General features: G+C 29.4%; 5 protein-coding genes across 5 annotated transcripts; 4 read left to right on the forward strand and 1 right to left on the reverse strand.

Moving 5' to 3' along the window:
* The first annotated feature begins 10476 nt into the window (after positions 1-10476).
* Positions 10477-11640, forward strand: LOC124915395 (probable WRKY transcription factor 15). The gene is made up of 3 exons (XM_047456102.1): positions 10477-11095; positions 11182-11307; positions 11378-11640. Exons 1-3 carry the CDS (start codon positions 10518-10520, stop codon positions 11550-11552), a joined length of 879 nt encoding a protein of 292 aa, XP_047312058.1. The 5' UTR covers positions 10477-10517; the 3' UTR covers positions 11553-11640.
* An 18791-nt stretch (positions 11641-30431) lies between these two features.
* On the forward strand, positions 30432-32236 carry LOC124914245 (tRNA-dihydrouridine(16/17) synthase [NAD(P)(+)]-like). Its single transcript, XM_047454754.1, has 2 exons — positions 30432-31056; positions 31145-32236. Exons 1-2 carry the CDS (start codon positions 30574-30576, stop codon positions 31985-31987), a joined length of 1326 nt encoding a protein of 441 aa, XP_047310710.1. The 5' UTR covers positions 30432-30573; the 3' UTR covers positions 31988-32236.
* On the reverse strand, positions 32236-33377 carry LOC124914244 (protein IRX15-LIKE-like). The gene has a single exon (XM_047454753.1). It carries the CDS (start codon positions 33234-33236, stop codon positions 32250-32252), a length of 987 nt encoding a protein of 328 aa, XP_047310709.1. The 5' UTR covers positions 33237-33377; the 3' UTR covers positions 32236-32249.
* A 947-nt stretch (positions 33378-34324) lies between these two features.
* Positions 34325-38716, forward strand: LOC124916079 (RNA-binding protein, mRNA-processing factor 2a). The gene is made up of 10 exons (XM_047456813.1): positions 34325-34803; positions 34927-34989; positions 36237-36321; positions 36434-36502; positions 36741-36816; positions 37042-37093; positions 37477-37583; positions 37670-37739; positions 38240-38325; positions 38411-38716. Exons 1-10 carry the CDS (start codon positions 34447-34449, stop codon positions 38454-38456), a joined length of 1011 nt encoding a protein of 336 aa, XP_047312769.1. The 5' UTR covers positions 34325-34446; the 3' UTR covers positions 38457-38716.
* A 14009-nt stretch (positions 38717-52725) lies between these two features.
* LOC124914965 (ethylene-responsive transcription factor ERF008-like) lies at positions 52726-53634 on the forward strand. The gene has a single exon (XM_047455600.1). The coding sequence runs from the start codon at positions 52967-52969 to the stop codon at positions 53408-53410; it is 444 nt and encodes a 147-aa protein (XP_047311556.1). The 5' UTR covers positions 52726-52966; the 3' UTR covers positions 53411-53634.
* Positions 53635-72089: the final 18455 nt, after the last annotated feature.

Genomic DNA, 72089 nt, shown 5'->3' on the forward strand with positions numbered 1-72089 from the left:
ATAGAGGAATTTTATAATTAATAAAGGAATATTTGGTTATTTCAGACCAATATCAATTATTGGAATTCACATTCAATTTCTAATTTTAATTTAATGAAGTTGACATTAAAATAAAAATACAATTCAATTCATATGTTAAAGAAAAATTATATAATTGTACAATCACACTTCATATGTTTGAAAAAAATATATAAAAAAATAATTTTAATATAATATTATTTATTTTATTAAAATATCGATTTCACATCACTAATTAGTTAGGATCTCTTAAGTGTCAAAATTATTTTTTTAATTCTGTTTTTTATTAAAAAAAAAGTGTTGGTTCAACATTTAACTTTTCATAGATTAAAAAAATAATAATATGAGTTTGCAATTTTAACTTTCTAAATTAAAAAACAAAATATCGATTCAACATTTTAATTTTTTTTTTAAATAAAAAAGACATCGGTTCAACATTTTAACATTCTAAATTCAAAAAAACTTACTTATTGAAAACTTTAATCGTGTTTTAAATGAAACTACTGATTGAAAAAATATAAAAAACAAAAAAATGTAAGTACAATTTCGAACTAAAAAAGTGAAATTAAGAAATATAAAATTACATTATATTAAATTAAATTTAAATATTTATTTAAATTTAAATTTAAATTTTTAAAATTAAAATTTGATCCAATTTCAATTACAATCTCAATTTGTTATGAAACACACCTAAGAGTTTTTTTTTTTTTTTTTATAATAGTATGATCAAAACTATGGAGAATGTTTTTAAATTAATATGTATAATTTGTAAATTCATAAAATTATTAATTTATTTCAAATAATAGATTTATTTTAATGTTGGAAACTAATATAACCTAATCAAACTTATAAATAGTAGTGATTTTTAGTCTTTTATGAATAACTTTGACCATTTGAACTATTTTAGTAATATGTTAGTTTATTTAAAATATATTAATTATATATTATTATATAATTAAGTATAAAAATAATCTAAGAATTTTTTAAAAAGAAATCATAATAATTTCACAATTGTTATAATAAAGAAAAAAAATTGTAGATATAAATTCACTTTGTTTTTTTAAAATTTAAATAATTTTAAAACTCACAAAATTTTCAATCTTAATTTAACTGATTTAAAATTTATCCTAAACAAACTCAATGACTTTCTTAGAACCCAACAATTTTTAATAGTGAATCAAGATTTGCTTACTTTTTGTGTGACCCCTTTTTCTTTCTTTCTTTATTTTAGGGGGCTTAAGTTTTTTTTAGTCTAAAGAAAAGAGGTGCTCAAATTCTTTGTTGACATTCTTTATTTTGTATGTTGTCCCCCATTATAATTTTTTTTGGAGGCTTTATAAATATGCTAGGAGAAGTAATTATGAAGGAATATTTATTCTTACTTTAAAAATATATGCCTCAATAGTCTAATTGATTTTTTCAATTATTAATTATTTTTTTTATGCAGAAGGGATCCTTGTTACGGGATTCCTATTCCCCTCACATGAAGAGATAAAATAATTCAAATTCGTGGTAGAGTGATTAGTGTGCTAATTTGTTAAAAAAAAAATGTTATTATATTAAACAATTCATGAACTAAGCATAAGCAAGAGTGAAACCATTTTAAGAAAAATAAATCAAATACATGTCTCAAATGACATCCTTTAATTCATGATTTTGTTTCATTTCTAATTTATTTTGTATAATTGTAATATATAAGAATAATTTTGTATTTTTATAACAAGATGTTTATCTATTTATTAGAGACACCAACATATATTTATCTATATCTAGCTTCAAACCTCAATTTGGGTTAAAAAAATACTTCATGTGGATTTTGTTCTCATTTGTGGTGTCTGCTTTACTATACAAAATTATATCAGAATATATTGTTTAAATAATTTTAAATTTATATATTCATTACATAAAATTATAACTATTAATAATTGACTTGATGGTTAAGTGTTTTAATTTATAATATATAGTAAGGATTGATGTACAAGTTCCTAGCTAATTGACGTCTCCATATTTTTTATTTATTTTATTATAAATAATTTAAAGATCAAATTATAGAAATCGGGTCACAAAATTAAAGTAATTTGAATTTGAATATAAGTGTAAATGAATATGAGTGACATATTAATTAATATATGAATAAGTTTGCTAATCATATTGTACAGTATTTGTCCAAATAATTCTTTGAATTTGAAATAATTAAATAAATCAACCCGGGCCTATTGTAGGAACTTTCTATATTTAAAAAAAAAAAAAAATCCATTTATAAGGAATGTAAGCCATGCATATTACATTCATAAGGTAAGTGTGAAAAATAAATCTAAAAAAAAATAAAAAAAATAAAAGTTAATTTGGATAATCAGTTAGTTATCTAATTTATTAAATTGTTAAGTAATTACATGAGCCATACTTTGGTGTAACTGTTTTTTATATTTATATATTTTTTTAATTATTTTTTTTATTTTTATTTTTTTATTTATGTTATTGAGTTTTGTTCGGATTGGAGTTTTTTTAAAAATTTAGAGGGAGAAAAAAATAATGATGGTTAATGATTTTGAGGAAGCGATAATTATTTTTGGTAAAAAGATATTGATATATATAAATAAAATAAGAAATATTAATTTAAAATATAAATTATTTTAGTATTTTGGTTAATCAAATGAGTGATGTCAGTGTTGAAATGTGATTTTGATTTTGTTTGGGTTATTATAAAAACCCAAACACGAAAACTATAGGGGTTGTATTGGCGAGATTCATTATTCAAGGGTTCACCGCTACCCTAAATTAAAACCGCAAGGAAGTCCGAGAATCTTTAGTACGTCAATCGAGTATGTGATTTTGGACTAGCTCCTGAGAATTCGAGTTGTTTTACTCTTTCAAATAGTAGACTTTTCAACTATTTTTGCTGTTTAAGATTGTTGTACACGAGCTAATAAGAAAAGACTTTGATTATAATTTAAGCTTTTATATAATTTATATTAATATTGAAATGAGCATCAATATTTATTATAATTGTTGAATAATTGATTTTAAATAATTAATTATTTTTTAATATTCATTCTTCTTTATATTTATGTATCATTAATTTAATTTCATATATTTTATTTACATTTGTATTTTTTAGTTTATACTTACAAAACTTTGGTAAAATGCACAAAATTAATACATAGTTTGTATAATTTTATTTATAATTTTGATTTTATTCATCTACTAAATTATTATTGAAACATATATAATTCAAACTTTTTTTTTATATTCTTTACATCTTTAAAATCAATCCTCAAACAAATTAACAAGACATGTGGGGTCAAATTAGAAGGAAATGGAGAAAGTAGAGAAAACGGACATCGTTCTCATCTTTGACCTAATTTTCAACTATGTGTCAGAAGTAGGAGAGGGAGAGAGACAAGTTTCACTGGACTGGGACCCACGTGGATAAATTGTCAAAGTCCTGTATGACCAGAAAAGAAAAAGCTTCAGAATCAAGATTTTTAGAATTATTTGATGATGCCTTATTTTGGAATTTAATTTTTATTTTAAAAAAATATTAATTGATATAAAAAAAATTATTTAAATTTTATAAAAAAAAATTAATTAATAAATTAATTAATTGAAAGAAAAAACTAATATATAAGATTTTAATAAATAAATAAATAAATAAAAACCTAAATAAACAATAAAGGATCCACTCTTTTCAAAATCATTTAGCAAAATTTGATCCTATAGAAAATTTTGTATAGAATGATCTATAAAATATCTACAAATTTGACAAAAGGTTAATTAATCTTTCTATATTTATTTATTTTGTAACTTAATAAAATTGATTTATTTTATTCATTGAATGTCAAATACAAACATAATATTTTTTTCTTCACACTTTAACCAACTTTATTATATGATATGAATATGATAATACTTTGGGGTGTTTAATGTTAAAGTTATAGTTAAGAGAATTAAAATTGAGAGTTAATTTTATTATAAAATTAAAATAAGGTATCACACAAACATTAAGGGGTTATGTTAATTTTTTTAATTACTTGAAAAAAAAATGTTGAGGATGATTAAGAACCCAATAACAATGGGAAATTTGACGAAATGAACCTGAAGATAGGGTTATTTGACCTGGTGGTCACTTGATAAATTTATTTGCTTTTGTGGTCATTTTTATTTTTTTGGACAATATTACCATCTTCGCGTAATGCGAAGGGACTTCGCGTTTTGCGAAGTGGATTAGGGTTTTATATAAATACTTAAATTTTTTCATTTCATTCATGTCCTTTCTCTCTCTTCTCTCTCTGCTCTTGTTCGACGGCGGCGGCGAAGGCTACGACGACGGCGGTTACGGCTAGGGCGACGTCGGAAAACATCAAAGATAAGAAAACCCTAACACCTTAACCCTAAATCGATGTTCATCATACTGTTCTTATTTATTTATTTTCATTTCAAACGATTTATGTTTTTCTTAATCAAACTCTAACCCTAAATCAATTTAATCTGTCTTATTGTTCATATTGGTTCATATTTTTGTTCATTTTATTGTTCATATTTGTTGATGATGATATTTGCAAATTATATGAGTTCCGTTTCAGGGAAGATTCACTTCGCGTTTCGCTAAGTACTTCGCATTTCGCGATGGCACGCCGCGTTAGGCGAAGCGGCACGGTTGGCATGCGAAACGGTATGATCGACACGCAAAACGACATGGTCGACACGCAAAACGACACGGTCGACACGCGAAGCGACATGGTTGGCGAAGCGGCATGATCGTCACGCGAAAGCACATCGCGTTATGCGAAGCGCTACAGAGTTGTACTTAGATTTGTGTAAAACACCAAATTCGATTCATATTGTTTTTCAGCTGAATGAAGAATGATTTTCTTTGTTTTGTTTGATTAAAAAATCTGTCATATGCTCATATTCAGGCCTATTTGTCTGTCTTCTGTTATCAGTTAAGTTTCTAACTAATAACTATGGTTGAGACTTTTGTTAATGTTTACTTAGTATTTAAGGGCTTTAATTTGAATAGGTTTAGGGTTATGCTGAATATTATGAACAAACATTGTATCCTCAATTCTATCAATCTTTTATCTACTATGTTTCGTCTCAGTCTATAAGTATAAATCTCAATAACTTATAGTAATTAAGGTTATTTGAAAACATATAAATTGCTCAAAAAATAATTGTCACAAAGAACTAAATTTAAGATAATCCAACCATTGGATAATCATTCACTAAAACTAGTGAAAAAGATACAATAGGTTTATTATAAATCACCTTAAACAGTTGTCTTTCTAAATAATCTTACAATATCAAAAGATGCAAAGAACATTAAACAACGAAAATAACCAACAAAATTCGAGTCAGAAGGTAAAACAAAACGCTCAAGGGATGACCCTTCGCTACAAGGGATGACCCTTCACGTGACCACCGTGCCGCTTCGCGTAACGCGATGTGCCTTCGTGTGACGTGATGCCTCTTCGCGTAACGCGATGTGCTTTCGCGTGTCGACTGTGCCGCTTCGCGTGCCGACCGTGCCGTTTCGCGTGCCAACTATGCCGCTTCACGTAATGCGATGTGCCTTCATGTAACACGATGTGTCTTCGCGAAACGCGAAGTTAATTTTCCCTAAAACAGAACCCATATGATATGCAAATATCATTATCAACAAATATGAATAAGATAAACAAAAATATGAACCATTATGAACAATAAGAACATATTAAATTGATTTAGGGTTAGGGTTTGATTAAGAACAGCATAAATCGTTTGAAATGAAGATAATAGAAATAAGAATAGTATGATGAACATTTAGGGTGTTAGGTTTTCTTATCTTTGATGTTTTCCGACGTCGTCCTAGCCGTAGCCGTAGCCTTCGTCGCTGCCGTCGAACAAGAACAGAGAGAGAAGAGAGAGAAAGGAAATGAATGAAATGAAAAAATTTGAGTATTTATATAAAACCCTAATCCACTTCGCGAAGTCTCTTCGCGTTACGCGAAGAGGGTAATTTCGTTCAAAAAAATAAAAGTGACCACGAAAGCAAATAAATTTATCAAGTGACCACCAGGTCAAATAACCCTATCTTCGGGGTCATTTCTTCAAATTCCCCGTAACAATCCTTCTGTTAAACATAAAGAAAGTTCCTATAATAGGCCCAAAACTTGTAAACACGATCAAATTGATCTCAAAACTCTAAATTAGATTAACTTGATCTCAAAACTCTAAATTAGATCAACTTGAGCCACAAACTTCCAAAATTTTCTACAAGATTCTTGCTTTATGCAACGATTTCATTGATTCATTAGCATTCATGCGGACAAGGCTCTATTTTAGGGTTAATTTGTTTGCTTTGAAATGTTATGTGGCTTATTTGCAATTCTTGTATAACTAAACAAAAGTATACCAATTGTTTCACCTCCTTTTAAAGATATCTTATTATATTAGTTAATATGAGTATAAGACTTAGAAGCTAAACTAAAGATTTCTTGGTTCTTCTTCTTCCTTAATTATTTTTCAGTTATTAAAATATATTTCAAATAATTTATGTCATTCAATTTATTATCAAATAAAACTTTAAAATACATTTTATTTTATTTTAAAAATTATATTTTTCATTATGTATTATTATTTTTAAAGTCTTCTCACCTAAATGTAGAATTAACTTTCAAAGGCAATGGGTGTATTTTATTAGAGCTTGTTTGATTTCAAAAATTAAGAATATCTTGTTTTTATTTACTATTTTATTTTAAATTTAAATTAAATAAAGTAAAAGTGAGATATATTTAAATTATTAAATTCAATGATGAGATTACACAATTATGTTTGATTAGATGATATATTATAATATGTAAATGTGGGGATTACAAAAATTATAAAGAAGATTACTAAAATGATAATTTTACTTTAATATTGATACGTAGATTATTTAAGACTATTTTAAAAATAATTCTTCATTTCATTCATTATTATTATTTATTTATTCATCGTATCTCAATCTCTAAAGTTCAATCCTTATCTACTTGAACTTTTATAGATATATAATTTCTCTATTATAACATTTTAGAATATTATATAAAATATATTTGATTAATTTTAAGAGTTTAAGTTATCAAAATGTTCATCTAAATAAATAGTTGAATAGTTGAGTTAAATAAATAAATAAATGATGTTTAATTATCAAAATGTTTGGATTGCTGGGTCGAGAGCTATGATTAATTTGAAAATATATGTGAGAGTAAATGAATACTTAGATCGGATTGTGGGTTGATCCATCCATAAACTTAAAACGGTTAAAAATAAAATTAAAAATGTTATACGTATATTTCAAACTTACAACCTAATATAACAAGGACAACTCTTTAACAACTAGAGTAATAAGACTTTATATTTTAAATTTAACACCAAATTTGATAAATGCGGGACATTTTAACAATATAATTTCAATTTTTTAACTAATTAATTTATATATATATAATGATGCTTAATTTTCAAAGTGTCCGGATTTTCGGGTTGAAAGTTGTGATTAATTTGGATATATATATGAGAGTAAATGAATAATTGGGTTAGATTGTGGGTTCACTCACCCATAAACATAAAACGATTTGTAAGTTTCAAACTTGTAACCTAACAAAATAAGTACAACCCTTTAACTGAGTGTTATTTGGATGTGGTTTGTCGATGGATAATAGGCCGGTAACAATTGAAAATGGTTAAAAAATATAAATCAAATATTTGATTGACCAAAGTGTGAGGTCACGATGCATGCCAAATATTAAAAAATATGAACCAAATATTTGTTAGACCAAAATGAAAGTGTAAGGTCACGAGATGAGAGGTTCATTGGAAAAAAAAACATGTGATGAGATATGTGAGAAGATGAGTTATTTTACGGAAGTGAATAAAATGTGAAATGAGAGTGTTCTATTTTTTATTTTAATATATTATTCGTAATTTATTAAGAATTTTAAACATTAAATACATATTATTATAATTTTTAAAAAATTATTATTTTTTTATATTTTTATCTGTGTGGATTGCACGAAAATTTTCTTACTTTAATTAATGTTTGAACAGTTAAAAGATCAGTTTAATTAATTTATTCTACAATTAATTAATTCAAAAGAAAAAACTCAATATCATATATATTAGAAGTAACGAATTTAAATTTAACCAAAATATTTTAGATTTTAATAGAGTTATGAATATGAAAGGTCGTGTTACCTTTATAAATTCAAAAGAACAATTAGTTTGATCAATAGTTTTAAAACCCGGCCTACCGGTTGGATCGGCAAACCCGATGAACAGGTCGAAAACCGGGATGGGTTGATAGAAAAATCAAAATTGTAATCAATCTAATTAAACTCAACCAACACGTATGTTTGACCGGAAATCCGGCAGCCCAGGTTAACTTAACGGGTTTATCCCGTGGCAAATTTAGAGCCAGATTTCAACGGGTGTTCCAAAATTTATCAAGTATAATTTTTTTTACTATACATCACTTATATAAAAAATAAAAGTATAATTAGTAATGATAATAATAAAGATACAAAATCACGCTGATACTAATAAAATATTTATCCTTTTACAATTCAACTACTACTAGACGTACAAACAAATGGAGACAATTGAGCTCTTCGGGTATTCATTTGTTGAAAATGTTATAAAATTTGTTTATTTTCAACTGTGACAAAAATTTCCTTCTCGATGTATGCTACCAAATTGTTGTTCATCCACTCATCACCCATTCTATTACCTAAATCAGTTTTGATAATTTTTATCGTAGAAAAGACCATTTCAATAGAAGCAGTCGTAACAGGTAAAACCAATGCTAACTCATTCAACCGATATACCAATATAAAAACTTTATGTTTCCCAGTTTCAACCATCTTCTTAGCAAGACTTCCCAAATCTTGAATCCTAGAAAATTCATTTCGTAAATTTAAATGTAAGTCTGAAGCTAATTCTCAAGTACTATCCTGTTAGTTAACGAAAAATCCTCCGAATAAAGTTCAGCAATGTAGAGTATCTTACCAATATAAAACTGAGAAAATGAGTCATTTGGATCTAAACAAGCATTGAAAGTAACTACCTCCGTAATTGATTCCGAAAAACAATTGTTCATCTTTTGAATCATCGTATCAAGAATCTATTATTATAAAAAAAAACGAATAAAAAAATGCTATTAAAAAATAATAAAAGATGTTTTTTTCTATACACTATATATAGTACAAATTAATTTTGCAGCAACATGCAAATATAAATGAATACAACAATTTTAATGATAAAACTGAACTTCAAAATGTAGCATATTAAGAGTATTTATCACAAAAATATACTTTAAAAGTATATTTCAAAATCAGTCTATACTTTTAAAGAACTAGCCCCAAAAGGTGAGAGAGGCTCGAACTCTTAACAACCTCTAACAACCTCAAGATTACTTGTAGAAGCTATGAGACCTACACACTAGCTAACTGCGCCACCACCCATTTGTACCACTTGTCATTTCTAATTATATATAGAGAAGAATATATAATTCATAATTAATTTGTATAAATTATACCCAAACTTTTTTACAAAAGTCAGGGGTGCTTAAGCCCTTCTTGCACCCCCTTGGATCCACCACTGGGTTTATCTTATTTTTTTTAAATCACTTATTTTATTTCTCATTTATCACTCTCTTAGTTCTTCTCTCCTTATTTTTTTGGTTCACATTGGATTTACCTATTTCTAGTGGATTACTGATTTCTAGTTCTAGACATTGAAAATGACAAACTTTTTCATTCACCTCAAACTCCACCTCCTACCTAACTCCTACCTGAACCGCTGATTTCATTTTTACCAAACTAAAAAAATGATTTAAAGTGGCATTGTAAGTCATAACTTAAATCTGATTTTTTCTCCAAATAAAAACATAATTATTCAAAAATCGGAGGTTGTAGTTTGATTTGAAACCTTGTCACTCGCATAATCCAGCTATGTATCTTTTCTTTCAATTTTTTGAAGTTATTGTCATCAATTTCTTGTCAAAATTTGACTTATTTTAAGTTATAAATTTTTATTATTTTATTATTATATGAAATTCACTGAATGAATCAATTAATCCACTGGTTGAATCAATAACTTAGTGATTTAATTCCTTCACCGGGTTGATGGTTATGCCAAGTTTCGAAACTATGATTCGATGGATTTAATTTGATAGTCAATACGATTTTAGTTTAGTTTGAATTATTGGTTCAACTTACTTAATATTATCCAATTTTTTTTTTACATCAAATAAATAAAGATTTCAAATAATTCAAACCAAACAAAACCTAAAAATTATTTTTGTTTAGATGACCTGTTAATCACTAGTCACCACCAACTTTAGACCCAATTGGTATCATCTCTTTTGACTACAGACAGTCTAGAATTATTTGTTATTATTATATATATTCTTCTCCTTCTCTTTTCTACCCACTTGAAGAAGACTTTCCCTTTTACCCGTCTCTCTCTCTCTTCACATCTGTGCCATGGCTCTAGAACTTGCCATGGGTTATACTAGAAACGATTCCTTCATGGAAAAAGCAGTAGCTCAAGAAGCAGCCTCTGGTTTGGAAAACCTCCAAAATTTCGTCAGAATTCTCTCTCAATCACAACCACACCCGCCGGATAACTCATTACAATTGGACTGCGGCGCCGCCGCAGATGCAGCCATTACAAAATTCAAACGGGTCATATCTCTCTTAGATCGTACCCGAACAGGCCATGCCCGGTTCAGACGAGCCCCTATCTTATCGCCGCCGTTTTATCCATCAAAACATGAATCCCCAGCTGAATCAGAATCAATAGTTTACTGCCCTACCCCTCTCCAGCAAATCCCGCCGCCGGCGAAAAATGGACCCGTTGGTGAGAGAACGATTAATTTCTCATACTCAGCACCGTCGCCGCCGGCGTCGTCCGTTTTTCAGATTACCAATTTACCATCGTCTTCCGGGAAACCTCCGTTGAACTCGGTTTCGATGAAGATTAGGAAGTGTAGTTCATCGGAAAACAATTTGTCTGGCAAGTGCAGTGGATCTTGCCATTGCTCCTCCAACTCCAAGCGAAGGTTTTTCTTTTTCTTTTTCTTTTTCTATTTCTCTATGATCCCTCTATATATGTTCTTGATTTCTAAAGAAAGAAGCTTTAAATCAGGAAATTGAGAGTGAAGAGGGTGGTGAGAGTGGCGGCGACAAGCTTGAAGATGTCTGATATACCGCCGGATGATTACTCATGGAGGAAATACGGGCAGAAACCCATTAAAGGATCACCTCATCCAAGGTATGAAATTTGGATTCAATTGAAAATGAAATTAGTAATGGAGATTGATTATATATATATATATATGTAGGGGTTACTATAAGTGCAGCAGTGTGAGAGGATGTCCGGCGAGGAAGCATGTGGAGAAGGCATCGGATGATGCGAGCATGTTGGTGGTGACTTATGAAGGAGAACATAATCATTCTCTTTTAGGAGGAGATGATCATAATCATCATACTAAAACCCTAATCTTGGAGTCTTCTTGATGATGAATTAAGGAAGGACTAAAATCATCTTAAATGTAAACATGCAATTTTTTCTTACTTTAAATTAACATGAATTTGTGTTTTGATCCATTAGATGGAAAGCATTAAGCCCAACTCTTTCTTCTCTTTAGATTAATGTTTCTTTTTTTTTCTACAAAATTATAAAAAAAATATTACTTAAATTGAGATGAGTATAATGATGAGTATAATTGCATCTCAAAATATGGTCAATGCAATGACATCATTGTGAATAATTAGTCTTCTAGAAAAATGATAAAAAAACGTTACAAGGGTGTAATATAAATCAAACAATGAAAAATATTGATTTTTTACTCCAAAAATAGATTAAATAATGTAAGTGTAAGCGGACAAAAAATTTAAAGGTTGTTTATTAAGTGATTCTTATTACACTACTTTGTTTGTGTTTGTATTTTTTTTTTTAATTTTTATATTTTGTGTTTTTATTTTATTTTTTCATGTCATGATTTGTTATTATACCTATATAACAACTTAATTTTAATATTTTTTTAATATAATGGACAATTTCAAAATATATATATATATACAAACAAGTGAATCTCTTCGACGATGCACGTTAAATTTCTAGATTTTCACCTTATCTAATATAATATTATGATGTCGAAGAGGCACGTTAAATTTCTAGATTTTCACCTTATCTAATATAATATTATGATTACATCTAGTAGAATTAACAAATTGTTAAAATAAAAGATCCAATCAATCCATTTTTCATTAAGAGACTCTGTTTTATATAAATCCTATATTTGAGAGATTCTTACCGTTATACTTTAGTATACAATAATACAACATTTAATGTACAAGAAAACCCAATTAAATATGAAATGAAATGTCGACATCGATCGAAAGGAATGCTAAAATGGTATGATGGGGGTTGCTTTAAAGGTAAGGTGGATTGTCTTTGGATGCTTAATAATTATAATTATGGAAACTAGTCAACAACATTCAAAATTGATAGTGAAAGGAAAAGTAGAGGATAGGCCAAGCAACGCAAAAGCAAATTTGGTAACTAGTTTAATTTCATGTGACTCAGAAACCTATATTTACATTATTATTATTATTATAAAATAATGGAGTATTCCAGACTCACTTTGACTTTAAAACATATCATAGATTTATTTGTCCACTTGTATATTATTCTGGCACCAATTCAGCTAATATACTAAAAATGTTTGAAATAATTATATATTTAATTTTTTTTTTTAAATAAACAACATACAAAAGTACAAAGAGATAAAAAAAAAATACATTAGAATGATTCAAGTGTGAAAAATCTTTTATAAAAAAAAATTCAGTTCTCAGTATAAGTTGGAGTGAAAGCAACCTTCATAAAGAAAAGAAATTAAGAGGTTTTATAAATAATATAAAGTTTAGGCTTAGGAATGAGTATTGTCGGCAATAATAGATAGACTACAAAGTCCAAATCTTGGAAAACAAAGGTCAAAAAGAGAGACTCATTAAAAAAAAACTATTCTTTTGTACATCAAGGATCAAGTCACAATTAGTCTCGAATATAATATATATATATATATATTATATTCAAGATTTTCTTTTAAATGGGATTATATTTATGAAGAATCTAATGTCTTGTTTGGATCGAAATTATTTAAATAACATTTTTTATGAAAATTATATTAATATATAATGATAAAATATAAAATAATAATTTAAAATATAGTATATTTTAATATTTTAATTAATGAATTTAAACTTAATAAATGAGAATTTGAGAGTAAAATGATATATTTTGAACACAGCCTAAGTGTAACATTATATATATATATATATATATATATATATATATATATATATATATATATATATATATATATATATATATATATATATATATATTCAATTGAGAACATTTTTAAAGAGAAACAAAATCTTTTATTTATGTAGAGAAGTTTTTTTTTTACTCTACTATGTCATTTCATATCTTATCACTATGGGTTTAACTATCTGAAATTAATATCACGAAGAACAAGAAAGAATGCCGACAACTAAGATTTTATGCAAAGAATGATTGAGTTCAATGAGTGCATCAAGCTTATTGGATGCACCGAGCCAACAAATTCAGACTTAACATGGTCAACAACACGAGGGAATGAGAAAACTAGAAATAGTCGAATTGACCAGGAATTAATCAACAAAGAATGAGTTATTCAATTTCCAAGTAGTCAAGTTGAAGTTATTAATCCCGAGATCGAATCACTATCCAATCAAACTCTTCTGGAAAAATGAAAAAAAAAAATGAAAATACCATTCATGTTCTTCATTTTCTAGATGGAAAGTAATGAGTTCAGAGTTATCTTGGATATTGTTTGGTCAAAGCAGGTACAAGAGACGAGAATGTTTCGTGTTAGTGAAAAATTGAGAATGCTTAAAATCCGGCTTCAAATACTAGACAACAAAAATTGTAGTAGTATTTTGACTAGAGTTGTCAAACAAGGGTCAAACTTGAGGATATTCAAAGTCAACTTATGAGAAGTGAAGAGCTAGAACGTCTTAGAATTGAGGAAAGATTGACACTGACTTCTTTTCGATCACTTAGCATGCATGCATATAATTTTGTTAAATAGAAGTCGAGACAAAATTGGTTGTCTTTGGGGATAAAAACACTTCCTTTTTCTATAGGAAGTGTTCGCTTAGAAATTTCAAAAATAGTGTGTACATAAGGAGCAATGGTGAGGTCGCTTAAGGGCAAAAATAAATTCATGAAGAATTCATTAGCTATTATCGGGAACTCATTTGAACAAAGAAAGAGGTTACTACTTTTCAGCATTAAGGGGGAAAGCCCACGACTTGATGGTTTTAGGGCAACGTTCTTCAAGGACAATTGAGAGTTGTCGGCAATAATATGTGCGAAAAGGTCAATGAATTCTTTAGAAATAGGATTATGCTCAAGTAGTGGAATGCTACATTGCTAAATCTTATACCGAAGAGTGTTATACCCGGAAAAATTCGAGATCTTTGACCGATTTCTTGTTGCAATGTCATTAATAAAATTATCTCAAAAATTATTTCAAAATGTCATAAGCCTGTTATTTCTAAACTTATTAGTCCTAGATAATCAACATTCATACATGATCGATATTTATCATATAATATTATTCTTATACAGTGTCTATTAAAATGTTATGGTAAGAAGATTATTTCACCTCGTGTAGCTTTTAAGATTGACATTTAGAAAGATTTTAAGATTGACATTCATGAATTCTTAGTGGTTTCTGGATTTTCTTACATTTTTACTGATTGGATTTTACAGTGCATCTCTACTCTCTAGTTTATCGTTTGTGTGAATGACATCCATGGTGGATATTATAAAGGGGAAAATAGTTTGAGGCAAGGAGATCCTCTCTCTTCAAACATATTTGTCCTCATGATGGGGATCATTGATTGTATCTTCAAGTTGCTTTTAAGGATTCGACCATACATACATTATCCATACTATAGGGAGGAGAACATTACCCACTTATGTTTTGCAGATGATCTTTTCATTGTGGCACATACTGACGTTGATTCCATTACTACTATTAAAGATGCATTAACCTTTTTTCTAGTGTTATAAGTTTGTTCATCAATGAGGAAAAATGTCTTGCATTCTATGGCGGTGTTAAAGAGGAGATAAAGGCGGAAATCTTCAACATTCTTGGAATAAAGGAGGGTGCATTATCGGATCGATATCATGGAATTTCACTAACGTCAAAATAACTCCAAGTCTCACATTATAGGTCACTTATTGAGAAGGTGAAAAACTCAATCATGGGTTGGGCTATAAAAATGCTATCTTACACGGGGAATATTGAGTTTGAGCTGACTCGAATCAGATGAGATTGTCACCCGACTATAATACGTAAGGTTAAAGATGAGGAATGGAACACCCTTTTGAGGTGAATTCCAGAAGGTATAAGAAAGGATCTTTGACTATAATTAGAATATGCAATTCCATGATCGAAGTGACTCTCGGGAATGGAACTAAAGGGGAAACAATTACATGGTTTCATCTGATGTGGTCCCCTAAGGTCATCCCGATACATCAATTCAACATGTGGTTAGCCTTCCATGAAAGATTAACAACAAGGGATCAAATCAAGTGTTACATGAATACACTAGATTCAAAATGTCTTTTGTGTGTTAGAGAAGAAGAAATCATGGATCATCTATTTGGAAAATGTTCATTTGCATCTGTGATTTTAGAGTATTTTTCCAAATCCATGGGGTTTCTTAATTTCTCAGTGGAATGGAAGGAAGTCAAAGAATTAACTCTCACTAAAACAAAAAGTTTTTTTTTATGCTTGGCTAGATCCTATATAATAATTAATGGTAAAGAAAACATTTTTTTAGCAAAATATATATATATATATATATAATAAATAAACAAAAACTTACCATATGAAAATGAGAGTGAAAACTGGACTAGAGGACATAACTCACTTTATCCCTTATTAATATGAATTAATGTAATTATAATAGCATCATAAATTAAACGTATTTATTTTTTCTTTGTCGTAAAAATTTATATTATTACTCTAATACTAGGGGTGACAATTCGGGTTAACATGTTAGCGAGTTGAGCGATAGTAACTTGAACCTAATTTGTTTACTTATAATTGACATGAACCTGGCCCGATTAACATGACTTAACTTGAACCCAACCCGATTGACCTGATTAACATGACTCAACTCGAACCCATTCTGATATAACTCGATCTAATTAATATCACATTTATCTATTCTAGGTTAAAAATATTTAAAAAATAATGAAGCTAAATCACAAACCAACTTAGAGAAACACTACAAAAGAATATGAGTGTGTGAGTAAGAAAAAACACACAAAACCCATATACAAAAGAAAATTGTAAAAGGGTTGACAATTCTACTTTAGATCATTTTAGGTAGACCCGATTTCGACCGAAACCCAAAAATACGTGACCTTAACCTAATTTTTTCTTATTCGGTTCGGATTGTATTTTGTGTCGGGTAAAAAATTGTCAACCCTATCTGAGATCATATAATTCACTAAAAGTCTTGTTGTGTATTAAGAATGTATTTACAATATAAGATTACAATTACAAGAATGAATATGAATTTATAAAAAAATATGAGAAACTAAAGAGTTAGAATATATAAATATTTTAAATATACTTAAGAGCTAATAGATGAAAATTAAGAGAATCGAGTGGTTTGCTCTTTGTTTTTGTAAAATTATAGAGGCTTTAATAAAAGTAATAAGAATATAAGTCTAGTTATTTAGTTCATGTAACTTAACTGCTTCAGTCTAAGTGTCCTAGCATTAGGTAAATGACCCATACATGATCCATTAGATCCTTATAGCCTATGTATATATATATAGGTGTCTCTGTTAGATTCTTTAGTCTAAATCTTTAATCCTTAAGTCTATAATCTGTATACTCTATGTCTATAAATCGAGATAAACTGTAATTGCGGAAACGTACCTGAATCTTGAATGCAGAACGGTTCATTAAGTCGTTCTTCGTTATTCTCTTCTTTTTGATCTTCTCTTGATCTTGAATCTGGACCTGGATCTGAATGTGGATCTTCTTGTTCTGGATCTGGACCTGGATCGGAATGTCAAATGTGGGTGGGGTTTAAGTCTTCCAACCCTATATCGATAGCCTTCTTCTTTAGTGTTCTTGAGAGATGAACATAAACCTTATTGTTCGATGAGAGAAACAAATAGGTAGGCTATTTATATGGGTTGGGGACCTAGCCCTAATATACCCATTTATTATTCGGCCCATCAACGAAATAATAAATGGTATTTCCGCTTCTACACAAATATGTCCCCATATTTATTATAGATGTCTAAATAAGCCCATAATCTTTATACTTTAACAGATCACTTTAATTGGGCTTTAATCTTTATTATGATAACAACTAATATACAATTATTAAATAATATATGTACCCAAATATTGGAAATAATTCCAACAATCTCCCACTTGGGTCATATAATATTTCCTTCAATTGTATATTATAACCTTAAGAGCTCAAAATATTGTTATCATTACAAATACATCTATATCAATCTCGTCCATCAATTATAACAACATAGGATTAAAGCGGTTTTTGTTACATTAATTCGTAACTAAACCCTCAATAGTCACATATGTCAATACAATCAAATGACATAGATTAAACATGGGTGTGTAGTGTGGATTAACATGTAGTGTGATCTTTAACATGTCTAATACCAACTGGTCCTCCTTTATTCCTTATAGAGATCAATCTGAATAACTTTAAAATCTTGATTTTCTTTAAAAAAAACTAAATCTTTAATTTCTTTAGAAACTAATTCTTTAATGTGCACATAAATTCCAAATTGTATCTATACAAGCATCACAATACAAACTCCCACTAAAACTGTATATCATCTAAATATGTAATATCCATATGAACAATATGTTCATGAAAGACCTCGGATAGCAAATATTTAGAGAACGGATCCGTAATTTTAGAGTTTGTCCAAATATGCTCAATATATAAATAAACATTCTGAATTCTTTATTTTCCAAATAGTTCGACTTAGTCAAACTCATATTACTATTAAAGTAAAAGAACTGCAAATTATTGTCACGTAATAACTTTAGTGGTCTTTCTATATCATCCATAATTTGCAACCTCGTGACAAAATTTTGCAGTCAGATTCTTTAATTGGATACCACAAAACACCTAATAAATTCTGCCATCAACTTGAAATAATTCGAGTGTCTGCTTAACACTCTTTCAAAAATTAATTCTTTAAACTAAAATGATGTGGCACGAATTTTCGACTGTTTTAGTATCCAACAAAATTTGAATCAATATACCAAATGATCTCTATCCGATTCGATTTCACTATATGAGTATGCAATGTTTTGTTCTTAAAATATCACATTAGTTGTTTGGTTGTTTTCTTAATGATCCAAACCAGGATCCTTCAAGTATTTGTCCAACATCATAAATATTCTTAATTTCCTGATTCATATAATCTAGAGCATACATTAAACTCTTGTTTAAGGAGTATTATGTATATATATTTATTTTCAAGGCTAATCTTGAAGTACTTATGAGACTAAATTTATCTCTAGATCTTTCAAAATATCCAATAATTAACATCTAGAAATTCTTTAGTCTAGTTTATTTTCTTTAGACCTATAAGGCCTGACCTTAACTGGACAACCCCAAAAGAATTTACTAGTTGTTTTAGTTGAATCTTTATTCCATATATAAGTTGTAATTCTTAACTCTTCCTTCCAAATGAATCAATTACATGAAGATATTCCATAAATGTTTGTTTCCAAATAAAAAAGTATCTAAAGTAATTCTTTATTTCTTCATCTTTAATATGAATTGTCAATGCCCACGCCGATGTTTCTTTCACCATCAATTGACTTTTGACAATTAACTCAATCGTACATCAACACATTTACTTTAGTAATACTGAAGTTACTATTAAATGTGTATGAGTACTGAAGTTAAATTACTCTTAGAACAAACAAAACAAACTATAATATGTATTCTTTTATACACCACTTTCTTTAGTAATTTTCTTTTAGGTGCAATATCTGCAATTCTTACAACTTCATTTCTTTATTATGTATTAAGGTATTTGCTAAGTGAACACTATTTATGTTATTTTTTGTTTCAATCTTTTATTTTTCTTACACACAATTGATGTGAGTTCATATAGAGACTATGTCTCCCTTTAGACAACTACAATTCACATCAATTAACTTAAGTGTAAATAAGAAAATCCAAATTAGATGCATGAGAATACATTATTGTAACTCTGACTTTAATGCATTACTTTTGAAACAAAAATAAAACATATATTATTTATGAAATCTTTATTCTAATAATACCCTTAGAATTTTAACTCTTTTAGATATAATTCTTAAAAAATACAACAAATTCTAAATATGTCTTAAAAATTATATCATATAAAATGAACTTAAGATGTTGACAAGAAAATAATCCGTATAAGCAGAAGTGTTAACTTGATTAGATAACAAAACAAATGAACAATCATACTCACAAAATTTTAATAATCACATAAATTCAAAATAATGGTACGTCTCATCATAAGATACCAAGCGCAACATTAATATTTAGTCTTTGGACATTAAATATTAACTTGCAAACGGTACTCTTTTGTAGTAATCAAATATTAACAATAAGTCCTGTCAAATAATTGGTTATCTTTGGATATTCCAATTATTCACATGGCCCACCGAATAATTGTTACATATTTATTACCACATGTGCATAATGTTATTCTGACCAATTATTTATCTTCCTTTGGGCCGATTAAATAACCGCATGAAATAATACACACTACCTTCTTAATTTATAAAACATATTAACTTTCACAAGAGAGCCTACTTTAGTAGGATGTTGCTTAAATTAATTGATTTAATAAATTAATAAATTATGTACATACTTTAAGTGTGTAACTCGACCAATTATTAAACTTCCTTTTGTCCGATTAATAATCGCATAGTTACAAACACAACCGTCTTAATCTTATAAAACAAATATGTTCTATAAATTAATAATTTGTACCTTATTTAAATTTGCAATCCGACCAATTATTAATCTTCCTTTGGGCCGATTAACAACCGCATAATTACAAATTTAAGTGGGCCTAAAATTGTACCAAATTTTTTAATGTGTTATTAATACCAAAAATCCGAATGTTGTTTTATGTATCAAAAATTGCATAAATTCCATATGTGTTACATAAAACAAATAATTGTGATTTTACTAATCACTCAATTATTTCTTAATATCAATCAACACAATATATACATAAAGACCGAAATATGTATATATATTCGAATGTGTAATATAACATGATTGATTATTCATCCAAATATAATAATAATAATAAACAATTAAATAATCAATTACACAGATTACCCAAAATTCTAAATTTATCAATTATTAGGTTAATTGATTTCCTTAATTCTTGATAAATAACTTAATTCTTGATAAATAAGTTATTGATATTTATTTATTCATTAATTATAAATTATTATTATTAATAAAAATAATAATCTCTTTATTCTGGTCTTTTCTTAATTTCTGAATATATTTATATATATTTCATAAATTAAATGGATGATACATCCGTTTTTATACTAATTCATTAAATATATTACAAACTTAATGTAATCAATATTTATAAAAGATTATAAACATGATAAGTAACTATTTTTCTTTACTTAATTCTAAAAAATCATAACATATATCATAGATATATATTAAAGTTTTAAAATTCTAGAATTCCATAATATATTTTACTTTATTCTTAATTGTATATAAATGTATTAATACATTCACAATTATTTTCAGGAATAAATATTTCTTCAATCTTTAACTAATTAAAATATTATTATTATTATTTTAATTCCTTAAATTAATTATAATAATTAATTATTATTCCAAAACCAAAACTGAATTCCTTAATTCCTTATATATAGTATTATTATTTTAATTCCTTAAATTATTATAATAATTAATTATTATTCAAAAAAAACTGAATTCCTTAATTCCTTATATATATTATTATTATATTAATTCCTTAAATTAATTATAATAATTAATTATTATTCCAAAACTGAATTCCTTAATTCTTTATATATATTATTTAGTCTTATTTGACATTTTCAACTTCCTTATCTTTAAAATGAACATTCAATTCAATTTATTCAATTTCCTTATTCTGAATCTGTTTATTCAACGTGAATATACAGAAAATTTAATTGTTATTCATAATCTTGTTAACCAAATTCAACAATCTATCTTTATCCTTATTAAATCTCAATAGACATAGAGAGGCTCTGATACCACTTGTTAGATTCTTTAGTCTAAATCTTTAATCCTTAAGTCTATAATCTGTATACTCTATGTCTATAAATCGAGATAAACTGTAATTGCGGAAACGTACCTGAATCTTGAATGCAGAACGGTTCATTAAGTCGTTCTTCGTTATTCTCTTCTTTTTTATCTTCTCTTGATCTTGAATCTGGACCTGGATCTGAATGTGGATCTTCTTGTTCTGGATCTGGACCTGGATCGGAATGTCAAATGTGGGTGGGGTTTAAGTCTTCCAACCCTATATCGATAGCCTTCTTCTTTAGTGTTCTTGAGAGATGAATATAAACCTTATTGTTCGATGAGAGAAACAAATAGGTAGGCTATTTATATGGGTTGGGGACCTAGCCCTAATATACCCATTTATTATTCGGCCCATCAACGAAATAATAAATGGTATTTTCCGCTTCTACACAAATATGTCCCCATATTTATTATAGATGTCTAAATAAGCCCATAATCTTTATACTTTAATAGATCACTTTAATTGGGCTTTAATCTTTATTATGATAACAACTAATATACAATTATTAAATAATATATGTACCCAAATATTGAAAATAATTCCAACAGTCTCCAAATAGCGGTTATGAGGTTATTCAAAATAACCATAATTGTTTGAGAATGTAACAAAAGACGATGCTCATCTCCATCTCCTTACAATAACATCATTCCTCTTACACTCATCGCATGTGAGAATCACACCATTAATAACCATCAAAAAAATGAGATCTTAGAATAGGACTCGGGAGCGGTCTTCAGAATAGGAGGTTCGATTCAAATAAATATTTTGTACCAATTTTGGGCCTTAAGAATAGTAATTAATTTATAAGATATATTTATTTATTAAATAAATAAATAAATAAGTAATAGTATATGCATATATGACAATTTTGGGCTAAGACGGGGCTATGCAAATGCATAGCTCGAGGGCCATAGACTTTGGAGTTCCACAACTTGTCCCAAATAAACTAAGTCATAACATCGATCAAATTAATAAATATATTATTGAGATAAGTTCATTTATTTATTTAATGACTACTGATCATTACTTTCTTATAATTATAAATTTAACATTTTCATTTTAAAACAAAATTTTATAAAGTTTATTCACTTTATATAATATGTAACAGTACTAGTTTAAGGATTAGTTTATATTTATAATATGAGCTACTATTCTCAAAGTAGTATAGTAACATATTCATTTTGGTTAATCAATAATACACAACCGTTCTTTTTATCTCTTTTTGCATTATGGCTTTGATTTCTTGATTAAAGTTCAACATGGTATTAGAATAGGAGGTGATCGTGCACCCTCAAGAACCTTTGATAAGTGATGATCCATTTGATTTCAATAACGATGATCTTCTTGATGAGCCATGCATTCTATGAACCCTAATTTCAAAGCTCATCAAGAACGCTTAATTTATCCGATTCAAGTTCCATTTTAAATTCATGTTTAAGTTTTTCCACCAATGACACCATTGAAGCGAGATTGCACATATACTCTTTATGTTCATCCTAGCGACACTCTAGGAGCAATTTTTACTCACACAGTTCTGACCCGCCAAAACTACTTTTAAATGGTCTACCAGCATGTAATTGACATTTACTGCGAAAATGAAGAGGTATTACATTGATGGATCATTCATAGATGTGACTAAGCCTTAAGATGTTATTCTTTAGAAAATGATTGATGTAATGGTCCAGTCATGGATAATGAACACAATCGATAAAAAGAAGAGAATTCACTTTTAGAGCACAACTACTTCTTTAGAAATACGGAAGGAAATGAAGGTGTGGTATTAGTAATGGTCCAACCTTGTATCGATTCAAAAAGGATACATGTATAACAAAGCATGAAAGTCTTGATTTAGAAGAATATTATACTAAGGTACGTCTAAACTGAGATGAGTTGTTGCATCTTGAGTCGCATCAGGTAGGTTCTTGTGATAAATCTCAAATTGAAAATTATGTGGGATGCAAACTGGAAATTTTTTTTGGCTAGGTATGAAAAACATAATATATTGTTATTCTTGATGGGTCTGGATGATTCTTATGAGAATCTAAAGGACATTATTCTAGTTATGGATCCTTTATCGAGTGTATATAAAGGCTTTCACAATGTTCTTGAATATTGAATTAAAGAATCTTATAAATCGACAACATCAACAATCCAACTTACAATCTTCCATGACAGTAAGAGATTTCAAATAAGGTAGTTTAAAGAGATTCAAAGGAAATGATGATAGGACTTACAACAATAACAAAAGAATAAATCTCTCATGTACACACTACAATATGAAGGGTCATTTTAAAGAGGGATGCTATAGACTAATTGAATTTCCAGATTTATGGGATAACAATAAAAAGGAAAATGTTGTGAATTCAGTATCATCCAATAAAAAGGACAAAACAGTCTTCTCACAAGATCAAATGAAGATAATGCAAGGCATGGTGAAAAGTTTAATTGAAGGGAACACTAGACCTAAAGCTAACTTGTATGTAAAAATAAAGAAATCAACTTCAAAGCATGTAAGTTTTCTAGACTCGTTCTTTATTTTATATAGAGTTTACAATGAGCATGAATATTTTCAATAGTTCAAAATAATTATGGTTAATAACTTCAGGGGCTAATACATATATATATATATATATATATATATATATATATATATATATATATATATATATATATATAATGATGCTTAATTTTTAAAGTGTCCGGATTGCCAGGTCGAGAGCTGTGGTTAATTTGTATATATATGTGAGAGTAAATTGATACTTGTATCGGATTCTGGGTTGACCCGCCCATAAACTTAAAACGGTTAAAAATAAAATTAAAAATTTTATATGTATGTTTCGAACTTGCAACATAACAAAACAAGTACAACCCTTTAACCGCCTAGGCTAATAAAACTTTACATTTTAAATTAAACACCAAAGTAGATGAACGCATGACATTTTAACAATATAAGTTCAACTTTTTAACTAACTAATATATATATATATATATATATATATATATATAATGATGCTTAATTTTTAAAGTGTTCGGATTGCCGGGTCGAGAACTGTGCTTAATTTGAATATATATATGTGAGAGTAAATGGATATTTGAGTCAGATTGTAGGTTGACCCGCCCATAAACTTAAAATTGTTAAAAATAAAATTAAAAATGATATATGTATGTTTCGAACTTGCAACCTAACAAAACAAGTACAACCTTTAATCAACTAGGCTAATAACATTTTATATATTAAATTCAACACCAAATTAGCAGGACATTTTAATAATATAATTTCAAATTTTTAATTAACTAATCTCTCTCTCTATATATATAATGATGTTTAATTTTTAAAGTGTCTAGATTGCCGGGTCGAGAGTTGTGGTTAATTTGGATATATGTGAAAATAATGGATACTTGGGTCGGATTGTGGTTGACCCGCCCATAAATTTAAAACGGTTAAAAATAAAATTAAAAATACTATATGTATGTTTCGAATTCGCAACCTAACAAAATAAGTACAACCCTTTAACCATGTGTGATTGTGATGTGGTTTATCGATAGATAATAGGCCGGTATCAATTGAAAGTGGTTACAAAAATATGAATCAAATATTTGATTGACCAAAGTGTGAGGTCACAGTGTTAAATATTAAAAAATATGAATCAAATATTTGATTGATCAAAGTGAAAGTATAAGGTCACGAGATGAGATGTTCATTCAGAAAAAATATATGTGAGAAGATAAGTTGTTTTATCGAAGTGAATAAAATATGGAATGACAGCGTTCTATTTTTTATTTTAATATATTATTCGTGATTTATTAAGAATTTTAAACATTGAATACTTATTATTATTATTTTTTATTAAATTTATTTTATTTATATTTTGATCCGTGTACATCGCATGAGAATCTTTCTAGTTTGTAATAATAGAAAAAATGTGTTTTTATATAAAAAAAAAAACAGAACAAAAAATTAGCTTATTTTTAAATAACGAATTAATGAATATAATAAATGAATATGTTAGTCTCAAATTATATGATAGATTGATTTTTAAGAATGTGTTATTTACATTAGATTTTAAGAATAATCTAATATAAGTTACCAAATTAATTGTAAATGAAAAGGTTAAATACATATTTTCTAAAAATGGATGTTCGATGTAGGGCCCTGAATTAGACGATATTATTCCTGGAGCTTGACAAATGTGTAAGGAACTTGTATTTCTATTCCATAGTTACTAAGGATGATAATTTGAAATCGTCCTGTGGTAACCGGACTGAATTTTCTCGTTTGGGACGGTTTTTCCCTAAAACCGAATGAGGATGGGGCGGGGATGATATTTGTGTCCCATCCCGACCCGTCTTAATTTCACCATGATTTTTCTCCGAATACTATAAACACAATTAAGTACATAAAATCACCAATATATTTATTTATTCATTATATTTTATAAGAGTGGTAAATTTATTTCTTTATAATAATATAAGATTTCAATATATTACAATATATATTATATTAAAAAATACGTTTATATAATTTTATTATATAATTGTTTATTTTTTAAAATATTTTATAAACGGTGCCCCGCGAGAAACTTTTGAAACCGAACAGGGCGTGAATGATATTATAAAAATTCCCAAAATAAAAACGGGACAAAGATAATAAATGCATCCCCGCCCTAAACCATCCCATTGCCATCCCTAATAGTTACTGATTTGTTTAATAAAGATTTTGATAGTAATGTTAAGGTTTCATTTTCTACCTTAAAAATGTAAAATTGTGCATTATAAATATGGACACCGTTCTAATGAAGTTCTAATGAAGTTCTTATAGTACTATTTCCTTCTCTTGTCAATAATATGGATTATTATGAAACTTATTAAATTTGTAAATCACATTGTTTACCTTTTCATAATAGCATTTCATTTTTTAAAGATTAAGTTGAACTTGTTCATATTGATATTTGGAGACCTTATAAATAAGAATCATACACTAAAATGTCATTTATGCTTACAATGGTAGATGACTATTCTAGATGCACTTGGACCCTTTTAATTTAGGATAAAATCATTGTTTTTGACAAAATTTTGAAGTTTTTATTTAATGGTCAAAACTCAATATTTAAATTACATTAAAAGTTTTAGAAGTGATAATAGAACTGAATTTGTGAATTCAAAATGCAATATGTTTTTTTTGAAGAAATGGGCATAATATATGAAAATACTTGTGTATATTTTCCTCAACAAAATAGAGTTGTAGAAAGTAAACATAGACATCTAATTGAAGTAACAATATCTATTTTAAAATATTCCAACTCACCGATCAAATTTTGGCATTTTTCTATCATTACTGCGACTTATTTAATAAATAGAATGCCAATAAAAAAAATTGAATTGGAAGTCACCATTCTTCATGCTTAAAGAGCATGAAGTTAAATATGAAAATTTGAAATTTTTTGGTTGCTTATTTTACATGACAAATATTTTTCCAAAAAAATCAAAATTTGAAGTTAGATGCATAAAATGTGTCTTTATTGGATATCCTTCAAATCAAAAACATATACACTTTATCAGATTGAATCAAATGAAATTATAATTTTGAGATATGTTATTTTCTTTGGGAATATTATACATTTCGAAGAAGATATCAATGATCAACCAAAAACTCAATAATATTATAAATACTATTAAAATTACAAAAACATATACTAACCTTGATAAAATGATAAAAATAATAATTCAACTGAAACAATTCAAAGGAAAAATACAAGAACTAAGTATGATCCAAACTGGATGCAAGACATTAATGAAAGTCATTTACATCAAAAGAAAATTTTGATCTATATTACACTCCACAAACTTATATTTTTTATTCTTTGTACAAAGATCAAGAGTATATAAATTCTTTATCTAACTATGATCTAACCATAACTCCACTTCATTTCAAACAGGCATCTCAAGATAAAAATAGATAAAATCAATGAATGATGAACTAAATGAGCTTGAATTGAATCAAACATGAGAAATAACAAATGGGTCTATAAAAACAAACTTAAATTTGATAGTACTTTAAACAAATGCAAAGTATAGTTGCAAAAGATTTAATCAAAAGGATGGTATCGGTATTCATCACTGTTTTGCACCAGTGTTTAAGAGTGTAACTATAAAATTGTTAATTGCTTTAGTAGCCTCAAATAGATGGATCTTAAATCACATTGACATAAATAATGCATATATTCATGGAAACATAGAAGAAAATATTTTTATAAAACTTCTGTAAGGTCTAAACAATGTTGATAACACAAACATGGTCTGCAAATTAAGAAAAAGTCTTTATGATTTAAAACAAACATCAAGACAATGGTATAATAAAATATCTAGTTTTTTTTATTGACATTGCTTCACAAAATCCCAACATGGTCATTTTTTATGTTTTAAGTAAAATGGTGTGAATATAATTGGTCTAATAATATATGTTGATAACTTGTTAATAATAGGGAATGGCTATGAAGAGATCAAAAATATCAAACATATGATTGACAATAAATTTCTTATCAAAGATCTTGGAAATGAAAAAAAAAATGGGTCTTAAAATTGTACAAAACGATTTTGGTATTTATGTAAGCAAAAAAAATATATTTTAGATTTACTACATGATACGTGCTTAATGGATTGTAAACCCACAAACACGTCAATGATTATAGACATAAAATTTGAAGATGAAATTCAAGATATATTATGTGATCTTTCTAAGTATAGAAGAATAATTGGGAGACTTTTATATTTAAACTACATTAGATTAGATATTGCATATGTTGTTCAACAATTATCTCAATTTATGCAAAAACTTCTCTTATGTCATTGGAATGCAGTTATGTACTTAGTTAAATGTCTAAAGCGTACAACATGGTTGGGTATCTTTTATTCATATGAAAATGATTCTACTTTAATTGCATATTCTGATTTTGATTGATGTTCTTGTGTTGAAACAAGAAAATTTATAACATGTTATTGTATATGCTTTGGTAAATCAATCATATATCTTGAAAAGCCAAGGAGCAAGCAAATATTTCTAGATCAGTTTATGAATTTCTATAAATTTTTTATATTCTTAATGATTTGAATTTTAGATTAAAGTTACCACTATCTTTATAAAGATAGTGTGATAATAAAATTGTCATACACATATTCGAGAATCCAAATTTTTATAGAAAAACAAAATCATATTGACATAGATTGTCATTTAGTTAAAAATATATACAAGATGTTCGATCACATTTATTTCTCTTTAAGATATTCATCTTGAAGGAGAAATATTGAGATAAGTTCATTTATTTGTTTAATTATTAGTTTATACTAATGATATTTTTTCTTATAATTACATATTTTAAAACTTTTATTTCCAAATAAGACCTTATAATCTCTATTCACTTAATATGTAACACTAGTTCCATGACTAGTTTGTATTTATATTACAAGGATCAAATTGTCAAATTATTTTTGTAACATATTCATTTTGGTTTGTCAAAGTATTATTTTTACATATTCATTTTGGCTGATCAATAATACACCACAGTTTTTCACATCTCTTTTGCATTCTGGTTTTGATTTTTTTTATTAAAGTTAAACACTTATGAGAAGATTTTGTAAAGTAAAAAGTCTAGCTCTATTAGGGACTGGAGGGACAAAACAATCATTTTAAAAAATAAATAATTCTTTTTTATTATTTCCCTTCAAAACAGTTCTTCTAAAAAATAAATATTTTTTTTTTTAACTATTTTGTCCCTCACTGTGAGACAAACGTAGAACCATCCATCCGAACCAAGCAACCCTGCTACTCTATTGGAATGACAACTAATTTGCCATGTTACTTATAATTTTATCAATTTTATTTTAATTATCAAATTATTATATTTACTAATTAAATTATTTTATTTTTATTAATAAAAAAACCATTATAATAATTTGTTTTAAACAAATTTTAAATTATTTATTTTTATATTAAATAAGAATTTTTGTTTTGTAAAACCCATATAAATCCTAAAATAAGACAAGATCATAGCTCTAGGAGTAGGGTGAGAAAAAATATCGATATTAAAGGTATATCGAAAATATCGTACTGTAATATATCAAAAATATCAATTTTTAAGGTACACTAAAAAAAATGTAAGATATGATACCGATACCAAAATTATTGATACGGTAAAGGTATGAGATTTTTAAAATTTTGGTATATCGAAATACCGAAATATTATTTATAAGTTAAAATATATATAAATATATATATTATTTATAAGGAAATAATTAAATAAATTTGATATTAATTTAATTATAGAAATATAATTTTAGAATTATATTATACTGAAATATTATTTCAGTATGCTTCACTACTTATTGATGAGATTAATTTTTTTTATACGAAAATTAAGATATATCGAAATCAAGGTAATGTAAAAGTATGCATTTTTTTCATGCCGAAATTATAGGTAAAATATAAGGAATGAATAAAATATTAATGTATACCGATCATCCTATATAGGAGAGTGTATAGTTAAAATTTCAATGACTATTTTAAAACATTAAATAATTTAATGTTTGATAAATTAATAAAATTAAAATTAAATATATATATATAAGTATAAAAATAAAATTCTTGTATTTGTTGAATAACATCAAATAAACTGGTCAGGTATCAATTAAATAAATATATAAAAATTAAATTTTAGAATAAACAATAAATATAATAAACGTTTAAATAATATTTATAACAGTAATAATACAATTTAATCACACTTAATAATTCCAAACATAAATATATCTTGATTAAAAAATTAAAAACCTATAAACGTTACTGCATTTAGTGTATAATACCCGTTATATAATTGGATCCGAAAATCCGATCCGGTATCCACTATCCTATTTAGATTTGAAACATTCTAGACCTCTTCTTCTTCTTCTATTGCGGCGCATTGAAACCCTAGTTTAAACACAGAACATCAATCTTCAACATCTAGTCGTCTTTGAATCCTCTCTCTGTAAGCTCGAGGCGGCGGCGATGGGCTACTCTCCGATACCCATCGTCTTCTCCACATGAAATTCAATCCTTTTTCTCTATACCCTAAACCCTATTTCTCTTTCTTCACCAGAATCAAACATCTTCCCCTCCTTCCAAACCCTTCTTTATCATCAATGGCCGCTTCGATAACAACCCAAATCGCCCTTCCCTCTGAATCTCCCGATCTCGACGACTGCCTTTGCGCCGGATCTCCTCACTTGACCATCGAAGATGATCAGAAATCATTCCAAGAATCGGATAACAGCAACTCTAATTTAACAAGCCCTAGTCGATCCCTCATCGTCAGCGGCGAATCGAGGATTGAGCGAGCCTGGGCACACTGGAAGAATCTAGGACAACCCAAGTTGATTGTAGCGCCGATGGTGGATAATTCCGAGTTACCATTCCGTATGCTCTGTAGGAAATACGGCGCAGAAGCTGCTTATACTCCGATGCTTCACTCCCGTATCTTCTCCGAGAACGAGAAGTATCGTTCTCAGGAGTTCACCACGTGCAAGGTATATATATATAAATCAAACCCATTATTAAGATTTAGTTTCAGATTGAATCTTATTGTTACTATTCTATCATTGCTCCGATATGCAGGAAGATCGTCCATTATTTGTTCAATTCTGCGCAAATGATCCTGATACCTTGTTAGAAGCAGCTAGAAGAGTTGAGCCTTACTGTGACTACGTTGATCTTAACTTAGGTTGTCCACAGCGTATTGCAAGGAGAGGGTATTATGGAGCTTTTCTAATGGACAATCTTCCTCTTGTTAAATCGCTAGTAGAAAAACTGTCTTCCAACCTAACAGTCCCAATCTCTTGCAAGATCCGAGTTTTTCCAGATTTACAAGATACAATAAACTATGCCAAAATGTTGCAGGAAGCTGGTTGTTCACTCTTAGCAGTTCATGGACGAAGAAGAGATGAAAAGGATATGAAGAAATTCCGTGCGAATTGGGATGTGATCAAGGCGGTTAAAGAAGCAGTTCAAATCCCTGTTCTTGCAAATGGGAATGTAAGACACATGGAGGATGTTGATAGCTGTTTGAGGGAAACTGGAGTAGAGGGTGTTCTTTCGGCTGAGTCTTTATTGGAGAATCCGGCTTTGTTTGCTGGTTTTCGAACTAGTGGATGGGCAATGAATGGTGGGAATGAGATAGATAGGGGTCTTGATCAGGGTGAGTTGGTTGTTGAGTATTTGAAGCTCTGTGAGAAGTATCCTGTTCCATGGAGAATGATACGTTCTCATGTTCATAAGCTTCTTGGTGAATGGTTTAAAATTCATCCGGAAATAAGAGAGGATTTGAATCAACAGTCGATTCTGACGTTTGAGTTTCTTTATGGTTTGGTTAATCGATTGAGACAAAAGGGTACAAGGATACCACTCTACCATACAAAACAGTCTACTGAAAATGGAGCTATTAGTAGTGCTGCTGCATAATATACAGATTCGTTGACACAACCATTCATTGACAAAACTTAGGTATGTATGCTGGTTTTTATGAATTCTTCCATTTTTGTTGTATTTTATTTCTTCTTCAATCATTGCATGAATAAAAAAACTTGATAAAACTTCAATTTCATATAATTAAATAGCTAAATTTCTCTGTTTTATGTCCAACAACAAAACATAAATCTTGAAGAACAATATATCATAGAATGATATCCAATGTTTTTATTTTCCCCACTATATCCTATTTTTATCAAGAAAATGGAGTTGAACTCGGAGAAGAGGCAGAAGAACCACCCGATGAATGATTTTTGCAGAATTCGAAACTTCCCTCGTCCATTCTCTCTAGTACGAAATGTCCAAGCATGTCTTTAGGCTTGGTCACGAGATTATCTCTGCACAAGAACTCGTCGGTTGTGAATTTCTCAACTTCTCTATTATAATCATGAACAAACACATGTGTTCTTCCCAAACCTCCCTTCTTCTTGCTCCTAGCCAGCACACCTGCAGTGAATATAGACATCATCCTACCTGGCCCTTCTGGCCAATACCCTCTAGGACCATCAACCAAGATTATATCCCAATCCACCTCATAGAGCCCATTGGGTAAATCGTTTAGTCCCAACTTACAATCAGAAAAGAGCAAATTCTGCACTGGACGGCACTCGTTCCTGGCAGCATCCTTGGCGGAAGCCACCACCTCCTTCATCTCGCTCATCTTGGTGGTGTACTGCACATCGTAGATCTCAAGCTCCGGGTGCTTTTCCTCGAAGTAGGCTGCGTAGTAGCGGTTCTCGTCGATGAAGACAGTCCGACCTAAGTGATTCATCGCTTTCCATAGGAGGGTTTCGTGGGTTAAACCGAAAATTAGGAAATTGCATGGAGAATTAGGGCAGTTTCGGAGGGTGTCAGCAATAGGTTTAATGTCGGATGCTGACATTCTGTCTGTGTTGTTCGAATTTGATGCGTAATGGAGGAGGGCCTTTATAACCGTCTTGGGAATGGCTGGCGAGGCGGAGGCGGCCGATGTGAATGTAGTGGCTGTGGATTCTCGACTGTAAATGAAAGTGATGAGGAAGATGATGGTGAAGATAGAGATGAAAGACAAGATCCAAAGGCGATTGGGGGTGCTTTGTTTTTGGATGTAGGGATGGAGAAGGATTAGCTTTGTGTTGCTGCCGCCATTCATGATGTTCTTCATTATGTTTTTGTGTTGAAGTTGGAGAAATGATGATGGCATGAAGGGAAGATTATAAAGGGGGAAATGAAAATAATATGCATAGTGATGGAATTTGTCACCAATTTGTGATTTTGATTACCCAACCATTTATTTATTTTATTCAAATATGATGTGATGTCAATTAAGAAAATTTAAAGAATTTAGTTAATAGTTTCTTTGAGAATTAAGATAACCATTCAAATTTAGAATTTTAATTTCAATTAAATAAAAGTTTAACTTTATTCAGTTCTCATTAGCCCGAATTCATAATAAATTATTTTATTTATCAATTATAACCTTTACTATATTAACTAAAATATTATATATTTTAAATTATTATTTTTATTTTATTATTATATATTAATACATTTGTTAAAAAAATTAAAATTAAATAACTAAAAATCTTACACACATTCAAAATTATCAGTAAAAATTATTTTTTAAATAACCTAAGTTATTCAAATAACAAGGATGCAAACAAAGTTTTAATTAATAAGATTAGACAAATTATTGGTATATATATACTATTGTAGCGACGTAGCACCTAATAATCAAGCAGGCCGACAGTCCATTTTATTTTATTTTTTTGTTAAGAATAATATTTTGTTTTGCTTCAATAATAATCTTTTGTTAACTCTCCATTTCAGATAAAATATCAAATTAGGACTTAAAACTTCTATGATGTGATCAATTGTTCCCCTAAAATTGCAAATATTTGTGATTATTTAGAGCCTGTCTGATGCTGGATTATATACAAAAATTATTGACTATTTTTAAAAAATATTGTTGGATTACAAAGTAAGATATTTGGGTTTTAATTAGTTGGATTAATATAATATATATTTGTATTCAATATTCAAATTAAAATAATTTTGATGTTTTAGTTTATAAATGGTGTGATTAGATTATTTGAAAAAATAAAATTCAAGGTGATATATATTTTTTTAGTAAAAAGTATTTTAAAAACAAAATTAAAAGTAGCTCTTTATATTTCTGATATTATTTCATACTATTTAATTTGTTTTTTTTTTATAATTAAAAATAATAATTGTAAGGATAAATATAAAACTGTAACTAACAGTTACTAGTTAGAACAACCAATGAGGCAGTAAGGGACAAACTGGTTGAACAGCAACAGCAGAGCAGCAGCTCCGGTGGTCTAGGTTTTGCAAATCCGGCGACCCTGCGAGTTTCTTCACCGGAAAGTTTAGAAAATCGATCAATTTACACGATGGACGATATGGGTGCTGCTTATTATCCTCCCCCTTCCGGCGTTCCTCACAATTCTCACTATCCTTATTACCAACCACCGCTACAGTCCACGCTTCTGACTTCGCATCCCCTGCCACCGGCGGTTCCTCATCAGCCATCACAAGTAATAATCCCCCATCAATATTTCCCTCACCAACCTCCGCCTTACTCAATCTACACGCCTCCGTCTTATCTTCAATCTTCGCACGACCAAGTCCGCACCCTCTTTGTGGCTGGTCTACCGGAGGACGTCAAACCTCGCGAAATTTACAACCTTTTTCGAGAATTCCCAGGTTACGAAACGTCACATCTCCGACCTGCTACCTCTAGTAATCAGGTATGTTAGACAGTTAGGTTGTTTTTGTAGGGTATGGACGGATTATGGAATACGGAGTGAAATTGCTTGCTGCATTTCTGTTCTGTAAGATGCTGGTTAATGACTTGCTTTTGTTGTTTACAGCCATTTGCTTTTGTTGTCTTTCTGGATCAGCAGTCGGCAGTTACAGCTTTGACTGAGCTGAATGTAAGACCATCTTCTTCTCAGTGTGTCTTATCTATTTGCAGACTCTATATGGACATTGGACAGCCCTTTTTTTAGAGCTAACAACATAAATTAGTTCTCAAGATTGTTTAGGGGTCATTGTTACAACGATGATGGGACTACTTGTTTAAAGAATGGTTGTATATGTTGGAAATACTTGTCTAGAGAAAAAAACAAAAGTTTTAGGTAGATTTCGTAAGATCTTCATGGGAAAATATGTCTGTTTGGACTGGAATTGAAGTATTGTGTGATGTCTGCGAAAACCGGTGAAGTATATTTGATCTCTTGTATTGGTTAGTTATGCAGAGGATGCTATGAAGGGAATATTCAGGGTGGTTTAGACTTTGGTTAACTATTGGTATCTTGAATTTTCATATTGATTATAATCCATAATGGCCTGTTTGGAAACACCTAGATTAGAGTTAGAGTTGGATTTGGACAAAAAAGATCGATAAATTTTCTTAGAAACACTTTATTTTTTATTTTTTCAACTATCTCATTCGGATATTGATTTAGATGAGATAATGTTTTGAAACTTAAGTTAATTATACATATATTCATACTTTTGATGTCGTTTTTGTTCAAACCTAACTCCAACTCTAGGTGTTTTCAAATAATAATGAAGAAAAACCTATATTGTTGTAGAAAATAATGTTGATCATGATTTATATATATGAACGAGATAAATAATTTACATAATAATCTGGATCATTATTGCTTTATGTTGAAGCGGGGGTCATGACTATGTGTGTCATGCTAGTTCTCTTTAATTAAACAAAAATAATAATCTGGATCATTAAAAACAATCTTATGCCAAACGAAATAAATTACTTTGAATTTCTCTGGCAATTTTTCAATGGCATCAGTTGACAAAATTGCAGTTTCCAAATAGTTCCAACTCTCTGGTGTTTTTCAGAAAACATGACAGTATCATGTTGACGCTTGTTATAAATAATCAACAAAACTAAACAAACCAATCTAAGCTAGAGAATGTGAACCTTACCTGATTTTATTCATGAAAGTTTATATGGTGATTCATCAATTTTATGTTTCATTAATTCCAAATGATTTTACTTGAAGTAACATCATCTTGCTTTAATAGGAACACCTCTCAACTATATTGGCTTTTGCATGTTCATGGATTCAAGATATAGATTATCCTATCTTAAAGAAACATCAAGCTTATACATTGTGTAGTCAAACTTTGATTCTACTTTATTTTAATTCAGGGAATGGTGTTTGACCTAGAGAAAGAGTCCACTTTACACATTGATCTCGCAAAATCAAACCCCAGATCGAAAAGAACAAGAATTGGTAATTTTCTCTTTCTCTCGTTTTCACCTTTTTTTATATTTTTTATTTTATTTTTGCATTCCTGAATTTGGTAACCTAACAGAGAATGAATGCAATGAAACTGATTGATTAGATAATGAGAATCTGGGTTCAGAAAAGAGATTTAAGGGCTCTGCAGTCTCCAGAAGCTTTCATGATATTGGTAAGTTAAATTCCATGACTGTTAGTTAACTGGAATAAATGAAATGTGAACATTCCCCCATTGAGGGCACATTAGTTCCTCTTTTTAGCCACACTACTCTTCAGTGCTCAATAAACTCTGGATCTCCTAATTGCACTTAAGGGTCCTTAAGTGGATTGATGCTCCAAATACTCACATGTAGAACACTTTATTCTAAAAGCTCACGTTGCACATGTTTTGCACGCTTGGGCACCAGCAGGTGTTGGCAGCCTTCACATGTCTGGTGGAATGAGTAATCCTTCACACAACACTATTGGTTATCCATCTACACAAAGGTCATTTGCACTTCTTGAGCACATTTATTATTGGAAATAGGTTACTTCAGGCTTAACGACACAGTTATTTCTTTTTTCATTTACTCGATTTGTTGCTTTAGTGGGTGATCAAAGATCTAATAATGGAGTAATGATGACAAGTTCTATTTTTTATTTGGACTTTGTTAATATTTTGGGTAAGTATTGATGGAAGTATCTTATTTACGACACTTTTTCATTTTTCAGTCAAGCGAACTTTCCTAGTAGAGGCATAAATGAAGCCCTTGCAGCAAAAGCGGTATGTTTTGATAGTAGATACATATCAAATTTGTTAGTGGTTAGATTTGTTGATTTAGTTGTATAATTTCTTGTCATATTGAATTCAATACTTGTGTGTATGAAGAAAATATAGAGAAGTCCTTTTCATTGCAATTTAATGGTTTTAATTGCGGAATTAAAATTTACAATTTTCTGTAGATTTTTTAGGAAACCAAGGATAGAATCAAATATGCATTACCTGAATTTGTGAACTTGATTTTGGATTATGTATATCTCATTATGACTGATATTATTCTTTATTTTCTTGGTTTTGTTTAACCTTTTCCTAGAACAGAACCTTGATGCTCGTTTTATTGTTTAATCTATGATTAATACTTTGCATAAAAATGCTAACTTTTGCAGAATCCAGCATTTCATATTACACAAAAGGCTGCCCCTTGCCCAACACTCTTTGTGGCTAGTCTGGGACCAACTTGTATAGAGCATGAACTAATTGATTTATTTTCAAGGTTTGAAGAATTACTTAATTATTTGGTATTTACATACATTATACTATGTGCATAATTGTGATTTTGTATACATTTTTATTGATTAGATGCGCAGGGTTTTTGAAATTGAAGATGCAAGACACTTATGGTTCACCGGTTGCATTTGTTGATTTTCAGGTATTTATTCAACCTTCATTTCTTTAGTTGTTTTGAAAGGAAGAGTGGTTTTTCATTTTGTATGATCAGATTATCGGTCTGTCTTGTTCTTCTTTTTTCCAGTATATATTCTAGTTATGTAGGAACTTAGATCAGTTATATTTCTGGTTGCAAAATTAGGTGATCCTGTTTATGGGTGTTTATAATGTTGTTTCTAGGATCGGATTCAAAATAGATGGACAGCTTTTTACACAACTTATCCCTTAATCTAAATGATTAGTTCCTATTTGAATTAAGTCCAATCTATAATTATTTAGATTTAACTCAAACTAAGCTAAAAATACAATCTATCATATGGCTTGATTTGGTAAGCCATGAATGACTCTTAAGTCCATAATCTCTAGTAAAGCATCCAAAAGATAAGTTGAACCCTAATAAGAATGAATCAACTTACCCTATTGTAAGGGAGAACTCGAGACATTATTTCTTAAGCTTTTCCTTTCTACAATTTGCATGTGCAGGACACTGCTTGTTCAACCGAGGCACTAAATCAATTGCGAGGCACTATACTATATTCATCCCTACCTGGCGAACCCATCCGATTAGAGTACATTCTCTTCCTTAGTATTCTCTTTGTCTACAAATATCTATCTATCCTCATTTCTAATTTTCACTTAAAATTGAAAATTCAGGTATGCTAGATCAAGAATGGGAATGCGCAGTAAGAAGTCCAATTAAACGACCCTTGACAATGTCAGTCTTTGCCTGTCTTAATACAGAGATTCATAGTTGTGATATCTTAATGGAAAGAGCCTTGGCTGTTTGGTATAGGATCTCTCCTCTTATGGAAATGCTCTTTCCTTGTTTTTGGATCCTAATAATCAATTAGGAGCACTTTTAGCTTACTATTGTGAATTGACTTTTAGCTTACTATTGTGAATTGACTATGAATCTGACTGTTGTTTGTTGTATTGAAGTAAGTTTTGAAAACTAGTTTATGTAAGATTTGTTTTAAATGGTTAATACTATTTCATTAAAAATCTCAGAAGTGGGAAGGTTAAGAAGAGACAAACTCTAGTTATGTTTAAAAAATGACAATCCAAAGACCTTAAAGAAATTGATTATTAGTTTTTGAAAAAACAAACAATAGTAATTACAAATAAAAATAATACAATGAAGAAAAACAAAAACAGATTTTAATTATCCCAATCAGGGTGTTTATTTTCATATAAACCTGTTGATTCTTAAGACCTTTATTTTCTTTTTTTGTGTGATGCAAAGAGTTTGAATTAAAAAGATAATGAGCCTTGTTTATTCCAATTGTGTAATATTTTTTTATACGAACAACATGTGCTAATCTTATAGAAATAGTTCTTTTTCAGGACTTTAAGGTTATTATTTTTATTGTCCTCCACTTGAATTTCAAAATTCTCGCATTTGTTTCCTTCAGCATTAACTTTGTTATCCTCTGCATCAGCCTTGGTATCCTTTACTTCAACTTGATTAGTCTGAGTATCTTTCTCTCTAGTTTCATCTATTACAACTTGACTTTTTTGAGAATCAACTTCATTCTTCTTCTTTTTCAATCTCTGGTTTATTACAACATTTATCCTCTTCTTAATCAAAGTCCTCTTTACCCTCTTTTCTTCAATCACATTGTTTTCTTCATTTTCAGAGTCTTCATTGACTTTAACTTTTTACTCTTCATCCACATTTTGTTCTTTGTTGTTAAACTCCTTTGTTTTATTTTCTTGCATTTTTTCTTCCTGGTCTTTTAATATTTTCTGCTCTTCTTCCTTAACATGAGCACATTTCGTACTGACATGTTGGAAAGTATTGCAGAATGAACACTTGTGTGACCTCCACTCATAAATGATTCCCATAATAGTAGATTTTCATTTCCTGTCATTTTATCTGGAAATGTGCTTCGAGAATGCACCTCAATGTTAATTCTAGTAAAGAAAAAAATGTTCTCCTCCTTCAGTAATTATGTCCATATATAATGGTTTACCCAATAAATCTGCAAAATGATTAAGATCTTCTACATTATACATGTGTGTAGAGATATTCCAAAGTTTAAATCATATCTAAGTTGTTTCCTTGGGTTTGCTTAATAGATTCAAATCTTCGGACCATCTTTCCAACTCCATGCAGTTTGATCCAATATATGTATGCCCATTTTCAAGAATTTATCCAGATTTGATTTATTCTTAAATTTTAAAAAGTAGAGATCATGTACATTTTCTCAACTTCATAAGTGCCTCATTGGTGACTATGAAGAAAACTATATTCTTTCTATGTAGTTTCTCACCACTACTCATTTCATAACACATTTTTTTTCTACAACAGTAGACAATTTAAATTTAAAAGGAAAATTCAGTAGCTCCACTTTTGTCTGTATATTGTCCAAATAGAATTTTCTTTTGTATGCATGATCTTTAGCCTTTTTTCTCAATGTTATTTTTTAAGACTTCATTAATTTTCCATGTAGATTACTTCTGATAGTATATCTCTTCGATTTAGGATCCTTCATTAACTCCCTCATTGTTACAGCAAACCATTTTACTATCACTTAATGTTCATCCTTTTTTAGTAAATTACAGTCTTGAAGATAGTGACTGTTAAGTTAGACTGTTGTGCTTTGCATTTTCTCCTTGCTAAGTACAATCTCTCATTTCTTAGCATTCATAAGAAGTTTGCTGATTTGGTTTTTTAGTCCAAATAAATTGACCATTTGATTATACTCTATCATCCAAACTTTTTATTTATTCTCATTGATTCATACATTATTTTCCAAAGGCTTTTGGCAGCGATTGAGTCTTTCCTGTTTTTCTGCACTTTTTCGTTAATTACTCCTTGATGTTACTTATTTTATTTAAACTTGTCCTGAGTCTTGCCTAAGGTTTTATGCCAAAGAATATAATGTTCAAAAGAAATACATTTAATGAAGCAACAAACAAGACAAATCATCAATTTGGCATTGAGTTAACAGAAACTTGCAATTCAACCAAATGTCTATTTCTTTTCAAAATGATCTAATATTAAGACTTGCAATTGAACTAGAGAGCCTGGATTAACATATAAAACAATAAAACTCAATTAATTCTCATTTAATTTCGAAAATAGTGATACCCATAAGAAAAAATATTTTAATAAACATTATTTATCATAAATTAATATGGCATAACTCAAATATTAATAAAATAATATATCAATATTGTGATCATAGTAATGAAAAAAGGCTAACTTAGAACCACACAAAAAATTATCACTTAGCAACACAATAGATTCAAAACCGGGGTGTAATGACGAATTCTTTATTTATTTAGTCTCTTTTCAGTGTGTTGTTAACATCATATAGAATATTTCAATACCGGAGAGTCAATGACGATCTCTTTATTTATTTAGTCTTTTCAGTGTGTTGTTAACATCATGTAGAATATTTAAATTCTCGAGAAAATACATTTTATTTCAAAAGAGATACAAAAGAGTCATTATTCATATTCATAAATCATACCAGAAAATCACAATGGGATAGTAAAATGTTATGGAAAGTGATGATTGCCAAAAGAAAAGATAGAAGGCATGCAAAGAAAAAATTAATGTCCATGCGAGATGATAATACCAATAAAATATGACATTTTGCAGATTCAAAAAATTAATAGAGGATTTAACTAAGATGGGTGCAATTGTGGAATAATGGAGCACACAAACTAGCTAGGTAGATTGTAAGTAGATAATTTATAGTATAAGCCAAATATAGTGAGCTCTAAACATGTAGATGTTGAGAATCCATAGAACCCTAACTTGAATATGCAAAATGGAAGAAATCATGGCCACAGAAAAGGGAAAATACTATTAAAAAATGCAGAAAATAATACAATAGAAAATAAAATTGCACAAGAGGACCAAATCTATGGAGCTGAAATGAAATGATACTGTAACTCCCCGAACCCGGGTACTTTTACTCATGATCCGTGAGGTAAATAATGTAGACTATAACTATTCTATTGGGTTTTGATAATTTAATTTAAATAATGAAAATGAGAGAAATTATTAGGTTAAAGTCTTTTATTAATTTTAAGTGTATCAATAAGACTAATAAGACTGAGTTGTGTTAAATTGATTCTCTGTAGGTTCAAAGTGAAGAAAACCAAAATGGGAATCAAGTTCGGTAGTTGATCAAATTTGGCATTTGATCAACTTCGTTTTTCGAGAAGCGCGTCCGGTATTTTGATCGTCTCGGCTTTTGAGAAGCGCTTTCGGTTTTGTTCATGTTTGGTTTTTGGTGAGGCGCATCCGGCTAACCGAAATGAGATGCGCGTCTCGTTAACTGAAATTGCCACATAGGCGCATCCGGCTGACCGAAATGAGAAGCGCATCCGACTAAATTTCAGGAAAATAGTCGAGCGGTCAGATTTCTGAAGAAGCATCCGTCCTGCTGGATATTTCAAGAAATGAATGACTATTTATCTGCTTATCCAAGTTCGGCTAGAAATGAACAGTGCATCCGACTGACAGAAATGAGAAGCGACCGAAACTGCCACGTATGCGCTCTTATTCAAATTGTCTGCGTTGTACTATATAGTACACCACGATCTCATGAATATTCTCTAATGTACTATCCAACGAAAGAAAGACAAGTGTCCATTGAAGAAGATCCGACCGTTGTTGTGCCTTGGATATATAAGAAGATCAAAGGAAACAGAAATAAGACTTGATGCTCTGGGCTCTCTTACTAATTAAAAAAACTCTCTCTCTACAAATATATATTCAAGCTTTCGCCTTCGTATTTTTCTGTGAGAGGTTGTTTATACCGAAAAGCATTGTATCATTTTTCTTTAATTGTGAGCTCTTTGTAAGTTGAATAGATAGTATCTATTCAACAAGTGTTGTGTGAGTTAGGAGTTTAAAAACAGGTAGTGTTTAAGACATAGTTTTTGATTGGATTTGTGTAGAGGTGCTATTCAAATCAAATATTGTAGTGGAATCCTTCTCGAGGTTGAGAAGAAGGAGTGACGTAGGAGAGTTTGCTCCGAACATCCATAAACAAACTTTGTGTCTTGTATTCTTTACATTCCAAATCTTCCAACCCTTTATATGTCGCTTCAAGTCTAAACAAACAATTCCGCACTTAACTTCGTTCAAGAGTTTGTGAAGACTTGTGAAGAATATAAACAAATATTATCTTCTAGAAGAGTTAATATCGAAGTGAAGTAAGTGTGGTTAACAAAGCTTGATCAACTCCCTACTATTGTTGACTCATTTCCTAACAAGTGGTATTAGAGAAAGGGTTTCTATTCTTAAACAATCAAATATCATCATGTCTTTCTCCAACAAACTCCCAATGATTTGCAAGGAATATTATGATGATTGGAAAATTTGTATGCAAGCACACCTGGCTACTCAGGATGACGATATGTGGTTCGTTATCACTGATGGCCCGATAAAGATTGAGAAGCCAAGATGTAACTGAACAACCGAAGATAAGAGAATGACCAATCTAGACAACGTGGTCAAAGACATCCTATACAAAACTATTGACAAGAACATGTTAAGCAAAATAAAAGTATGATCCACTGTCAAGGAGATATGGGAGAAGATTACCAACTTTGTGAGGGCAACGAACAAACTAGAGAGAATAAGCTCATGGTTGTCACTCAAAAGTTCGATAACATTAAGATGCGCCTAGGGGAGTCGATGAACGAGTTTGACGAACGCTTCACCAACATTGTCATTGAACTTTCCACTTTGGGAAAGGTCTATGGAAACAAAAAAATCATCGTTTAGGTGTTGAAGGCTCTTTTGCACAACATGTTTGTCGATATGAAAGTCCATGAGTTCGAAATAAACTCTAGGAATGAAGATGAGCCCTCATCCTTGACCACGACTAAGGCGCTGGTGTCTTCTGTTGAGCCAGCTGTTTCATCATCCATCAAGTCAGCTGAGCAGATCAGCGAAGATGCGATGACTTTATTTGTCAAGAATTTTGGCAAATATATGAGGAAGAATCAATCTAACTTATCTTTCAATAATAACTCTAATGAATTTAAGGCTAACATACAATGTTTTAAATGTGACACTCTAGGTTACTACAAGTCCGAATGCCGAAATCCAAGGAGAGACAACAAGAAGTCTGATGATCAGAAATATAAGGAGGATCATAAAATATCTAATCATAAGAAGGATTAGAAGATGCTGATGGCAGTGGAAAACAAAGCAAAGTGGGATGACAACGATTTAGACGACTCATCATCAAGTGATAGCGATGATGAAGATGTCAAGTGCTTCATGGTAAACGATGAAGATGTATTCGACTTCTCCTCAGAAGAGTTCACTCGAGAAGACCTGATTACTACACTCAATGACATGGTCATTGAGTACAAGAAATTGTCTGATCTCGTTTCAACTTAATCAAACAATGTAATTAGTAAGACAAATATACTATCCTCTGAGAACAAGAAGCTCAAGGAGACAATTCAAAAGTTGACTAAAGAAAAAGAGAGAGCCAATTACGTGATTGATGCATGGACAAAATATGGGGAAGATGTTAAGCACCTCCAAGAACAACAAAGACCTGCAGGACATAAGAGGTCTTGGGTATGTTCATGGAACCCCAGACAAGTCATGAAAGAAGTTGAAACCCAATAAGGAAAATTTCCTTATATAAGTTTCGTCAAAGGTAGCTAAACCAACACTAAAGCGAATCACGATGTAGATGAGTCAGTAACTAAAAAGGAACTAAAATATGTTGAGCCAACTGATAAGTCAATGTGGCTTAAACTTGAGAGAAGGAAAGTCAGTCGGTCAGCTAGACGTTAACCTGACAGACGGCCAAGAAGGCCTCATCAAAACTCATCCTCAAAACATAATGACTCATCAGCAGGCAGACATAGAGGTGTCTAATGCAAGTAATGTTCTTAGACTCACAATGGGAAATCCATAAGCATAATTAAGGTATGGATTCTCAAGGGACTAATCCATCACGAACTCAAAGAAAAATGGGTACCAGATTTGTTATTGTCTATGAACGTAGATAAAACAGGACGTGGACGTGACTCTGATGATCATGACCCTAGACGATTCATTGTTAAAGTCATGGGGACATTAACGAAAGAACTAAAAGGGGATCCTAAACTTCTTTAATTTTTGTTCTTTTACTTATGAACTCCTTGAACTGATTTTGTTGAATTTATGTTCTTGACTAATTTCATTACTTGACTTGTGTTTGACAAATAGGGAACAATGGTTGAAACATGATTAAGTAATAAGTAGTTCTAGTTTTGATAGTTTATTCTAAACAATCAGAAATGGAGAAATTGGTAGACTAAAGTTTTTATATTAACTTAGGATACTTAACATAGTCGAATTTATAAATTATAAACGATTCTACCGAATTTTGATAATTTAGTTTAAATAATCAAAAAGGGAGAAATTGTTAGATTAAATTAATCTAGGACATTTAATATAATGATTCTACTGAATTTTGATAATTTAGTTTAAATAATCAAAAATTGAGAAATTGTTAGGTTAAAGTCTTTTATTAATTTTAAGTGTATCAATAAGACTGAATTGTGTTAAATTGATTCTGTGTAGGTTCAAAGTGAAGAAAACCGAAATGGGAATCAAGTCCGGTAGTTGATCAAATTCGGTATTTGATCAACTTTGGTTTTTGGAGAAGCGCGTCCGGTATTTTGATCGGCTCGACTTTTAAGAAGCGCTTTCGGTTTGTTCATGTTCGGTTTTTGGTGATGCGCATTCAGCTGACCGAAATGAGATGCGTGTCCGGCTAACCAAAATTGCCACATAGGCGCATCCGGCTAACCGAAATGAGAAGCACATCCGACTAGATTTTTGGAAAATAGACGAGCGGTCAGATTTCTGAAGAAGCATCCGTCCGGCTGGATATTTCAAGAAATGAATGACTATTTATATGCCTATCCAAGTTCGGCTAGAAATGAATAGTGCATCCGACGGACCGAAATGAGAAGCGACCGAAACTGTCACGTATGCGCTCTTATTCAAATTGTCTATGATGTACTATACAGTACACCACGATCTCAGGAATATTCTCTGATGTACTATCCTGGCATTCATCCAACGGAAGGAGGACAAGTGTCCATTGAAGAAGATTCGACAGTTGTTGTGCCTTGGATATATAAGAAGATCAAAGGAAAACATAAATAAGATTTGATGCTCTAGGCTCTTTTGCTAATTAAAAACTCCCTCTCTACAAATATATATTCAAGCTTTCGCCTTAGCGTTTTTCTGTGAGAGATTGTTCATAACGAAAAGTATTGTATTACTTTTCTTTAATTGTGAGCTCTTTGTAAGTTGAATAGATAGTATCTATTCAACAAGTGTTGTGTGAGCTAGGAGTTCAGAAATAAGTAGTGTTTAAGACCTGGTTTCTGACTGAATTTGTGTAGAGGTGCTATTCAAATCAAATCTTCTAGTGGAATCCTTCTCGAGGTCGAGAAGAATGGGTGATATAGGAGAGTTTGCTCCGAACATTCATAAACAAACTTTGTGTCTTGTGTTTTTTACATTCCGAATCTTTCAACCCTTTATCTGTCGCTTCAAGTCTAAAAAAACAGTTCCGCACTTGACTTCGTTCAAGAGTTTGTGAAAACTTGTGAAAAATAGAAACATATATTATCTTCTAACAGAGATAATACCAAAGTGAAGTAATTGTGGTTAACAAAGTTTGATCAACCCCTGCTATTGTTGACTATTTCCTAACAAACTCCGAACAAACTATTAAGCTATTATAGCTCAAGTTCAAAAGTTGAAGGTGTATTTTCCCCCACATGACACTTTGTTTTCCTAGGATTCAAGAGGTGTTGGTTGTTGGTTGAAGATGTGTTCCCGTGACACTTTGTTATTTCATACTATCAGGTTGGTTCGGTAATAAACTACAAATACTCCGAGAAAATCATTGGATCACCACAACCGAAGTTCAAAATGTATCCATGAATGTATATATACTTTATTAATCGCACCCTTATAAAGAGTTCATATCTATTGTGATTTTTCAATGCGAGAAATAGCATAGACTGAAAAAGAATTTAGGTCACTTTAACCTTAATTAAGCTCACATATTTGAATAAAATTTTAACAATTTGATTTTAAAATAACAATGAGATGAATCAATTCTTATAATATCTTACTATTCATGCCCATTCTAGTTTTCATGAGCTCAGAAAATCCCCTCAGCAAATCTTTTACTAACCAAGGGAGATTCAATCTTAAGTAAACCATGGGTTGATATGCCCCCAATGAATGTCACTCCAATGTAAGACAAAATCTTATAAAGGATCTTCATGTTCCAAATCTAGTTCCACCTGCAAGAAAAATGCACCTCTTTAACATGAATGACATAACATTCCTTGATGCTAAAATATGTTTAGTAGTCTCAAAACACCATCATAATTCAACTGGATATGGACTCCTTGAATTAGACTAATAAACTGCTTATAATGTATTAATAAGTCAATGATTCAATCATTTAATGTAGTTTTGAATTTTTAGTTTATCTAATCATGACCCCAATTGTTGTAGGTTAATGTTACAATTCCTCACATTCCCTTCCAACTCATTATTCACTGATTAAAAGAAAGAAAGAAAAAAAGTCTAGCACATCTTGTAATCGGTAACACCCGAAAATTTGAGATATTATAAGCGAAATTTTTATTTATTTCACTTTCTAAGTTAAATTGAAGAAATAAAATAGTTTACTTTATAAAGTAATAAAAGTTATTTAGTTTAAATAGTTATATATTGTATTTTGGAACTTTTACTTAACTAGAATATTATAATGTTTTATTTTTTTCTTAGGATTCAGGAGTGGTTGGCTCTATATGATCGGCCCTTGTAGCAATTCACACAATTTTATAAATACAATATTTTAACATTTAAAATTTACATATTTATTAAAAATAAAAATAAAATTATACTAGTACATTTAAGTATTTAACCCCTTGAGCTCCAATAACAGGTGCACCCCACATACACATGACAATGCACCCCTCCACCCTACCAACAACAAAAATATATATTCTTCATGCTCCTCCTCTAAAATCATTTCAAATTAAAATTTTTAAAAAATATTATACAAATTCAGATTAATTAAATTATTATGTAAATAATTCACTCATAATTTATTGGGTAGAGATCAGAACTCATATCCTCGTAGAGTACTATTCAGAAATATTAAAAAAAAAAATCTAACTATTTCTATGGCATGGTTAATATTTCATTAACCGATATGGAAATTATGTTGCAACATGCATTTATTTACCATATAGAAATAAGATGGAAAGTCCAATTATTAAAATTTCAAATAATTTCTAAAATTAAATCATAGGCTAGACTAGAGGCTAGGGGCCACCAATTGCTCTTGCACGCATGCACTGATTTCAAGCTGATCTGCTCTTTTTATACAATTATTATCTAGTTAATTATCTATTTGAACACATTTCAAAATATGTTTGGATTTAAATTCAAATATAAAAAATAAATAAATATTGAATCTCTTTAAATATGTTTAATTTTTCAAATATTTTGTATTTGGATATAGATTCAAATATATATATAAAAGAAAAATAAATGTTTTTAAATGTGGGTAATATATATTAATTGTTTTTATTACTGAATATATATATATATATATATATATATATATATATATATATATATATATATATATATATATATATATATATGCCCGAGGAAAAATCGACCGAAATAATTATAAAACGATCGAACCGAGTTCTGACCGGTTCATAATTTCATGTACCGACCTTGGCGGTTCGGTTGACCGTTTATATAATGAAAACCGACGGTTTAATCGACCGATATATATATATATATATATATATATATATATATATATATATATATATATATATATATATATATATATTATTTTGATATAATTTTAAATATATGTTCTTTTAGATTAACATAAACTTTATTGATTCAAGATTCGAATCTCACGTACATATTTATAAAATTTAACTTATTTTTTTATTCTTTATTTATTATTTTTTCAACAATTAAACTAATAAATCGACTGAACCGATTTTTAACCGACCAAATCGAACCGAACTTTAACCGCCAACCGACAGATGAAGAATTTGAAAAATCGACTTCAGCGATTGGGATGAATTTTTCGGTAATATATATATATATATATATATATATATATATATATATATATATATATATATTTTTTCTTTCACAAAAAATATTTACATTGGTTTGTTATTCTCTTAGCCAATTTTAAATTTTATATTATGTGTTAATGATGATATTGGCTGTTTATGTAGGACATTTGATAAAATTAATTTAAAGATACTTATATAACTTGACTAAGTAAAAGTAGTCATATCTAGCTCGATCCAATTAAAAAAATAATGTCGTTCCAAATTATGATATTTTTTCATCCTTACAAAAACCGACTAAGATCTATATCCGCTACATGATGGAAGTTCTAGTTTACTCAGTAGCATTATTTAAATTTTAATCTATGTCAAAATTATTTGCAACAAATTATGGTGTCATCTCTACGTTTTATAATGCCATCATGTGACTTTTTAATTTCCTTGGTTAGAGAAAATAATATTTTATTTGTGACTCACTATACTCAGGTAGGTCGATATTTATTTGTTTTCTTCACCTAGGTTTTGACTTTAACTAATTAATTACCTCTAAGTAAATGACAATTAACAGTCCATATATGTATATATAATATTGAATATTGCTACTATATATAAAAAAATCATTCAATATCCAAGTCTTCTAACTAATAATGATAATAAAACGTCACCATCCACACATCATTTTTGTGATACTTGTCAATATATATATTATATTTATTCTATTTAGAAGTTAATTTTATTATAAAATGTTATGTTTTGAGATTAAAATACAATCCACAGATATTTCATTAAGAAAATGCCAATCATGTCAATCAATATTTTTGCTAGTCAAAACAATAGAAGAGACGCGAAAACTTTGAACATGCCAATTCAATTGATATGAGAAATTAAAGAAGTCATTATATTTTAGTCTTCTTTATTTATTGTGTAAGTCTTACATCAATTAATTATATTTGAAGTCATAAATAGTCCACCAATTGTTTTTTTAAAAGTTTGACTCCAAATATATAAAAAAAAAAATCTAAATTGAAGTAGGGTGTTTATTTTGAATTTGTGTTAGCTTATTCTAGAAATTAATCGAAATGTGTAAATCAAGGTAAACAAATATTCCGAATTAAAAGTATGTAGGTTAATGTAAGCAATAAATATTCGCAAAAACAATGTTTGATATCCCAAAACTAAAATTAGGGTTTTTTCCTCTCTAAATCACGAGATGGTTGAATAGTGCCATTATGAGTAAGACTATAACTTGAAAAAAATGACTAAAAGAAAATTCTCAAGAGCAAAAAGTGAAATGGAAAAAGCAAGGGTTGATCATGTTTTTGTTTTTTTGGAATTTCTCAAATAGTTTTTTTTACATCTCTTATAATGATTTGAATTGTATCTGATTTATATTTTTATCACAAAATATGATATTAATACAAAAATTGTAATTTTTTGTACATCTATTGTAGTTTTAAAATATAAATAATATATTTTTTATAATTTTTTTATCTAAATTTAAGTATTTAAGTCACAGGTTCGATTTAATCTGAAAACGTTTTGAGTTTAAGCGACAGAGTCATAACGGTAGGGTATCATACTAGTTCTCCTTCGTTAAAAAAAATATTTAATATTTGAATTGATTGGATAATATTCATTGACAAAACTAGTCTAAGTCCTCTATCTATCATTAGTCACATTTTATTTTATTGAAAGAACAAGGAACCTCAAAATTTATTAAAATATTACCAAAACTAATACAAGTGTAAATCAGTATTAAGAAAAATACATATAATATTCAGCTTACCCTAACAAAATTAGGGTATTTTTGTAACAAAATTTAAAGGACGATAATAATAATAATAGATTATACAAACATCATCTACCAATAAACATTAAAACAATCTAAAATTTACTTATTTTTGAATAAAAGAGAGCTAGCATGACACCTCCATAGTCATGAGTTATCGCTTAAACTCAAAGCGCTTCAAGATGAAATTGAACCCATACGTGACATTTTGGTCTCTTAAATTGACTTTTACCACTAATTATTTTGGTGGGATAATTCAAAATTTAATTTATATTAATATGTTTATGTTAAAAACAATCAATCAATTGTATATATTTATTAAATTAAAACAAATAATCATATAAAAATAAGGAAATAAACTCTGTATCGACATAGCTTGAGAATATAAAATTAGAAATCATTGCACCATTAAAGTAGTGCTATTTTTTTAAGGTTGAATGATTGATTCGAGATAGAGGAGTTGCTCAATGCTCATTGCATTTCCTTACTTTTATTTTCATTTAAAAATTTGTATGGTAAGTAAAATACAATATTATCCAACCAAACAGTGCCTAATCTCTAACCTACAAGGCTATACAACTTACCTAGAAAAGGGTATAGCAGTCAAATTCACATGGATAGTGATATCAAAGGCCAGTTAGGGTCGGTTTGGGACCGCAGACAACTAGCAAAATTGATCCATTATGTCCCACATTAAGCTCTGTTTGGTTTTCCTTTAATGTGGATATATATCCAAATTAAGAAAAGTTATTCATTATTGTTGATATTATTATAATGCCATTAACTCCACAACTTTATTACATTTTATGCATTAATTTTGTTATTTTTAAGAAATTGTTTTATAGTCTATAATATTAATATACATATACATAAATATTTTTATTTTCATTTTTATTTGTTAATAATTTCTTTTTTAAGTGACATGGAGTCTAATTCTCAATGAGTTTAAAAACATAATCTCAAAATAAAAAAATAAAAATTAATATAATAAAGTTAAGTGATAAAAGTTTTATTAAGATCAAAAGTCTTCAATTCATACTGAGGGCTTGTTCTATATCTTTTTATAGAAATTTTTTTTTTTTTTGGGGGGGGGGGGGGGGGGTTATTTGATGAAAATATATGTTTTTAATTTTTAATTTGTTAAATTACTACCATGTTATATTTAAAATTTAATTATTTTAAAAATAAAATAAATATTTTAATTAATAAAATGAATAATTTAATAATTATAATATAGTAATGTGATGAAATAATTTATAAAAAAAACTAAATAAAATAAAAGTCTAAAAAAAAACCTATCTCTAACCCCTCTAAAAACCTATCACACTCAGAAGCTCAAAGAGCTTGTTTGATTTTTTTTATATAGAAAACTTCTTCACATTTTTTTTTAATTATTTTTATAAATACTGAATACTAGCAGCATCACCTCCACTTTAATTTAAATGGATTTTAAGTGTGAATAACCCATAAATTTTAAATTTTACCAAATTATTTTTGTCACATGAGTTATTTTAGTAAATTTTTAGAAAAATCACTCTTACTCTTATAACTTAATTATCTTAAAAGTTATATAATCTTTATATTTTATATATATATAAATTTTAAAATTATTTTATTAAAATAAGAACAACTTAAATTTAAAACATCAACCTATTATCATTTTTTACTAAATTCTAATATATTTTTTTTAAATAACATTTTAAAAGATTATAGATTATAAATATATCAAATTCAAAGTAAATATTATTATTTATTTTTTATATAAAAACAAATAGTTCTAACCCAAAATTGATAATATAATTTAATGTTTAAAATGAAAACAATGAATTCATGAAAACAAACAAGTCCTAAGTGGTATACTAAGTGTGGACGCAAATGGTTAAGTCATAACGGTATCTATCCATCACCGGCCACCGACCTACCCGCCATCTCCCAGAAAAAGAATTAACCCTTCAAAATTAAAAACAAAATTAAATTAAATTGTTTCAAAATAATTGCCCAATTGGATATATACAAATAATTTTCTCTCTCCTCACCATTAGAACAACAACAGATGACAGCTTTGCTTTTTCCCCATTTATGAAGAATTCCCATTTCTCATAAACATCGCCACAATCAATCTCCTCTCTCTCTCTTCCCAAATCCTTCTCTTCTCAAATTCTCCGAAAAAAAAAACACAGGATTCATCGACCGACCATGCCCGCCTTCACTATTTAAAACCAAATCAGACTGTGTGTGTGTTTGTGTGTGTCGGTCGGTGCTGTATATATATATATATATATATATATATATATATGGAAGGAGGAATCGGGAAAAGGAAGATTGAGATGAGGACATACAAAGGTATAAGGATGAGAAAGTGGGGAAAATGGGTTGCTGAGATAAGAGAACCAAACAAACGTTCAAGAATATGGCTCGGATCTTATTCTTCACCGGTTGCGGCGGCGCGTGCATACGACACCGCCGTTTATTATCTCCGTGGACCGACGGCTAGGCTTAATTTCCCTGAATATGCTGTTATTGAAGGCCGCGACACCCAGATTCACGATCTATCGGCGGCGGCTATACGGAAGAAAGCGATTGAAGTCGGGGCAAGAGTTGACGCTCTTGAAGGGGCCGTTACTAATACCGATTCTGGATTCAAATCTACTTGTTGGTTTAGAGAGATGCCCGACTTGAATAAGACACCCGAACCCGAAGACCCGGATGCAGTTGATGACTGGTTTGAGTTCAAATGACAAGTTTGTCCTTTGCAGCAGAAGAAGAATGAAGATGATGATGAAGAAGAAAGTAATTCTAGATTTGCCTTGATTATTATTATTATTATTATTATTATTTTTATTATTATATCTTTGCAGTATCAAAATAAGATACTACTACTGTTTATTTTAATCGAGAGAAAATGATTTGGGTACAACTTGTATATAATTAATTTATATTCATTATCTTTTATTTGCATGTCTTCTCCATTTTTAAATATTAGATCTAGTATTTATTTTTGTCAAATCTGAAAATATTTATGTTTTGTGGCTGCTTTTAATATATAATATTATATAAAATAAGATCACTTCATTATTTCAAGGTGGGTTTCTTCTTTTTTTTCAATAATTGGGTTGAGGATTTTTTTGACGTGGAGACAAATGGAGAATGGATGAACATGAAACTATTTATTAATTAAAATACAATATTAACTCCTTAGCTTAATTGACAAGTCTTTTCTACAAAATTACAAATTTAAAGATTAATTCACACTAAAAAGTCAAGACTAAGGGGATATTTTAGAATGTATAATAAAAACATTTTGATTTCTTGTTTTTATTCTTAACCATCAATTTTTTAAATGAAGGTACAAATCTAGACAAATAACAAGTACCCAATATATTATAATCTGATCCGAATCTTTATTCATATAACAGGCATGTATAAAAACTAATTTATTTAATTTTTATTTTTTTTTTTGTTTTTAAAAGATTAATTGAGTATTATATGTTTTCAAAAGTGATAACTTGGTAAATTTAATATTCCAAAAAGGATCTGAGCCAACAAAATCTAAAAATGTTAATTATATATTTATGTATCTTCATGAAAAATGATATGTTTAATTAGATAGTTAAAATCATATTCACTTTCGATCCCATTTTTTATTTTGGAGTTGACAATTGAATATATTTTCTTTGAGTAAAGAATTGTTAATAACTATTAAAGAATATAAGCTTCCATTCTAGGGTGGATATATGGCAGGTAATTCATTTCGATTTTTTTTTTAAGTGACCTCCTAATTTTTTATATATATTTTTTAATTTAATTCATTATTTATTTGTTTCTTTAATTCTAACTAGGGCAAAATTCACTTATTTAATAATTTTTCCTTAATTTTCTTTAAGTTCACCCACAAACTTTATTGAGTCCATTACAACTATAATCTTGGATCTGTCCCTAATTCACTCCACTCTTTATTCAAGATGACAAATTTTATTAATACAAACAAAGAATTATATATTAATAAAAATTAATTTATAAATAATTTAAAATAGTATCTATAAAATTCAAAAAATTTAATCATAATTAATTTAAATGTTAATAGTATATAACAAAGTAATCATATTGAAGAAGATTCAAAACAAGTGATGAAACAAGCAAGGCTAAATAACCAATTCAATAATTTTGATAGAATTTATGTCAAATATTATATGTTGCATTAAAAATTGTCATTATCCAATAATTGATATATATAATCAAAATAGTAAGAAAGCAATATAAATTATATAAAAAGACGGGCAAGAACTTCTAAGTGAAAAATAAATTTCAATGACTCTTTACTAAACAAATAAATAACTTCATATCTATCGACTTCCACTTTCGCTGTTAAGAAAGAATGAACACAAACTCAAGAATGATCATCATCACATTTCGATGTATTAACAACAAACGAACAATCAAAAACTGATAGTGTTACTTTTATATATTAATGATGACGATAAATCCGATCTCACTAATAATACGCTACAACGAACAAAACACAAAAGTTATTCAAATTTGAATGATGAAAAGATAAATGTCACATTCGACATTTGAACAATCATCAAATGGACCACCAATAAAGAATCAAAGTTTCCGACTTTTAAAAACTTTTATTTTCTATATAGATTGAGAAAAGTTACAATATTCAAAGCTCCATGATAATTTATATATAATTTTCTATGATGTGATTTTTTTAGTATTTTAATATTATATATTAGGTTTAAACTATGAAGTCTACTTTTAGTTTACTTGTTTTAGATTTTTGTAATGTGGTTTTAAGTTGTCCTTATCTAAATTTCTATTATTTTGAATGAAACAAAAGTTGTTTGAAAAAATGATGAATAAATTTGATTGCAGTGAATTATAAGTTGGTTTCCAAAAATAGTTTGACTTATAGATTTCACTGTTTAGTAAAATATATTATAATGATCAATAATCCAATTTAATTAATCTCTTCACTTCACAATCATTGTTAGTAGACAAATCAACTCCAATTTCTCATCTTTATTTCATTACACCTCTAGACAAAGACAAAGAGATGGTTCGACCATCTTTTAAATTTATTATTATATAGTCCTTTTAATAAGCTTGAAAACGACTCATCTTACATAGAAATACATCAAGATCAGTACCACCATTTGAATATACATATATTAAAATTATAATAGATATTTATTTTAATTATTTGATCTGTCAATGTTATCCAAATTGAAATTCTAAAATATTCAATTTTATTTATCGTATCAGCTAGAATTGCTCGAGTTAACATCAAAATTGTATTTTGAATTTTTCTTAAATTTTTTTTTTTATCAATATCTTGACATAAATTCATAATGGTAAATCGATTGTCTCAACCTTTTGTTGAGATTTTAGACATACTTTGAGGGATAATATGTGGACCGTGGTGTCCTCGATGCATTTGTTCATATTTGTTGTTATATTTTTTGAGTTACCCTCTTTTTTTCTCTTTTTTTTTTTTTTTTTTGTTGTGAATGAGGTAAAAAAATTCATTATTTGTTGACTTAATAATAATAATAGCTAGAGATTGAAGTTCTTGGCGACCTAAAAGAAAAAAGAAATTACTTTTGAAAATGTTAAATTAATTTAGACTTGAATGGTCGGCAAGTGGAGATGTTGTTCTTTGGCCCACAACACGGGAGCTTCTGACCCACAGAAAAAAAAAATTTAAAAATAAAAGAGTAACATTTGATAGACAAATCTCATCCGTTGGTTCTAGTTTCCAAAACATGATGGCGGCGGCCGACCTAATAAAAAATAACTACAAAAATGAGTAGATGATAGAAGGTAGTAGTAGTTCTCTGGTAAAAAACAAAACAAAATTAGTTAATGCATTGTTTGTTGGAAGCCTTTATTATTCATTTATTTTTAGACTGATTATAAATATAATAAATAAATAAGTTGGGTATATAAACTGAATAAACACACTCAAGTTTAACGATTAAATAAGTTGAGATCATATTAAATATACCTACAAATCAGCTGAATAAACTGACGTCAATGAGCTGAATCAAACTAATGAGTTTATTCTATAAAATAAATTAGAATAACTCGTCAGTCATCGTAGTCATGTCTAAGTTTAACCTAATAAGATCTAAGTAAAAATTATATTTAAATCTTTTAAATTTGTTCTTCTCCCCTCTAATTTAAAACGTTTTTATGTAAGAATTAAACTCGAACCAATAGAATTTAATTGAAATAACAAATAATTTTTGGGATAAACCCTATTACATTAAAGATTAGAACCTCGAGGAATAAATATGGGTCGATGAAAACTAAAAGTTGAAAGAAAAAGGAAAAGGAAAAGAAGGTTGTCCCATCATCGAAGTTGGGGTCTCTATATTGGTTCAACCACCGGCAAGAGCACTACTAGTGAATTGTGACATTACAAATTCAAACCAATTAATAAAGGAAAGAAAACACACGCCCACACAATGGCTAGCTAGCTTGTATATCTTTCTTTTCTTTTTTTCTAGAAAAATGGCTACCAAATTGCAAATCTGGGTCCCACCATCCACGACATGTTTCTCATTTACCTTATCTGCCAAACTAGCTGACGTTAGCAAACCACATCTAGTGACGATTTCATCCTCTCTCTTTTTTTTTTTTACTTCTATTTTATTTTTATATTATTATGTTAAACACTCCATGTGAAATCATGTTATAAATAGTTTTCATATTTATAGGCTAATCATGACTACCCATTATAATAGTAAAACACAACTAATTAACTGCCCTTTTTCTTAAATTTAAGCTTCTAAATTTTGTGTTTTTGCTGGTTTATATAATATGTCTGATTTGTGATTTGAGCAGATATACTGTTTAGGATGAAACCAAAATATAAACTATCTATAATATTATAACATTGAGATTCATTAATTTAAAAAATTTTAATATATTAATTAATTAGGTCAATTATATATAAGAAATTTAAGATAATTATTAATTGATTACATTTATTACACCCCGCAATCGAAGCAGGTGGACGATGTATGCTAAGATCGAATCGGAATTCTTTAAAAATAACTTCCGGAAACCCTTTCGTGAAGATATTCACAAGTTGAAAGCGAGATGGGACATGAAGCACTCGAACCTGACCACGTGAGACATTCTCACGAACAAAGTGAATGTCCATCTCAATGTGCTTGGTTCGTTGGTGCTGAACGAGATTACTTGAGAGGTAAATCGTACTCATATTATCACAGTAAACAAGAGTAGCGGTGAGAACCGGGCAATGAAGTTCTAGAAGTAATTCCATAGCCAACAAGTTTCCTAAACCACATTTACAATCGCCCGATACTCAGCCTCGACACTAGAACGGGACAAAGTGATTTGACGCTTGGCCGACCAAGAGACTAGATTATCTCCTAAGAAGACACAGTAGCCAAATATCGAATGATGTGTGTCTAGACACCCACCTCGATCAGCATCAGTGTAAGCCAAGAGAGATTTTATAGAGATTTGAGACAAATGAAGGCCAAAATAAAGAATTCCCTTAATATATTAGATAATTCTCTTTAGAGCCACCATACGTACCTCCCAGGGATCATGCATGAAGAGACAAACCTGTTAAACCACATACGTGATATAAGGACGAGAAAACATCAAATATTGTAGAGCACCACCCAAGCTGCGGTACAAAGAAGAATCTAACACGGGAGAAGAGACTAAATCCCTAAGTTTCGGTGTGGTATCAATCGGCATAGTCGACGACTTACAAGATGACATACCCGCACAGTCTATAATCTTATACACATACTTTCGTTGAGAGAGGAATATACCATTTGCATTAGGCCTTACCGAAATGCTCAAAAAAATAATACAAGGGACCTAAATCCTTCATAGCAAATTATGTACTCAAGCTAGAGATGAAGAATTGGCGGAGAGAGTTAGAGGATGTCGTTAATATTATATCATCAACATATAATAACAAGTATGACATGTGCTTACCCTGGGGAAACACAAACAATGAGTGATCTAAAATAGTCCAGGAAAAAAAAAATGTGGACACAAAACTCGTAAAGTGTTTGTTCCAAACTCGAGGAGCCTACTTTAAACCATACAATGATTTCTTCAAATGACACACATGATGAGAAAATGAGGAATCTCTAAACCCAATGGGTCGATGCATGTATACAACATCATTAATAGTGCCATGGAGAAAAGCATTCTTTATATCAAATTGGTGAATTGACAATTTCCATGAAAGTCTTCCCACAATCAACGACAACCTATTGAGTTTTTCCATCACCTACAAGACCTCTCAAAAGAACCATCAACATTGTCTTTATGAGTAAAGACCCATAAAAACGAATAATATTAACATCACTTGGACGGAAAACGAACTCTCATGTCTTATTAGAAATTAAAAATTAAACTTTTTCTACATGGCTAACTTCTAGTTCAGAGGTGGAGATGAAAGTTTAGACTAATAATGAATCAAATATGGTGATGGAGGACCATCGAGAAAATCATACGAGAGTGGAGGAGACCGAATTTCAACAAAAGAAAACGAAAATCATCAAAGATGATGTGACGACAAATAATAATTTTATCATTTGATATGTCAAAACACTTATAACCCAGGTGATTCGATGGGTATCCAAGAAAAACACATGGGGTAGAACGTAGAAGAAGTTTATGAATCGTCGTGAATGTAAATAGAGGATAGTACAAACTCTCAAGTACGCGTAAATGGTCATACGTTGGATCTTTGTGGTACAAACATTATAATAGAGGAACGTATGCCATGTATTTATGCGAAAGAATGTTTAGGAGGTATGTGGCCATTTGAAGAAAATGATGCCAAAATGAGGTGAGTATCTTGGCGTGAGTGAGTAATGTACAAATCATATTATTGATAGTACAAAACTGTCTCTCGATCTTGCCATTTTGAGACGAAGTGTGAGAACATGAGAAGCGAAAGGTCATCCCATGCGTGGACGCAAATTCCCTAAAAGAATGATTTTTGGATCCCTCCCATTATCACATTGAAAAGATTTTATACCCTTTCAAATTGGGTTTTGACGAGTGTTAGAAATTGTAAGAAAGCACTAAACACTTGAAATTTATGAGATAAAGGAAAGTCCACAAAAAAGATGAAAAGTCATCAAGAAACAAATATAATATATGTGGCCCATAGAGCTTAACATAGGAGACGCCCATACATCACTATGAATAATGTCAAACGATAAGAAAGAAATTGAAGTAGAAGCCTTAAATGAAAAATGAACATATTTTCTCAATGAACACGAAGGACAAATATGATAAGAGAAATGATATATACAACACCCTTATACATCACATTTATGTAGTACCACCTGATTTGGCAGCTTAGTTGACAAAATTTTCTCTCTCTTATATTTTTTTCAAGATATATTTTTTCTCTCTCTCTATTGTATTTTTAAGTTTCCACTTCAGGGTGCTGTATAAAGGTAGTGTATCTATCAATCCTCATATAAGAAATATATTGTTTATTATAGTAAATTAATTTATTTAATTTAAGAGATTCAAAACTAGAATTTGTCATGATGATCCAAGTGACTATGCCATAAGGATGGCGATAAAGCAGATAAAATAGAAGATGACACCTGACTCCCAGTTGTGACCGGATATAGATCCCCTGACTATCACATCTCATTAGACGCGTCCCCATCCGAAAATTCTTAATAGGAAACCCAAAAGGATCAAACTCAACAGACACAAAATTATCCGCAGTGAATTTACGAACATAAACTAGATTTTTAACATGAGCAAAAGCATGGAGAACATTATTCAAGGTATGTTTAAGATTCAAAAAAATAAATAGAGGTATGCCCAATACCCTAAACCGGAATCGTATTACCATTACATATAAGAATATCATGTTTAATGCTTGAATTGAAATAAGACGAAAGAGTACCTTGTTGAGATATCATGTGGGACATCGCACCTATGTCCATGTACCATGTCGGATCAGGAGACGTAATACCAAGGGTATACATGGTCGCTCCAATGTTTGTCGGAGTTGGTGGAGACTGAGCCATGTATGCTTGCGGGCGCGAGCTAAGAAGATCCAACTGGTGTTTTGGCATCGACGGATGAGAGCTGGAAGGAGGTCTCTTTCATTAAGTCATTTTATACGTGCATGGAGGAGAAGCCCGTGGCCATTTCCAAGACAATGATGGTGGGCCTGAATGACCGGCCCATTGTTGCGGTCTGGGAGAAGGAAGCTGACTTTGGACTTTGTACTAGGACTGTCCTAATCGATCCCCATTACGAGAGCCTTTCTTTTTTAGCTTATGTCAAGATCCCTATGATGACATAAGTTGTGACCTATTCGTCCCAGACGCGTTAGAGACAAGAGTTACACCCGACGTTGGTGCCAACCAGAGGACACCCACTTCGTCAAGCCAAATTCCTCCAAAATCAACATGGATCATGCTTAGTAGAACTGAGGCAAATGATCACTCTACTAGAGTAACATCACCACCTTATTGTACGCCTTTGCTAGGCCCGCGACCGACGACAATACGAGGCGCTCGTTCGAGACTAGGCTATCGATGCCCTACAACTGATCGGCCAGGACTTTGAGACATTGACAATAAGCCAAGATCCCGGAAAAATCCGACATGATGGTGGTGGAAAACTCTTGCTCGAGGGAAACTTCACGGGAATGACGGTTATCTTGAAAAATCCCACGTAGTCATGTCTAGGCTTGCTCGGTTATAGAGTTTGGTTCCAAGATCGTCTGAAGAAGATCCTGTAAGATTGTGGTATAGATCCACTGAAGGACAGTGACATCGAGAGTTAGCCACATATATTTCTCTTCATATGTCGATGGCGGCAGTAGAACATGACCAGTGGGATGATGTGATGAAGGACCCGATGAGAATGTCTTGTATTGAACGTTTTTTAACTCAAGAACAATAGAGACGTGATTCTTGATGCTAGAAATGGAAAGAGTTAGGTGAAATCTTTATTTGTTACTCGTCATAAGAAAATAAAAGTGATTAAAGAGAAGATGAACTTTTAGGATACGACGTAAAAGAGTGATTGAAGAGAAGATAGTAGAAAATTGACCGTTAGGCTAGGATGCAGAAGAAGAGAGAAGAGAAAAAATAACCTAGGATCTGATAGCATAAAGGAATACAATCCGTTGCTCTATTCATTCCAAAATATAAACTATATACAAGATTATAACATTTTTTTTTTGCGAAAATAGCTTAGCGTCATTTTATTAAAAAGCTCAAAAGTGGGAGAAATGGTCAAAATTAAAGCTAGACAATCCTTAGCTTTGATTAAAGAATGACAAACAATGACCCTAGAGTATCTAATTGGAAACAAACAAACAACAAAAATATCCAAGACCTACAATTTTAAAATTCTAATTTTATTGTGAGCTTCCTCTTTGACTACTCTTACTCTACTTTACAATCTCAATCTGCATTTCTCCAATTCCAGCGATTATATTTACGTCGCATCCTCAAATATTTGGCTCTAGGCTTTACTATTGATGATTGAATTGTTGCATATGATGTTGATTGTTTGTGAGCTGTGTTTACATCCTTCCATTGGGTTATATTTGCTTTAGTTGAGCCATCACTTATCTGATAAAATGAGTTTTGTTTCAATATTTCAAAAACTTCACAATTACCTACGCCATTCATTGACTTCAACTTTTCTTCAGTTGCTTCGATCTACTTTCATAGTCTTTTCTTCACTTTCCTCCACTACTTTTCTGTCACTTTCATCTTCTAATTTTCCATTGCTTTCATCCCCTGATTCCTCACCTTTTTTTATCTGATTCTTCTTCATTTTCATCCTCTAATTCATCTTCTTCTTTATCTGATTCTTCATCTTCTATTTCCTCTAATTTTTCATCTTTTCCTTCCTCTGAATCTTCAGCATTTTCATACTCTACTTTTCTATATTTAGTTTCCTCTAAATGTATTTCAGTTCCTGATTTTTTAGTTTCATTTTCTTGGGCTTTCTCATTTTGCTCTTGAACTTTTAGACTTTAATTCTGCTCCTGAACTTTCAGGATTTCCTATTATTCTTCAATTGATTTTGCACATTTATTACTGACATATTAAAAAGTATTGCAGAACGCACATCTATTTGGCCTACATTCATATGAAATATCCATAACTGTGGGCTTATCTCTTATGTCAATAACTATCATTTTGTTGGTAGAGTACTTCTATGATGCACTTCAATGTTTATACTAGCATATGTGATGTGTTCACTTTCTTTCATGATTGGGTCCATATTCAATCGTTTTCCTAGGAGACTAGCAGAATGAATAGGTACTTATGCATTGTATATATGAGTTGGGATGTTCCTTAGTTTGAACCAATTTTGAGCAATTTCTTTCGGTTTTTTAAGTAGGTTCATTCCTTCAGACTATTTTTCCAGCTTAATGCAGTTTGACCCAACATAAATATGCCCCAACTTCAGAATATTCTCCAAATTTGTTTCCTACTTGAACTTCAGGAAAAAAAAGATCATTGATATTTGCAAATATCTTTTCCACTCCAATGTGCTCTCATTACTTTAGCAAGGCATCCTTAGTGACTGAGAAAGATACTTCTTTCCTATGTAGTTACAAACAACTACATATTCCTACTCTTTAATGCACTTCTCTTCAACTTCAAGGGATAATTTAAACTCAAAAGAAGATTTGAGAATCTCAATATTTGGTTAAAATCTCCCAAGTAAATTTTGTCTTTGTATTGTACATGAGTTTTAGCTTTTTGTTTAGTGTTTTTTCCTGACTTCATTTACGTTTCAACTGGAATTACTTCTGATAGCATAAGTCTTGGTTTTGGGGTACTTCATTAGCTCCAACATTGTTTTTATAAACCAACTAACTATCTTATCATATTCTTCCTTTTTGAGTAAATTCCAATCATGAAGATTAAATTGGGCTATGAACTGTTGAGTTTTTTCCTTGCTAAGAATAATATATTCTTTCTTCGCTTAAAACAACAATTTTGTACTTTGATTCTTTAGTTAGTAAACATTAGCCATTTCAATATTTCATTATATCTAACCCTCTATTTTTCATTGTTGACTTCTGTTTGAATATTTTCGTATTTTTAGTTTTATACTGAGAATTTTTTCTGTTTTCTTTTTGCCCTATTTCAGCCTTCTCAATTAGAACTCTGTTTTTTCTCAACTCAGTTTCTGCTCTATTTCAGTCATCGTTTTCTTGCTTGTATCAATTTCCTCAAAATCTTTTACTTCTTTCGCCTTATTTTTGTTCTTTTTTTCCATTGTTGAAGAACAAAACACAATAATAAAGCAGAGTAAATGTAAAAACGGTGCAATTCAGAAACGTTAAAGATTTAACAACTAAATCACTTCGAAAGTCAACCTTTTGAGAACACCCAACCAAGAAATAACATTGAGATCCACTAATATAATCTAAAAATTTTTAATATATTAATTAGGCTAACTATATATAGAAAACCCAAGATATAATTATTAATTAATTATATTTATTACTAATTAATTAATTAAATAAATAAGTAATGAATTAGATTGAAAATTTTAATAAATTTAAGAGTTATGTTACCTTATATTGAAATAATAATAATTTTGTTTGTTGAGCTTAAGCTCACCTCATTCTATGTTAAATTTGCCTTTTTGATTTCAATAATAATTTATACATTTTGAAATTAATAATTGCTTTAATTTTAGTTGATGTTAACGGTTTTGTGATAGGCTTGATAATTGTAAGTTCATTAATTTTGTGATTAAGATGTGTAATCTTAATTTTGATTAGAATTTTTGGTCAACTCAACTATAAAGTATATTTATTTGTTTAAGCAATGTATTAATCAATCAATTCTTATATTATTAGTCTAAGTTTTATTTTCATAATATTAATTCATGAGCTCAAATCTTGGCAGCTAAATAAACTTTATTTCTGATAAAAAAAAAACTCTTTCAACTAATACTCTTGTATATTACTTTTTTATTATTATTATTTATATTTAAATATGTAATTTGGTATAATCCTATACAAATTAAGTCAATACATCATAATAGTATTAAGGATGACATTTGTTATGGGAGAGAAGCTAAATAAAATAACCAAATAAAAACCTAATTGTTACATATAAATCAAGAACAAGAAACTAAAAACAAAAAAGTAACTAATCATATACCAAATATCCAAACAGATCAAATAAGCTGAAATATATATGATCTGAATTTTTTTATTACCAGGAATTATAGTTAACCCCACTCTCATTTTTTTGAGTTCTCCTCTCAAACTGGGATTAGGGACCAAGTTTCTAGAATCAAGATTTTTCTTTTTGCTAAAATAATCCATATATTATTGGAGTCCCACTTATTTTCTAAAAATAAGATTCCTTCAAAATTATTGATCTAAAATAATATATTCATACATTAAAAAAATGAAGCACTTACATAATTAGGTCCTATCATAAAAAAACAAATAATCCTACAATAATCACATATAGTTGGAAATCATTTCTAATACATTTATTCTAGAAATATATATATTTTTTAATTTAATAGAATTTTTTCATTAAACAATGCTCCACTTCACTTCCTCATTTTACTCTTCAGCATATCATGCACAAATCAAAAACTTTTGTTCAAATGCTTTAAATCATTTAGTGAGGAACAATCTGGACAAAAATTTGATCCAGAACAAAAAAAAAATGGCAACAAACCTAAAACTCACAACAACACCAACAAGAAATTGGTGAGCATGTAACCTGCTAAGGCCCTCTTATGACCCATTGGGTCAAACTTAGTATATTTATAAATATTTGGAACTTACTTGTGATATTACAAATATTTTGACATAGATGTATATTATAAATAGTTGGACCAATCTATTAATACAATCCATTAAACTAAATGGAGAATGTTGAGAATTTTTTTATGAGAATGTGTATCTAAAGAACAAGTTCTTAAATTAAATTAAAACTCATTAGATGTTTATATTATTTATAGCAATTAATTATTTCTCAAATTTATAATAAAATATTCATCTAATTTGCAGATGGAGTTATATTTTAGTTTATTACTTAATAGAGATGATTAACCGAGATGGGCTAGAGTGTCGTCACTCGCAAGACCCCACGTCAACGGCACGGTCAACGAAAAGATACGAGACAACATGTCATTTCAATGTCTCGTGACAAACACATCACGAGACGGTTCATAACAACACGACTAACATTAAGGCACGTTTGGTTTAAAATATATATTTATAAGTATATTATATAGATAAACTATCCAAATATTTAAAATGACCAAGTTTAATTTGAAATGTATTAAATTTATTAAGCCTAGAGTTATAATTTAAAATGCATTAAGTAGTTAAATTACAGAAATAAGAAGAAGATAAACAAAATTCCAAAAAAAAATTATTTGTGTGGCAGCTAAAACATTGTAAACGTCAATAGTACGTTACATAAGCATGACATGAAAATCGAGTTATTAATTGTATCAATATATAATAAAAAAATATTTTAATTACGTTGAAATTTTGATTGATCAGAAATGAATAATTATTTTTGTTCTTGAATTATTTAAAAATATATTCAAATAACTTCATTAGAAAACAATGCAACAAACAAGACCATGCATCATGACAAACATATATGTAATCTAATTAATTTAACTATAAGCATTAAAGAACCAATTAATTTATTTGAAAAAGCTAAAGAAGGCCTAAGCTTTATGTGAAATGTACTATATATGTTAGGTGCATGTATATAATTATCTATAAAGGAGACATAAAACAAAATAAGTACATTGGCGAAAAGAGACTTAGCATTGCATATCTTTAGGAAATATCTATTGAGGGGTCGCATTTGATTCAACAAATAATTAATAATTCCAACTGCCAACCACTCATGGTCTCAACTCTGAATTAGGAAGGTGGGTAGTTGATAACTAGTTTAGGGGAGAAAAACATAGACATATATGTTATATGGCTTGGTTATTTAGGTGTATATCAAAATAATTGCGATTTTACTAAATGGGTGTGACATTATATTTTAATACTTCTAAACTTTTTATTAATAAGCTATCCATGTTAAGAAATATCTATTATTATTTTTTTATTTTGTCATGTTTCGTGTCGTTAACACGTGAAAATTATTACAGCAATCCAAATATTCATCCTTATTACTTTATCCCACAAACTATTTATTTTGTTTGTGATTTACCAATGTCGATTTGATAGTAACATTGTTAAATTTCATTTCTAACCTCAATATTATAGCTTGAACTACTTGTGTGGTGTAAAACATACTATAAATGTCTTCACTACACAATTTGATCTATAATCTACATAATGAAATCTACTAACTTTAATCTATGACACTTATGACATTATTTACAAAATAGGATAACTATACAATTTGATCTATATTCTACTAGATAAAGTATTAAACTTTAATCCTTTCAATGTCGGTTGTAAAGTTAGACATCGATAACTCAAGAATCAGTCCCGTGACGTTAAATGTAGTGACCGGACCACCCATTTTCCAATAATAGAAATATTAAAAAAAACATTACATATATAAGCATATATAGAAGGCAGAAATGAAAGAAAACAATGATAATATCCAAATACACACAACCTAACATTGTCCTTTCATTTATAAATGGTCCCCCATAGAATAGTAAAAATTTTCTAGTAATTACAACATTAAACTGACAGCATTAAGAGGTTTAATTTATATGTAGATAACCACTTAAAAGTATCTAAAATATTTACTAAATTCCACTTTTAAGGACTTTTGGTGTCTAATGATAGTATTAAAGCTAGAACTAGGTGGTATTAATGTTGTAAACTATGAAGAAGGGCATAGGATTGATCTCTTATTGGCCATCCAAAATCTTGTATATATCAAATCTCACTTCCTTTTACATGGTTCAAACAAATGACATCCTCGTAAGAATCAAGTATGACTAAATCCTTCAATCATGATTATGGACATAGAAAATGGTCCCACTAGGAGAAGAAGAAGGAGAAGAGCACCTCTCTTTACACTTAATTATTAAGTTCTATCCTTGACATTTCTCCACCACCCACGCACCCACCTAATTTAGGGTTGATGCTAGCTTCATGGTCCCCTCAAAAAGACAACACATACTTTGTTGTTTGCAAGAGAAATAGGTATATGATAGTAACATCCAACATAAAGCTTGCACTTCTGGCATTCCTTTTTTCAGGCCTTAATTCTTGTGTGGTTATTGATTCCCTATGTCACTACTTTCCGTCTTTTATCTTATGCTTAAATTATTCTATACCCTCTTCGATCTCTCGTGATCTTTCCTAACTAACATGTTTTATTTTTATTTTTATCGATTTATGCTATTTTTAATATTAATTATATATAAACTTGTGGGCTTTGTTTTAGTACAATAGTAATGATCATATATGCATATGAATAGTCTCTCTAGAGTGGTTTATCTTTAATTTATTTTTTTTGAATTTTAAAAAACTAACTTGACACCATATGTCCACGCTTCATGACTTTAGATGGTTTATTTATAAGGTTGAAATTACTTGATTAATTGACCATCTTAATTGATTGATTGATATATCATAAAAGATGTTTTTATTTCTTTTGCCAAATTTGGCAACCAAAACTAAGCAAAAAAAATAATAAGAAAGATAGTGTAAATTAATCAAACTCTCTTTACCTAATCTAAAGACAACTAAAAAAACTCATAAATCTAACCTAGAGCTTGTTTGACTTTGGGATTTTTAGGATTTTTATGATATAGTTTGAAAAAATCTTGTTTTGTTAGGTTGTTTGGAATTTTTGTAGAATAATTTATTAAAATGTCATTTTATATTTAAAATTAAAATTTAATAAAATAAAATAAGAATATTTTAATTTTTAATTGATGAATGGAGTGGTTTAATAGTTAAAATAAAGATAATGATATAATATAAAGAATTTTTTAAAAGAAAACCAAAAACTCAAGATTATATATATGAGCTCCTAAATAACTCTTTTAACATAAAAGAGATACAAATTATTTACAAACTTTTGAAATAAAAATATTTTCGAACAATTACTTCATAGACTTAATAACAAATAATTCCACTAGCAAATTAATTAGCATTTTTTTTAAGAAATCCCACCATACCTTTGGTCTCTTAATTGTTACTATTAATTAGCTTGTATTTCTAAAAATATGATTAGTTTTTCTCTTAACTTTTTCTTTTTTGAAAATGATGCTTGCTTTTAGGATGATAGTTAGAAAAATATGTGTTGGTCACCAGGCTTACATGTGATGTTCAAATTAGCCCTTGCACTTTAAATTAGACCAAACTGCACTTAAGGTATCTATTCTTTTAATTGGATGAAATTGCCCCTTAATTTAGAAGAGAGCAATTGTATTATAAAATCATCTGTTCTTACATAGTTTTTTTCCACAAAAACTTATTGCTTAATGTATTAAAAGATAAGTAATGCTTTTACGACAGAAGTTAACGGTTTCTGAAGAGTCCGTCGAAGATATTCCATATGAGCAGGAACCAATTGGACACGATTTGAAAGCTTGGAGGTCGCGTTGACGCAAATAAATCTATTGTTCATTTTATAATTGACTAATTGATCCAAAAGATAGAACTTTTGTGAATAATTATCTGGTAGAGTTCTATATTTTGTAACCCTTGTTGAAGCAAAGGCGTAGGCAATTTGGAGATTTGATGTCTTTAATTGGGTCCATTAATATAGATCCCCTATAAAACTTAGTCCAATAACGTGTCCCATTTTTTTTAGCTTAAACTCACTCATGTTTTTCTTATTTATACTTTGTTGTCTATTTGATGTTTTTAACTTGTTTCATTTTATTGTAGATTATTATTTTTGTTGAGTCAGATTTGCTCCAACATCGAGTAAAATGATTATTCTTAACAAAATAAATTTATATTTAAATATAATGGTTAATGTCAAATAGATACTATAAGAAGAATCCACTGGTAGTTGTTCAAGTGTAACATAATTTTAGTTAGGAGAAAAATGTATTGAGTTTAATTCTTATTAAAAACACTATAAGTTAACATTTTAATAGTTTCCTAAATTAGATTATATAAAACTTGTATGACAGAATATTGTATTATGATTAGTCGAGTGTGTCTTAATACGAGTGTTCACTTACTCATAAACACACTCAAAACAATAGGAGATTAATCATTTGAGAGAAACAATGAAAAATAAATAAAAAAAATGTTCACCAACAAACAAGCATAACATAATATCTAACATTAACGAGCTTGAAGATCTTTAAGAAAATCAATGAGTTCAACGACCACTTTCACCGATTTTTCAGAAGAGATTTCTAGTATCATCATAATAATAGTGTTGTGGAGTAAACGCATTGATCGACCGTGATCACTGAACTTCCTATGGTTTCTTTCAAACTATAGTCCACTAGGGATGGCTACAGGTACCCTACCACTGGGTAGTGAAGTATTCATTCCCCAAACTATTTTTTATTTTACTACCCGACCTTAACCCTAAATTTGGCGAGTATCTCTTTTTGTACCTTCATTCCTAATTCGTCGAGGACTCGATCCTTGACGGTACCCATTATATATATATATATATATATATATATAATTTTAGATATTAAAAAAGAAGAAGTATAACTTTATTAAATTATAAATAACTTTAAAACTAATGATATCAAAATAAAAAAAAATAGAAATATTATTTACCTACATACTTATGTTATAATAGTTGAAAAATATATATTTATAACTGTAACTCCAGACCTTTTAAGTTTTGGTCCTACAGAAAAGCTCGAGATTCGAAATTTTCAACCTCGGTTTGCGTGTAATTTTTTTTTTAAATGAAACAGTTTTTTAAAAGATTTTTAATGATTCCTGACAGCTTTTGAAATTAATTTAAAAAAATTAATTAATATTCCAATCATCTAAATTTTAAGTGGAATATATCTAATTCGGCTTCGATGTACATTTTTCTGACTTTAGAAACCCATGAGAGAGGTTGACTATCTTTTTCATCTTACTTCTCTCTTAATTATTTGTCAAATAGGAGATTTCACGAATTTCATGCCATATTTCCGACTCTTTAGTAAGAATCTCTCTTAAAGGTGAATTATTTTCATTTGATGTCATGTCATGAGTCGAGAATGTCACACCTACCTCTTTATCTACGTTGTAATCTTTATCTAATTCAATCGACTCTTCCTTTGACATCTCGTGCACCTTAATAGAGGACTCACATGTGGTTTTAGGATAAAGAGACTTGATGGACCTATCATTAATTGATTCACCCATGAATCAATGGAAGTGCACAATTCTCCCTCCTCTATTTCTTTCATCCGGTCACGTTCAGTTTCCATCTCTAAAATAGGATGGGTGAACTCATCGGTTTTTATACATAACCACATCAAGCATATTATGAGGCTTATTAATAATGTTTGGAGGAGTATCTACTCGACGATCCATTTTCAATATCGTTATCCCAATTCTCCTCCACCACGGCACTATCTTATATAGGCAAATCGTTTGCAACAAGTGGTTCATTGTCACGTCGATGGTCGTCCCTAACCTATGTAACCCCTACTTCCCCATTACACATTTTAAGGTTATTCTCTACATTGTTCTGCTCTAGATCTGTAGGATGAAACTAAGGCGACACTTCTTGTTCCCCACTATCCAGACATAAACAAATCCACGTTGCACGTGACACAATGAACGACCTTTCAGATCACGCTGCTACTCTATAAACTATCATACCATTTTCCACGTCGATCGTGTTCATAAATTGCTCCACTTAATTCTCTATGAGCTAGCTCTATAGGATTTAGATAATATTTTCACGTCATTCGTGTTCGAAAATTGCTCCATTGATAGAGCTTGTAAACTGTCCTATTTTGTTTTGTTTAAATTATTTATATTTTATAATATATATATATATATATATATATATATATATATAATCTAGTGATAAAATTTTACATAACACATCAATATTATAATATAGTTACGCACCATTTAAAAATATATATATTATAATATAATTATATTAAAGGGTATAATATAATTATTTCACCAACAAATTCAGTAGTAATTAATACTACAAATGACATCTATAGATTGATCATTTTGAACCCTTATAATATTACTTATTTTGTGAATAAATAATTTATAGGATTGTACTAATTTTTTAAATTAAAATAAATTTTATTATAATAATAATAAAGATAATCCTATAAACAAAACTAATTTTAACATATAGCTAACTAGGCATTGCCACAATAATATATTTATTTAGGTTTGTTTGATATAAGATATTTGAGTTATTTGAAAATAAAACTTATATACTTCACTAATCAGATATAAATTATGAAATCAAG

The sequence above is a fragment of the Impatiens glandulifera genome, chromosome 9 (assembly GCF_907164915.1).
Source record: "Impatiens glandulifera chromosome 9, dImpGla2.1, whole genome shotgun sequence".
Lineage (NCBI taxonomy): Eukaryota > Viridiplantae > Streptophyta > Magnoliopsida > Ericales > Balsaminaceae > Impatiens > Impatiens glandulifera.

Excerpts from the sequence above, each read along its gene's own strand:
- LOC124914965 (XM_047455600.1), top strand. The coding sequence starts at position 52,967 with ATGGAAGGAGGAATCGGGAAAAGGAAGATTGAGATGAGGACATACAAA.
- LOC124914244 (XM_047454753.1), bottom strand. The coding sequence starts at position 33,236 with ATGCCATCATCATTTCTCCAACTTCAACACAAAAACATAATGAAGAAC.
- LOC124914245 (XM_047454754.1), top strand. The coding sequence starts at position 30,574 with ATGAAATTCAATCCTTTTTCTCTATACCCTAAACCCTATTTCTCTTTC. Across the intron at positions 31,057-31,144 it reads AGGAGTTCACCACGTGCAAG|GAAGATCGTCCATTATTTGT; the intron begins GTATATATATAT and ends TCCGATATGCAG.
- LOC124915395 (XM_047456102.1), top strand. The coding sequence starts at position 10,518 with ATGGCTCTAGAACTTGCCATGGGTTATACTAGAAACGATTCCTTCATG. Across the intron at positions 11,096-11,181 it reads TCCTCCAACTCCAAGCGAAG|GAAATTGAGAGTGAAGAGGG; the intron begins GTTTTTCTTTTT and ends GCTTTAAATCAG. Across the intron at positions 11,308-11,377 it reads AAAGGATCACCTCATCCAAG|GGGTTACTATAAGTGCAGCA; the intron begins GTATGAAATTTG and ends ATATATATGTAG.
- LOC124916079 (XM_047456813.1), top strand. The coding sequence starts at position 34,447 with ATGGACGATATGGGTGCTGCTTATTATCCTCCCCCTTCCGGCGTTCCT. Across the intron at positions 34,990-36,236 it reads CAGCTTTGACTGAGCTGAAT|GGAATGGTGTTTGACCTAGA; the intron begins GTAAGACCATCT and ends ATTTTAATTCAG. Across the intron at positions 37,094-37,476 it reads AAGCCCTTGCAGCAAAAGCG|AATCCAGCATTTCATATTAC; the intron begins GTATGTTTTGAT and ends TAACTTTTGCAG.